Genomic DNA, 72,089 nt, shown 5'->3' on the forward strand with positions numbered 1-72,089 from the left:
TCTGTGTAGTCCACAAGGTGGCTTACCAGGAAGATTCTAGCCTATGTCCATCCTGGGTTGGAGCTTCATCGCGTGCGTCTGGCCGGGTGAGCGGGGCATGGCGTCTCTGCTCCAGAGAGCAGAGCTGTCAAGTCTGAGCTCACTTCCTCTTCCTCCCAGCATTCTGTTCTGTTTACTCCACCCACCTATTTTCTAACCAATGAGGCCAAGCAGTTTCTTTATTACTTAACCAATGACCTTCCTCCATCAAACAGGCACAGCTGATGACAGGAAAGTACTGATTGTCTTAAGATAGTGCTGAGTAATAACAATTAAATGAAAGAAAGCTGAATCAAAACTAAAAGATAATGTAATAAATTAATATTTCTTAGGTACAAACTGTTCAAATAAGCCTTGGATAAAACACAAGACACTCTTTGTATGATACATGGCATCACTACTGTATCCATGCTTTTGGATTTTAATGTGAGTATGTAGTTGATACCAAGAAACAACAAATATATAACAAAATCATGGAATTGATGTTTACAACATCCAGTACAACACAACTAAGAAATCCCTCTTAAAACTAGTCATGCTCCAGCTTAATCTAGAGTGTCCTTTATACAGGGGGTTTCTCATTTGTTGTTCTCACTACAGATTTGTATACATAAAAGATAAACATTAACATTTTAGCATTCAAATCTCTAACAGTCCTCTTTAACATACTACTTGTCTTTGTGGTATTTCAGAGGCAGCCATCCCTCAGCCAAATTCTACTTTGTGTGACTTACTAATTATTGGCCAATCCTTTTTATCACCAATTTTACTCTTCTGTGTTGCAATTTAGTAGTGTAATACACAGCACATGAGATGCCATTTACAACTCCCACAAATTACCTCCAAATGGACCTTACACCTAAATGTCAAATGCTAAGTGCAGAACTTCTAGAAGATACTTGAAACTAGGCCTCTCTGAGTTTGGCAACCTGCCTTGGCTTTGGGAGGTTTCTCTAAGGCCCTCATGTATATAGCAATAACAGCTGTGTCTCTAATCTCGGGAATATGCTTGAGAGAGCTGGTAAAGATGGGGCCAGGGCCTTTGGACAATGGTTTTTCAGATCCTCAGAACCAATAACTTTTCATGGAAGGGTGAAAACTGGTTATCAGTCCCAACACCACTGTGGACTTTGTTTATAATGTTCTTGAGTTACCCAATGTTCCTCTTGTGCAACATTGTCTGATTATCCTCTTTCTGAATTTGTATACTTCCATTTAAAACCGAACCCATTGTTTTACATTAGCAAGACATTGATGTTAAATTTGGCACAAATCTCCAGTCAATCTGGGATATGTCTGTCTTTAGATTAACCCACCTGTTCTGTCACTCAGACCTCACTATCCAATCAGAGCCTCCAGCAGACCCACCAGTCAAATGGGAGGGTTCTTTCTGAAGTCAGGCTTCTGGTTTAGCTCTTCCAGAAGGAAAAAAATCACAGTCTCTCTCATGCACTGCACCTTAGACTCCCTTGTGGGAAGAGAGCGTGTCAGCTCGGCAGCTGCACCATGGAGAGTGAGTGGTTGTTCTCCACAGATGGGAGGAGGGGTGGGCCAAGGTGAGTGAGGGGCCAATGTCCCCATGTGCGGAGGAGTGGCCGGCCTTGGTATGTGAGGGGCCGTTCTCGCTGCTGGTGTGGTGGGACCTCCCCTGGCTGGGTGGGAGTCAGTGGACAGACACAGAGTTTAGTTTGTTTCTGCCTCATCCTAAGTAGTTCTAAGTGATCTCTGCTGGCAGCCTCTGAATAACTTCACTGTCTGGGCTGTGTCTGCACAGAGTAGAGCATAGGGAGCCTCAAGTGGTGGTGCCTGTAGTGCTTATATTGTCGCATGTGGAGAGATACCACCAGATTTGCCAAACTTGGAGACTGGTCTCTCCAGTATCTTCAGAAGTTCTGCACTTTTAACATTTAGGTTTAGAATCCATCTGTAGTTAATTTTATGGAGCTTGTAAATGGTTTCTCCTGTGTAGAGTATTACTCCACTGCTAAACTGTGATGTAGAAAAGTATAATTGATAATAGGATTAATGGTATAAGGATTTACCAGTTCTTAGGAGACATTAAGTCACACAAGGTAGAATTTAAGTAAGGGAGGACCACAAAAACCTCAAAGATAAGTAGTATGCTAACCATGCCTGTTAGAGATTAGTATGATGAGATGCAAATGTTTATTCACCAGTGTAGATTGCTGCGTGGAGCCGCACCTAATGGTGCTGGCTTCTGCCCTCCGCGATCCCAAAAGCGAGTGCTCTCTATGATAATCAACTCCTATTATTGGATAAGGCCTGACTCATCCTATTGTCATGCAATGATTGTCAGCTGCTTGCATGTGCATGGACTTATGGGCAGTGCCCACCTGGCAATCCAGGGTTGGTGGCCCATGCCTTTTTCATGGCTGGGAGAGGTTTGCCTGGGGAGAGAGGGAGATATCTTCAATTGTCAAAAGGTCCTGAATAAACTGCTTGCAGGAAGAGCTCTGGTGTTGCATCTTCCTTGCTGTTCGAGGTGGGCGTGACAAATGGTGGCCCCTATGGGGAACCTCCAAACCTCTCTCCATGGAGCTCAGAACTTGCTGCAGTCAGGGGGTGCACCGGTAAGTCCTCAGGTAAGGCTGGGGATCCGCGACAAAAGCGGGTTTTCCGCTCTCGCCAGTAAGAAGGGAGAGCAGGGTAGTGAGAGCTGCGACTAAAGCGGGCGGGTCATGTCTGCATTCGTTTACGCTGCTACATTTCAACCCAGCCGCCTGCCCCTATTACTACAGGGTCAAAGTGAGAGCTGCGACTAAAGCGGACGGGTCAAAGTGAGAGCTGCGACTGAAGCACACGGGTGAAAATGGGAGCTGCGACTAAAGCGCACGGGTGAAAATGGGAGCTGCGACTAAAGCGCACGGGTCAAAGTGAAACTAAAAGAAAGAATAGGATTTTAGAATGGGCACTTCAACATCACATAAGATGCTGGATAGGGGTTTATCAATCTTGTTGATTTTTCTCCAAGAACCAGCTTTTTGTTTCAATGATTCTTTGGATTGTTTTCTGTGTTTCTATTTTGTTGATTATTTCCAGTCTTCTACTCCTCGTAGGTGAGTCTGCTTCTTTTTTCTATAGCTTTCAGGTGGGCTGTTAAGTCTCCAATGTGTGCTTTCTCCATTTTCTTTAAGTGGGTACTTAGTGCTATGAACTTTCCTCTTAGTACTGCTTTCAGTTTCCCATAGGTTTGAGTATGTTGAGTCTTTATTTACATTGAATTCAAGAAAGACTTTAATTTCTTTCTTTATTTCTTCCTTGATCCAGGTGTGATTCAGTATTTGACTGTCCAGTTTCTATGAGTTGTAGGTTTTCTGGGGATAGCACTGTTTTTGAATTGCAACTTTAATCCATGGTGATCTGATAAGACACAGATGGTTACTAATATTTTTTGTAACTGTGGAAGTTTCCTTTGTTACCGACTATGTGGTCAATTTTCCACATATTCTTTCCTGTTTGGGTGGAATGTTCTATAAATGTCTGTTAAGTCCATTTGATTCATTACCTCCATTAATTCTCTTATTTCTCTGTTAGGTTTCTGTCTGGTTTACCTGTCCATTGGTGAGAGAGGAGAGTTGAAGTCTCCTACTATTATTGAGTGTGGTTTAATGACTGCCTTGAGTTCTAGTAATGTTTCTTTTACATAATTGGGTGCTTTTTTATTAGGGGCATAGATATTCAGGATTGAGATTTCATCCTGATGAATTGTTTCTGTTATGAATATAAAATGTTCCTCCCCATCTCTTCTGATTGATTTGAGTTTGAAGTCAACTTTGTTAGAAATTAGTATGGCCACACCTGCTTGTTTCTTAGGTCCATTTGCTTGATAAACCTTTTTCCAACTGTTTACTCTGAGTAGATGTCTATCTTCATGGTTGAGGTGTGTTTCTTGTGAACAGCAGAATTTTGGATCCTGTTTTTGTATCCAATCTCTTACCCTGTGCCTTTTTATAGGTGAGTTGAGTCCATTGATATTAAGTGATATTAATGACCAGTGGTTGTTAACTTCAGTCATTTTTTTTTTGGTAGTAGAATTTGTGTGTTTCGCTTCTTCATGTTGTGCTGGTGAAGGATCATTAGATGTTTGAGTTACTGTGGGCATTGTTGGACTCCTTGGTTTGTGATTTTCCTTCTATTACTTTCTGTAAGGCTGGATTTATGGCTATGTATTATTTAAATTTTTTTTTATCCTGAAAAATTTTGTTTTCTCCATTTATAGTGAATGAAAGCTTGGCTGGATATAGTAGTCTGGGCTTGCATCCATGGTCTCTCAGTTTCTGCAGTACATCTATCCAAGACCTTCTGGCTTTCAGGGTTTCCATAGAGAAGTCAGGTGTAAGTCTGATAGGTTTACCTTTATAAGTTACTTGAACTTTTTCCTTTGCAGCTCTTAATATTCTTTCTTTATTCTACATGTTATTAGACCATCAAGTGTTTTATACAGCCAAAGAATCACAACTTCACTGAGTTATACAATTGCAGCATAAACCAAAGCAACATGCCTTAAAATAGTATTTCTCAATACATATTACAACCAGGTTATAGGGTGTTGGGGGTTGAACTCAGGGCTTTGTGTAGAGTAAGTAAGCACTTATCAACTAAGCTACAACCCCAGCTAGAAAAAAATTTAAAGGAAGCCGGGCGGTGGTGGCACATGCCTTTAATCCCAGCACTAGGGAAGCAGAGGCAGGCGGATCTCTGTGAGTTCGAGACCAGCCTGGTCTACAAGAGCTAGTTCCAGGACAGGCTCCAAAACCACAGAGAAACCCTGTCTCGAAAAAAACCAAAAAAAATTTTTTTAAAGGAATAAAACTGGGGATAAAAATAGCTTTGAGTATGCTGGTTAGGATTAAAACCAAACTAAGATAGGAAAAACATATTCACAACTGACTGATAACATTTGTTTGTGATTTAATATGAATTTCAAGAGTGTGTTGGTCTCAATGGAAATATCTCCCATAGGCTAAGGCATGTGAATACTTGGTCTGCAGTTGTTGGCGCCGGGAGGGTTTACGAGATATGGTTTTGCTGGAGGAATGTTATAAGCCACACATTGGGGTGACACCTGTCATGTTTCAGCCTTGACAATGTTCACACATTCCAGGGTAGGGGCATGAGGACTAAAACTATTAAGCAAAAGGAACAGAGATATGAGAGAAATAAGAGACAGAGACACAGAATAGCACTGGGAGGGAAATTCAGTGAATATTAAATCTTCCACATTTATTTTCCACATGCTTATTATATACTCCACTCCAAAAGGGGAGAGGGAGGCAAGAGACTTCATTAACATGATATAAGGAATAGACCAGGTATCCTGCAGGCAGCCACTCCCTGTAACCTCCTGTCAAACCCCCACCCCCTTAAGGAACAGGAATAGATTTGAATTCTCCAACCTTTGGTGAAGGTGGAGCAGGCCCACCTTTGTATTCAAACTACTAATTAACCACACCCTAGGTCAGGACCTCTTATTTGGAGCCATACCTGTTGTCAACACCTTTGAGAGAACAAGAATAAGCTCAAACCCTATGACTCAAGGTGGAACTGGACTCACCTTTCTGGACCCTGGCAGAGGAAGTAAGTTTCTGGAGTGGGTCCTTGAAAGCTTTGCCACTTCCAGTTCACTTTCTGTTTCCAGATTGCAGTTGAAGAGGAAAGTTCTCTGCGTCCTTCTGCCACCATGCCTGCTGCCTGTTGCTTCTGCCTTGCCATTATGAACCCTAACCCTCTGGAACTGGAAGCCAAAATAAGCTTTTGTATGAATTGCTTTGGTCATTTTATCACAGGGAGAGACTAATTAACTAACTAACTAATACAAAGGGCTTTTTTTTTTTTTTTTACTTAGTCATTTGTTCTGGATAAAACCATGCTTAAAAACAAATCACCAGCAACCTTTTCAATAATTCCTTCTTCCAGATGCCAAAATGTACTTTTATTTCATATTAGACATAGACGAATTTCTCCCTTCCTCCCTTTTCTCCTGCCCGACTCTGTCCTTCCTTCCTATCTGTGGTACTGGGAACTAAACCCAAAGCCTGTCTATGCTAGGTTAGGCTTCTACCTTGAGCTACATCTTTAGCTCCCTCCCAACTTTATGGATCATATATTTTAAAATCTTGATATTTTGGGTCACAGACTGAGAGATCTGTTTGTCAAGTGGTTTTATTCTACTAACAAAACCAAAGTTGGGGTATGTATCAGGCTTTTTCTTTTTTGGGCCACTAACCAGCTCCTGAATCATGACATAGAGGCTTCTTATTAGTTCTGAATGCTTGGCCTAGCTTAAGTTCATTTCTGACTAGTTCTGTTAACTTAATTAATCTGTTTCTCTTTATCTTTTGCCTCAGGGCCATTTACTTTTCCTTCCTTCTGTATATCTTACTTTCACTGCTTCCCACATCTGACTGGCTGGTACCTGCCTGACTGCTGGCCCTGGGTACCTCCCTCATTCTCCCCCTTCTTCTTGTTCCTCTTGTTCTCTCTCTCCCCTTTCTACCCCCACCTAGATTCTTCCTTCTATTCATTCTCTCTGGATGCCAGTCCCACCTCTCCTTTCTCTGACTAGCTGTAGGCCAGTTATTAGACCAATCAGGTGACTCAGACAGGCAAGGTGAAACAAATGAGACACATATTTATGTAGTTAAATACACTTCCTTACATCATTAAGTAAACGCAGCACAAACAAATGTAGCACACCTTTATATAGTTAAAGTAATATTCCACAGCATAAACAAATATTACATACCTTTACATAGTTAAAATAATATTTTACAACATGTAAAGTTTGTGCTTCAGGGATTCTGTGAACATACTAGAAAAATAGAAGTGGTATCTAATGTTATCTACCTATTCAAGCAATAGTCTAATGTCAAAGAAACTGCTTGGATTAATTATAAAATAAAGTGGTTGTATATAGAAATATATCAAGGCTTTTTTCTGTGTGCTTTACTGTATCATTCTAGGTTATTTTAAGAATTTCTCACTGGGCTAGAGAGCTGGCTCACCAGTTAAGGGCACTTGTTATTGCAGAAGACCTGGGTTTGATTCTTGGTGTTTACATGGTAGTTCACAACCATCTTTTACTCAGTTGTAGAGATTCAGCATTCAGTACTCACTAAGTTGCTCTCTTGGTATTATCCCATGTCTCTGTGTTTCTTTCATATCTCTGTTCCTTCTACCTCTGGGAAATATGAGTCTCTAGAAACAAAAGTGAGTACCATAGCACTTTTCCATGGACTTGCACTTTTGGCATTATTAACCACAGTTTTGGAAAATAACATCTTTATTTATGTAACTATATATGTTGAGTGCTGTAAAGATTGAGTATGGAAGGATAGCAAGTTCTCCTTGAGGAAGCAACAAACGAGAAAATTGCTTCTCCTCACTCTGTTCCAATCTGGATATTTGCTATGGGGCAGGGACAGGAAAGTCTTCCTGAACTCTGTATGTCATTTCCCATTAACATTTAATGGAAAACACTTGGATTTATGATCATTAAAAGTTATGAAATTAAAAACTGTGCTTTGTTTCAAAAACTCAAGTCTACGGTTTCCAGGCCCTTCCACTAAGAAACAGTTACTTCATCACTTTTACTTCTTTCTGGGAGAAGTGCTTGGCACACAGTGAACAGAAATGAAAACATGAGATAGCAGATCTCCAAAATGCTTGCAGCCTAAAAGGTCTGTAGGCATCTTTTATGTAATAAGTAATGGAATAGCTGGAAAACTGCCTTTCAAAGTGTAAGCTTGAGGCCAAAAAAGTAAAGACATGACAAGGCCTTTGAGAAATAGAGTAACATGAGATGAAATTGGGAAATGTCAAGGCAAGGTTGTTGGTTTTTTTTTTTAATATAAAGCCACTTAGTGGAGTATTTAATGAAGTTTTATTTAAACAGATTATACCACTTGAACATTTGCATTAATCTTTCCTGGGCAATGTGGCCTTGAGGAGAATAAGAATGAGTAGGGTGCCAAAGACTGTTCTAAATTACATTGCTAGCCTGGGTGGCCCAAAAAAGAAGTGTGGAGAACAAATGATAGTTCTTTGCTTTGTGCCAAGATATTTCTACAAGTTTCTAGAAAATTCTTGTTGCAGATTGTCAGTGAAATTTTTGCACTCACTAGATAGTCTGTGATTATAAATTACATACTAAGAACAAAAAGGAGTCATATCTAATGTGAGAGAGGGAATATTTTGAGATTTAATTTCTTGAAGTGCCTGTAACTGAGAAATGGAAATGTATTTGAAATATTTCCCTCAATTTTTTATTCAAGTAAATGCTAGACTAAAGGTAGTTACAAAGCAGGATAGAGAAAATTCACAACCAAGAGAGAGATAAGGTCAACTTGCCAGCTTTCAGAAAGTGACCTAATTGCCAGACTGTCTATAGCAGGTGAACAATTAGCACATCAGACTGTGTTTCTGAGAAGGAGAAAATCCCAACAAGGGAAATCCTAGTTTTAAACATCTTACTGTAGAAATTCTACAATTTTGTGAAAGAGGAAAATCTGTTATGGTTCAATAAATTTTAAGTCATAAAGCAATCCAGATTAATTAGTCGTTGCCTCTTTTAAAGCCTACCTGCTCCCAATTTGTTTGCATCAGAACTGGAATGCAGGAACATAGTGGGCAGCTAGGACTACTGAGAACTCAAGAACAATGGCAATGGGTTTTTGATCCTACTGCATGTACTGGCTTTGTGGGAGCCTAGGCAGTTTAGATGCTCACCTTACTAGACCTGGTTGGAGGTGGGTGGTCCTTGGACTCCCTACAGGGCAGGGAACCCTGACTGCTCTTCGGGTTGATGAGGGAGGGTGACTTGATTGGGGGAGGGGGAGGGAAATAGGAGGTGGTGGCGGGGAGGAGGCAGAAATCTTTAATAAATAAATAAATAAAATTTAAAAAAAAAGATTTTACATTTATTTACTGCACTGTATGCCATGGCATGCATGCAGAGGGCAGAGGATAATTTGCAGGAATATATGCTTCCCTTCCACCATTTGGGTTCTGGCCATCGTACCTAGGCCATCAGACTTGGCAGCAAGTACCCTTACCTACTGAGTCATCTTGGATGCCCATGGAACAATTTTTCCCTCTACCTCCATGAGCTCTCAAGTTGTGGCCAGCGAGGTCTTGATCTGTATCATATTCATTAAATCTCTTATGAAAAGTGATTTGCTTCGATGGTATTGAAATTTGTGTTCCCACCCATTCCTGTTTCACATGGTTCCAGGACTCCAGCTCTTTTGACATCCTACCTTAAAGGACAGTTTCCCCATCACCACTGAAGAGCCAGGTGCTGAATCATTAATTTCCTGTCAGATTTGGGCCAAATGTCTTTGAGCTTCAATGTCAAAGTGAAATAACTAAATACGCTTTTATTGTGAACCACACACCGCTAAGGAAAAGATTTCTGCATGGTAGATGTTTGTCAGTCCATTTCTATGAGTTCAGATTGAACACTTGTAGAAGAGCCCAGGGGTTCTATTCTCTGCATGAACATCCCCAATGGTGGGACTGATTAATGCCTGTCAAATGGCAAGCTTTCAATAAATAGTTGATTAAATCGACCTTCCCCAAACCAATAACTTCTAGTCATTTATTCATTCAAAGTTACTGGAACTAGCGCGTTAGCAAATCTTCATAGCAATTGTGAAGGATTTTCCTCCCAAAGGATCTCTAAATAAAACAGTGCATGGGTCGTTTATAAAAAAATAAACATCACGTCTAAACCTAGTGATATGTTTTTGTATTTCTGCCCTAGGTTGGCCTCGGTTCCCCCTGGAGAGGCGGGTTAAGGATGTGCTTGCTGCCCTTGAGTCTCCTTCCTTTGTAGTTTTTTGGCTAGCCTGGTTACGCTAGCCACACACCCCCCCCCAGCTGCTGAGCACGCGTCCACGCCCGGGAGCACGCAGCTCCCGCTGCCTGGAGGGCGGGGGCCCCCATGAAAGGTCCAGCCGCTCCTCAAGCCGCGCCGCCCTCTTCCTCACCACCTCCCTCTCCTTGCGGTTTGTGGTATCCCAAGAGTGGTAGAAGGTGTCCTCCCGGATCCAGGCTCTGCCAGGCGGCCGCGAGCTCGAATGCCCGCAAGCGTGCGCCCGTGGGAGGAGGCTGCGCTCTTCCCTCAGGGGCCCAGCGCTGCGTGAGGATCCCCGGTCAGCCTGGCCGCTCACTGGCCATGGACAGGTCCTGGCAGCGGGCGAGGTGGCGACGGGAACCCGGGACCCCAGGCCGCGCGACACAGCCCCGAGGCGCCTCGCCCACGCTCGCGCTCCATCCCATCCCCTCCACTTCCTCCATTTAGCGCTCCGGATAGCGAGTGCTGGCTGGACGCGAACCAGGGAAAGCCTTGGGCCTTTCAACTTAGTGGTTTCTGGCCCGCTGCCCGCGCGCTATTTGTGAGGCGTGGCCCGGCGAAGGAGGCACATAGGGGGCGTGGGGCTCCCCAGCTGGTGGCGGTGACAGAGAGGGTGAGCGGGACAATGAGCTGGGCATCTACGAGCTGCCACCTCTTTTAGCTGGCTGAGCGGGCCCACCTGCAAGCACGGCCCGCGTGCTTGGGCCAGGTGTCCCAATGCTTTAAGGCCAAAGCGCCCAGATCATGGCGCACTGCGGCTGGGGCTGTGGGGACGTTCCTTCATTAATTTATTTATTTGTGGAGAGCTTTCTCTGAGCAACCGCGATGGCCAGCACCAGGAGCATTGAGCTGGAGCATTTTGAAGAACAGGACAAAAGGCCGCTGCCAGGGTTGCGGAGAGGGGCTCCCAGCTCCTCAGAGGGCAGCAGCATCTCTGGCCCCAAGGGCAATGGGCTCATCCCCCAGCCTGGATCACAGTGCACACTGCAACTTCTACCGCACACGGACTTTGCAGGCCTTAAGCTTTGAGAAGAAGGCCAAGAAGGCACGCTTCTACTGGAATGGGGACTGCTACTTCAATGGCCTGGTCTTTGCCATCTGCAATGATAGCTTCAGTTTCTTTGATTCGCTTCTCACAGAGCTGACCCTGTGACAATGTGAACCTGCCTCAGGGCGTCCGCACAATCTACACCGTAGACTGCAGTCGGAAGGTCACCAGCTTGGATGAGCTGCTGGAAGGTAGGAGGGGTGGGCAAGGCTTGGCAGGTGCAGGCAATGCTTGGAAGGTGCAGTGACTGTGGGCTGGGTACTTCCCCACCTAGAGCAGGGCAGGTGCTTTCTAGGCAGCCAGGGGTATTAGAGCTACTCTGTAGTTTGTGTTGGGCCCGGGTGCACACATTCTCTGTCCTTCTCAAGAGATTTGCCTTTTTTTTTTGAAGAAAATTCTAATGAGTAGAGACAAATACAGACAATGGTACCTTTAAAATTAGCCAACTTATTTTTGCTGGAAGGGCAAGCTGTTTGAAAGCATAGTCCTCCAGTGAGGCGCGGGGTCACCCTTGGTGGAGCTCAGCGCAGCACCTGTACCATCCCCCTGTTTGGGATCCCACTGTACCTTCTGTGCATGCCTGTGGTTCTGACTTGCTCCAGGTTGGCTTTTCTGATTTCACTTATGGCAAAAATCACTCGAAATCAAGAGGGGCGATCCAGCATAGCAGGTATCAATCCTGGCTTCATCGTGGACCATACTGGACACTTTGAAAAGTATAGGTGACTGGCCCCACCCACCCCTTAGATATTATGATGTGGCATGGTTTGGGTGTGACTTGAGCGCTTAAAGTTTTGAAAGTTCCTCAGATGATTTCAGTGTGTAGACAAAATGGAAAAGTAACTGTGCTTAAAGAATTTTCCACATTTGGTCGACAGCAGGGTGAATCAAGATGAATCTCACCTGCCTTCTCCCTGAAGAGGATAACTAGGGTCAAGGGAAGCGACAGCAGAGGCCTATTAGAAATTAGTAGTCCTGGCACAACAACTACGCATCACTCAGAAGGACCACTTAGTAATATGTTGGGTCATTCTTGAGTTTCTGCAATATTTATTAGTTTTTGGGAAGGGATGGGTGGTTGGTAGTTATGAACCTGATTTTTAGTTCTAAACAGCACCCAGAAAGACCAGATACATCCCCTAGTGTGTATGGACTGAATGTATACATGTAGCTACTTCTCAGACATCTTTCGTAATGGAAATAGGGCATTCCATGTAGCCATAGCAATAAGAGGGAGGAAACTGATCTCTGAACTAGGTGGTTTTCTTATTTCAGCATAAACTTATATTCTAAAGTCATTTTCTCCATGTCACAGTTGATGAAACCTAAGCAGCATGCATGCCAGGGTTACTGATTTCTAACAGGCCTTAGTTGATGCTTTCTCTTTTACCATTCACCTCCAAAGGAAATAAGGTAGCTATTCTGAGGAGTCCTCAAAGTGCCTGAGTTTCTCCATTACTTTTAGCAAATGGTACCCTTGCTCTGTCTACAGGACAACATAATTAAAATTGTTTTCTATATAATTTAGCAGTAGAAGGGACTACCTCACACTTTGTCTTAGAAGTGAGATTTGGTTTTAAAGACTAAAAGAAGAGAGTAAGAAACCTGTAGGTGTGCCAGTAAAATGAAGAAAACATCGTTGAGAGGACCACATTACTTTGTAGAGACAAGGTCTCACTACGTAGCTTTGGCTGTCTTGGTACTCACTATGTAAACCAGGCTGGTCTTGAACTCACAGAGATCCACCTGTCTCCAGTTTTCTGAAAACTGATCCTGATAATTTTTGTCTGATCCCCATGTCAGAGCACCAGCACAGTGCTCTGTTGTGCAAGCACGTGTCATTCACTGGTCCTCAGGTGATGTACCCACTCCACCTCCAGATGGTTAATAATGCTAGGGTCCTTCTCTGAAGTTATTTTGACAAGGTATTGTTAAGTTAAATTAAACTGCTTCAAAGGAGAGATAAGAGCATTTTCTGGGTTAATATAAAGACACATGCTATACATCTAGTCCTCGGAGATGGGTGGCCTTCTGAGTCACTTCTAGTCCAAATAGGTGGTTGGGAAATTTCCTTGAAGTCTTTCACTTGCTGATATTTGGAGAATGGTAGTTTGGGCAAACACTGACTACACATACAGTCCAAACAATCATACCACATTGTAAATAATGGTACAACAAATGGTTTCTGTGTCTTTGCTGACTTGGTTCAAGAGTTTTTGTAATATAAAATGACTGTAATAGAAAATTCAACTTTTTTGGTTACAGTAGAAATCTGTCTAATAGTGTCTTTCTCTATTAATTTCTTAGTTGAACAGGGTGACATATGCCTGTGATCCCAGAGCTCTGGAGGTACAGGCTGCTGGAGGATCATCAAAAATTTAAGGCTAGCTGATCTAAATAGTTAAGTTCCCAGCTGCCAGGAATATATAGAACTTGTCTTTAACATTGAGCCTTCTCACCACCCCCTTTTTAAAAAGAATGTTTGTTATGCAATGTGGGGAGCAGAATTTGGACCCCCAGAACCTACATAAATGCTGGTGGATATGGAGGCTTGCCTGTAATTTTAGCTTTGTGAGACAGAGTCAGGGATCCCCATAGCAGCTGACTACTGAGACTAGCTGTATCAGTAAGCTCTGGGGTTAATGGAGAGACATCCCTACCTTACTTAAGGTGAAAGAGTGATTGAGGACAAGTCCCAGCATCAACCCCAGCCTACCACATGCATGCACACAGTCATGTACATGCATATTCCCATGTGTGCCTGCACATATGCAAACATGCAAAGACACATATGAAGTTTCAGGTTTCAATTAAAATCATGTGCTCAAATGTTCAGATTTATCCCACTGAACCAGGGTGCTTTCTGATGTAACTTACCTCAGTGAGTACAGTGTTGGCCATGCTGTCAAACCACTCTACTTCATGGGAGTCAGCTGTTAAACAATGTTTCATTTTCTTTGCCTCTTCCATGCTAGCAAACATACTTTAGGAGGTGATTAAAATAAAACTAAAATTGTCTTCAATTAAGACTAGAGAACTGGGGCTGGAGAGATGGCTCAGAGGTTAAGAGCACTGCCTGCTCTTCCAAAGGTCCTGAGTTCAATTCCCAGCAACCACATGGTGGCTCACAACCATCTGTAATGAGATCTGGTGCCCTCTTCTGGCCTGCAGGCACACACACTGACAGAATATTGTATCCATAATAAATAAATAAATAAATATTTTAAAAAAAAGACTAGAGAACTTGATTCAAGATTACAAGGCTCCTTCCTAGCCACTGTCCCCTTGAGCTTATATGACAAAAGAAATTTGCATGGCCCAGTTTTTTTCTCCTATCCTTGACCTTGAAAGTCTCTGGAGACTCCAGCTGGTCTGGTGTAGGACAGTTTTCCTTCAGCATGGTTCCTAAACCAGCTAACTGGTTTATTCAGCTTTCTGGATTAGTATTGCCAAGTGGGCTGTGTGGCTTCCTGTAAATCTGTTTATTCTTAGAGACTCTTGTAGGACTCCATCTCCCAACAGTAAGTGTGGGGAAATCGGGTTGAGTCCGCTGAGCTTGGAGTATCTCTGAAGGTCCATTTGGAATGTCCAGATGAGGGCTTTTAGCACTTTTTCCCACTTGTCATCCCCTTTTGCCTAACATAAATTATATCACCTGGTTATAGGTATATAAAATGACATAGCATTTACTGAAAGTAAATCATGAAGAAATTTATTTTTTGTTTAAAATTTGTTTTATTACATTTGTTTCTATGTATGTCTGTAAATGTGCATACCATTTTGAAAGAAGAAATGGGAAGATACTGGTTTGTTAAGATCAATTTACGTGCTTTTGCTTACAGGGTAACACTTATTAACATTTTAAGCAAACACACTAAGGAACCTGGAGTCAAAAGCCGATGCAGAGGCCATGAAGGGTGCTGCTTAATAGCTTGCTCATCATGGCTTGCTCAGTCTGCTTTCTTATAGAACCCAGGACCAGCAGCTCAGGGATGGCACCACTCACAATGGACTGGATCCTCCCCCATCAACAGTTAGTTGAGAAAATAACCTACAGCTGAATATTGTGGAGGTTCCATCTTTCCGGGTAACTCTAGTTTGTGTGTCAACTTTGATGTAAGACCAGCCAGCACATCCTAATGCTTGTGCTGTAGCCACTTGACTGACGGAGCTGTCTCCATGGTCTGCTATTGGAATATGCATATCAGAATATACATTTAGAGCAATTTAGTTCATTGAGCTCTTCCTTAGACTATCTTTTACAAATTTAAGATTAATTTTGAAATAATGATAAAATTGTTTCTCAGTCATCAAGAGTCTCCTCCCCCATTTCCTTGCTCATCATCTTCATCTCTTAACAGTATTTTGCCTCACCTGAAGAAAGTCTTAAAAATGTATTGCTGGCTCTATGCATGTTCATTAAGCCCGTGTGAGTGAAAGAACCTGAAAAGTGGCTCAGTGGATATGTGTCTCCTTAGTTTAGTGATCAAAGTCAGTAGCTGGGAAGTTACACATGAATCTTATAGTGCATTTAAATACTTAGTAGTCTGGCTCCTAGAGATACTTGTGTCGTGGTCTTCAGAATCTTCCAGCAAAATTATGCCTGACACCCACTGCCACCTCCAAGTGCTGCGATTAAAGGCATACACCACCATGCCTTGCCTACTTTATTTTTTTTTTACTCTGAATAGACCATGTGGAGATTCATAAGGCTATGTCTCCCTCCTCCTCCTCCTCTTTCCCCTTCTTCCCCTTTTCCTCCTCTTCCTTCCCCCAGCCCCTAACTTCCTTCTCCTCTTCCAGGTGCCCAGGCACTTTGACATCAGAGTTACATCTCAGGCCTGCCCTGCTTATTGTTTATCTGTCCTTCAGATATGACCCATTTCCCTCAAGTCTTCTCATTCTTGGAAGGCCTGTCTGTCTGTCTTTCATTTTTGGATGAACACTTGTTTTCTGAACTTTTGTTACTTGTGTGAGTGCTGAATCTAAGTCACAGTCGGTATTGCTTGCCTAAACTTAGGGCTAAACTGTGCGGTTAGATCCATGGAAGATTAAGGATGCAGGAGAGGAGAATTGAAGGACCCCAGAGGCTGGGGAACCACTGCTTGAATGAGCCTGTTAGTGGGATGCTACACTCATTGTGCCCCAGTTTGTTTGCAGATGTCAACCGTCTTTCAGTTTGAAACCCTTCCACTAGCCTTATAGTTGCAGTTTATTTATTTGGACAAAAGTCTCATTGTTGTAGTTCTGGCTGACCTGGAACTAAGATACTTACCACCAGGCTGCAGCGAGCCCTCTTAGCCATCTCTCCAGCTCCAGACCCTTCTTTACTAAGGCATATCCTCTATAAAATAAAACACCATACCCTTGGAGCTGACCCAGGCTAGGCACTCTATCAGGGAAGACATACAAACTTACGTGATAAGAGTCTTCAGTTTGATAGGGATGAAAGTTAAGGAATGTAGAACACACTAGTACAAATGCCACATGTGGGCCTCACTGTAGCTCTAACTAGCTGAGAGCTCGCTGTTTAGACGAGTGGTCTCAAGCTCACAGCTGTCCTCTTGCCTCGCCTCTCAAAGGCTAAACAACAGGTGAGCCACCACACCTGGCTTCAGTGTGGACCTTTCAGTGTATGTAAAGCTCTGGGTTCAACTCCTAGTGAACATGCACATGCAAAAACACTAGGATGTTAAGAGTGTGTGTGTGTGTGTGTGTGTGTGTGTGTGTGTGTATGCAGGGGTACTTAAAAATCTGAGGAGCTGACAAAATGGCTGGGTAGGTGAAGGCATTTACTCCCAGACCTTAGAACTTGAGTTTGATTCCCCAGAACCCACAAAACAGAAGAGAATCAATTCTTATAGTTTGTCCACTGACCCCCTACACTAATGTTGTGGCACACAAGTGTGTGTGAACACACACACAAATAAAGAAAATAAATGTAGCCGGGCGATGGTGGCGCACGCCTTTAATCCCAGCACTGGGAGGCAGAAGCAGCCGGATTTCTGTTAGTTTGAGGCCAGTCTGGTCTACAAGAGCTAGTTGCCGGACGGGCTCCAAAGCTACAGAGAAACCCTGTCTCGAAAAACCATAAACAAACAAATAAATAAAGGCTTGCTACTTTTCTAGAAGACTTGTTTGGGTACAGCTTTCATGTCACAACTACCTGTAACTCCAGTTCCAAATCCTTTTGTTTTGTTTTGTTTTGTTTTTCAAGCCAGGGTTTCTCTGTGTAGCTGATTGTCCTGGAATTCACTTTCTCCAGACTGACCAATAACTCAAAGATCCATCTGCCTCTGCCTCCCAAGTGCTGGGATTAAATATGTGTACCACTACGGCCAGGCTTCAGCTCCAGGAGATCCAGCACCTCCTTCTGACCTTTGAGAAACCATCACACAAGTAGCATATGCACACAGATACAAAATAAAAGTAATTCTTAGGGCTGGAGAGATGACTCAGCAGATAAGAGCACTGGCTGCTCTTCCAGAGGACCTGAGTTCAATTCCTAGCAACCACATGGTGGCTCACAACCATCTATAAGAGGATCTGATGCCCTCTTCTGACCTGCAGGGATATATACATGCAGAGCACACATACCTAAAATATAAATACATTTTTAGAAACTTATTTATTTATTATGTAGATAATATTCTGTCTGTGTATATGCCTGCAGACCAGAAGAGGGCACCAGACCCCATCACAAATGGTTGTGAGCCTCCATGTGGTTGTTGGGAATTGAACTCAGGACCTTTGGAAGAGCAGGCAATGCTCTTAACCTCTGAGCCATCTCTCCAGCCCCCACTTTTAGAAACTTGTAAAACATTATAAAAATAATCTTAAAGCAGGGGCTATATCAATTTGTTCCTGTTTTTGAAATAATGATTTTCAGTTGAGGATCTGGTGGGCTCAGTGCTGGATTTTTTGGTGTAAACAAATGAAGATGCATCCTCCAAGCTTGGCTGACTGGAGGGCACCCTGCAGGTCTTGGATGCCAGAAAGTCAGAATTCTACACTTGTCAGATGGAGGGCCAGCCCTGAACTGAAGGAAGTTCACCAAGATATGCAGTCACAGGGTCACCTGCCTGGGAGCCTGCTGACTGGCCTTAAGTCAGAACGTCCATGTTATCCTTTTCCTTCCAACTGCACCAGAATTGACCAAGTGTTTACAGAGGAGATGTTCAGACACACAGGAAAAGAACAGTGATGGTTGGGATGTGACTGTGACCATGCTTTTTATGGCTTAGAAATAACTGAGGTTACTAAGCACGTTTGTTTGCACATGAGACCTGCCCCAGAAAAAAACAACACCTGGGTGTGGTGTCTCACAACTGGGAGGCAGAGGCAGAGGCAGGAGGATCTCTGTAAGTTTGAGTCCAGCCTGGTCTACATAGTGAGTTCCAGGACAGCCAGGGCTATATAATGAGACCCTGTAACAAACAAATAAACAAACAAACATCCCCAAACAAATCAAAGGACTCTTTACTCTCACATTTTAGCTGAGGAGGCAGATTTTTAATTTTTTAATTATTATTTCTTTTAAATTATGTGTGTATGTGTATAGGGGTGTGTGTGTATGTGTTTGTGTGTAGGTGTGTGTGTGTGTTTGTGTGTATGCTATGTACAGCTACAACACAGATGTAAAGATCAGAGGACATTTCACCAGAGTCATTTCTTACCTTCTACCATGGATTCCAGGGATCAAAGCCAGCCTTGGGCTTTTCAGGCAAGCAATTTTAACTGCTGAGCCATCTCACTGGCCTACAGGGACATTTATTTTCCTTGATCCACAAACTCCCTTTGAAGAGAATTCCCATCTCTAGACAAACAGGTAATGTACCTGGTGAACAGGTGAACACACAATTGTCAGGCCTCCCATTCTGTGGCAGGTTTGGGGATGCTGAGGGGACCTAGAATATGTGTGTGGTGTCTTGAAACAGAGTCTGACTGGTCAGCCCTCATTGACCTGGAACATGCTCTGTAGACCAGGCTAGCCTCAAACTTGAAGACTTGACTTTTGCTATTCCTAGTTAGAATGTGTAACCCCTAGTAGAGGAATGTTGAAAATTGCGTAAGATAATGAATGACTTGTAAATCATAAAAGGGTTTTGGGGCTAGGGGTGGGGGCTCATGCCTGTATTCTGGAGGTTCAAGTAGGATTGTTGAGAAGTGGAGACCAAGGGTTCACTGTCTTTTTTTTTTTTCTGAGGAAGGGGCTTCTCAGTAGCTATGGAGCCAGTCAGTCCTGGAACTCTCTCTGTAGTCCAGGCTGGCCTCAAACTCTCAGAGATCTGCCTGCACAAGACTCTGTCTTCAAAAAAATGGATGGTGTCACCCATTTTTAATTCCAGCACTCAGGAATAGAGGCAAGAAGATCTCTGTGAGTTTGAGGCCAGCCTGGTCTATCAACAAGTTCTAGGCTAGGCAGGGTTATATAGCGAGACTCTGTTTAAAAACAAACAATGCACCTACAAATATGTAGGGGACAAAATGCATGATTCAGCGTCACTGCTTGTCTTGCATTATGTGACCTATAATGGCTGTTCCGTTGCTGTCAAAACATCCATGTAAAGACCCAATCTCATGTAGTTCAGGTTGGCTTTGGAGTCTCTGCCTCTGAGGATGACCCTGGACTTCTGAATGAATCCACCCATACCATCCTAGACCACAACATTGCTAGTACAGCCACCTCTGATGCTTCAGAGACTGACCATGACTTGTGTTGGGAAGGAGAGCAGTCAGCACTTCACCTCAACAGCCAGCAGAGGCTAGCCTTCAACTTCTGATTCTCCTGCCTTCACCTCCTAAGCACCTCCACAGCTAATGCAGTGTTGGGGCCCAAAGCCCCAGCCTCATGCATACCAAACCAGCATTCTACCAACTAAGCCCTGGGTTTCACATATTTTTTTTTGAAATAATTTTTTAAAAATTTTATGTGGATCAGTATTTTGCCTGTATGTATGCCTGTGTGAGGGTGTTGGATCATCTGGAACTGGAGTAAAAGTTGTGAGCTGCCATGTGGGTGCTGGGAATTGAACCTAGGTCCTCTGGAAGAGCAGTTAGTTCTCTTAACTGCTGAGCCATCTCTCTAGCCCCTGGGTTTCACATCTTAACTGAGTGCAGGACTTGTTTTGTTCCACTGACCCTCTGGGTATCTGTAGATACCTGTGTATTTGCCTCTTCTCTGACAGGAAGAGTTTCTGGAGGCCAAGCATTTGTGGCTGCTGATATCACACAGTACCTCCCAGACAGCAGGCATCCCTTTAATAGTGACAGTGTGAACTAGTGTAGACAGAGGTTTTTGTTCTGCCTGGTCCTGCGGCCATTCAGTCCCAAAGAAACATACAGAGGCTTATATTAATTATAAACTGTTTGGCCTGTTAGCTCAGGCTTATTATTAACTAGCTCTTATAACTTAAATTAACCCATAATTCTTATCTATGTTTAGCCATGTGGAAGTACCTTTTCCTAGTGAGGCACTCTCATCTTGCTTCCTCTGTATCGGGATGGCTACTGTGTCTGCCTCTGCCTTTCCTCTTCCAGAATTCTCCTAGTCTGGTTGCCACATCTATACTTCCTGCCTGGCTACTGGCCAATCAGTATTTTATTAAACCAATATGAGTGACAAATCCTTACGTGTATAAGAGCATTATCCCACAGCAATGGGATGTGATATAAGCTAGTGGGTGGTGTGCCTTAACCCACTTCTGGCTTTTTCCACCCGCAGCTGTGCAAGTCTGACTCACTGTGGGAGCAGATAGTTCAATCGGCCTGTGACACCATCACTTCTGACATGAGGGCCCTGGCGATGGATGTGGGCTGGAGACAGATGTTCTTCACCAACAAGATCCAGCTGCAGAGGCAGATCCGCAAGAAGAAGCAGAGACAAGGAAAGCACAAGGAGAAGCATATTTAGGGGCCACGGTGCTTCTCTTCAGGCCAAGATCTTGTCCTAATGACAGCCATTGCTGATTCCAGGAATCACCTGAAAATCCCACTTTGAACACACATACAAATCCACCCAGTGCCTTGCTTGAGCAAACCACCCCTGTCCTGCTCAGGCCAACCCATGGCCCACATACCTCAGGCTACAAGACAGGAAGCCTCTCAGGCCACCACCTTCCCCACCCCCTGCTGCTCCTGAGGGAAAAGGCGCTTGTTGTGTATGAACTAACAATAAAGAGTTACTACCAGGCTTGCGTTTTTGTATATCAGACAGGGATCCCAAGCCGGACCTTTAGGATGAATAGCTTTGAACTTCTAACCCTCTTGCTTCCCTCTCTCCGCTGCTGGGATTATAGGCTTTCATCACCATGCCCAGTTCATAAGGTGCTGATCTGTGTGCCGGGTAAACCTCTTCACCATCTCCCCTTCTCCCCTCTGCTCACACAACACAGTGCTGGGGTTTTGTTAAAGGGAGGATTTCTCTGTGTAGCCCTGGCTGTCCTGGAACTTGCTCTGTAGAAGAGGCTGGCCTTGAACCCAGAAATCCACCCACCTCTGCCTCCTGAGTGCTGGGATTAAAGGTGTGTGCCACCACAGCTCAGCTGTTAAAATATCCATTCTATCTAGGCTTTCAAAACAGCAGCTCAGCTTTTGATTTTTTCCCCTTGGTGTTGTATTATGTGCTGTATTATCTGTGGGTGGCTGGGTGTACATGGAGGTGCAGGTGCCTTGGAGGCACCCCAGGAGAGTACAGCTGTTCTCTCAGTTCATCCAACAGAGTCTGTATTCAGTCACTGTCCTTGTGGGCCCAAGGTGTCATCCACCACACAAACAGTCCTGATCTGGCGCTGGAGGGTAGCTGAGAGAGCCCAGACACTCTGCAGGCAGCCCTTACTCAGAGGATGTTACCACTCTTTAACAAACCAATCAGTTCTTAAGGGAGGACCACTGCTTTCTGAAGGGAATGTAGCCAGCAGGGATTTTTGTTTGTTTGGGTACAGGGTTTCTCTGTGTAACAGCTCTGGCTCTCTGGGAACTCACTCCATAGACCAGGCTGGCCTCAAACTCACAGAGATCTGCTTGCCCCTGACAGGCTACAAAGCTATAGAGAAACCCTGTCTCGAAAAAAACAAACCAAACAAAAAACAAAAACAAAAAACAAAACAAAACAACAACAACAAACCCCAACCAACCAAATAAACAAAAAACAAAACTCACCAGCCACCTTTAAAGAGGACAACATTTATTTAGTTACAGGTAAACAAACACCACTTGGGTATGCAAAGGGTAAACGAGAAAGCATACGATACGACAACACAGTTAATCAGTAGAGTATCTTCAGAACACTGCAGGTGAGAACAGAGATAGGAGCCGGGGTTTTGTTGTTGTTTTAGCAAGCAGGTCTTGCTTCAGTTTTGCAGGGACCTCTGATTCAGTAGAAGCCACTGCACCCTCAAGTACAAGTAAATCCACAAATAGGACCGTGAGCAATCTACCTGGATGCAGTTCTAGCTGGGTCAATGGGCAGAAAGTTCGTATCTATGATGCACAGCGAGCAATACAAGGATCCTCGATCATGGACCATAGCACCATTCAGCACACTGATCAGCCAGATCACTGCCTCCCGTTAACTGATGAGAGCAGTGAAGTAGTGTAGTTTCAAAATTCATAACATGTTTAACCATTCCTAATTGTATGGTAAATACCTATACACACGTGCATGTGTGTGCTTGTATGTATTTAACATGAAAATATCACTGTTTCAGTTTTAAAGATTGTTATTTATTTATTTTTGAGACAGAGTCTCACTCTGTACTCAGGCTGTCCTGGAATTCACTCTGTAGACCAGGCTAGCCTTGAACTCTTCCTGCCTCTGCCTCCCAAGGGCTGGGATTAAAAGTATGCACCACCATGCCTGGCTAATATTACCTTTATTAAAACATCAAGTTGTGCTATAGGTATGATGTTAACAAACAGGTCTTTGGCCAGGGATGGAGGTAGAGACAGAGGGGCAGAGGAAGGCAAGTCTTAAAGATTTCAAGGCCAGCCTGGTCTACATAGTAAAATCCTGTCTCACACAAAACAACACACAAACCTGCCTTTGAGTTAAGCCAAATGGAACACGGCATCTAAATTATCCTCAATCTAACTTCCAGGCAATGCTCACATTGGGAAGTTAGATTGATGATAATCTAACTTCCAGGCAATGCTCACATTGGGAAGTTAGATTGATGATAAGTTAGATTGATGGGAATAGCAAGGGTGTGTATTAGCAAGGCCTTTTGGGCACCTTTCTATGGGCCAGTCTGCTCACGACTGGTGTTATCTGGGTGGGTTTCACAGCACAACCCTTTCCACTAGTTCTTAGGACAGGAGGCCGTGGAGATGAGGCATGAGGAAACTGTTCATTTAATTACTTGTTAACGCCTGGGAAGCTCCCCTTGCATTCTGACTGAAAGTTAGACCTTGGGAGCATTCTGCAACTCCAGTTCCTAGCATTCCTGTCTTTAATTACCAAAGATAACCGAGACTGGGGTGCATTCATTTTAGGTAAATTTGACCCAAGACACTGGCAGTTTTGTTTGATGAGCAAATTGTGAGTCCAAGTTTCTTGCTTTATGGTGTGAAGATGAATCCTAGGGAGGGTCTAGAACATGTTAGGCAAATGCTCTTTATCACCTAGCTACACACCCCCCAAACCAGCCAGCACACATTTAAGTCATTAATTAAAGGTATGTATAAATAAGTAAGGCAGTCAGAAATTTCAAAATGATCCTGGGAGGAACATTCTGTAGTCTGAAAACGTTTTAGCTTTAGAAAAATAGAGATCTCAGCTAAGGAAGAGTATTTGATTTTATGATGTCTCAGATTAGACATCTTCATGTATGAAACCTACAAAGAGAACTATCTTTAAAATTGTGCCAAGTTCAGACAAGTGGATAATAATAACATGGCAAGAGGCACCAGAGCTGGGCTGGTTGGCACCACTGCCCCAATGTCAGGTACATGGAAAGCTACAAGGCAAGCCAAAAATAATCCTCACAGCTTGATTCTTCTTTGTTTTTGTCCCCTCACAACCAAAACAGGGTTTCATCATGTAGCCATGGTTGTCCTGGAACTCTCTCTATAGACCAGGCTGGCCTCAAACTCACAGAGATCTGCCTGCCTCTGACTCCTGAGTGCTGCAATTAAAGGAGTGTGCCACCACTGCCCAGCTCTAAAAAAAAAAAAAGGTGTTCACTCTAAGACAATAATAGTATAAATCAGAGAGTCTGAATTGTAGCCCTTGATGCAATAGCATGTGCACTAAGAAACACACATACCACTAAGGACATTATTCATAGACCACTTGGGAAGTATTTGTGTTGAGTTCATAAACTGAACTCATCTTCTATGACATGAGAAACTGAGTTAGAAGGATGGCCAATTTCATTTCCTAAATGAAGAGTTAGAAACTGCACTTCTTAGCTTCAGAATTCTTTCATAAAAATATAAACTGTGTTTTTTTAACTGTACTAAATTGTCTTACTTTTTTAATAAAAGATTTGTTTTTGTATTTTATGTGTATGGGTGTTTTGTCTGAGTCCATGTATGTGTGCAACATGTGTGCAGTGACCACAGAGGCCAGAAGAGGGCACCTGAGACTCTGGGACTGGAGCTACAGCTGGTTGTGAGCCAACATGTGGGTGCTCATAGCTGGTCCTATCCAAGAGCAGCAAGTGCTCTTAACCTCCTAGTTACCTTTCCAGCCCATTAATTATGTTACTTTTGAAATGACAGCCTGCCTTTGTATGATATTAGCAGACCAATAACTCCTTGTAAGAAAGAATTAATTCATGATACTCAGTCATGGTCTCATGCTCAAAGCCCATTTATCTGAACCCTTTGGGGGAAATCTAGACTCTTGGGTTTTCCCTTACAAAGAAGTGGTTGAGTTGCAAAGCTTTTATTTCCAGTCTTTGTATGTAAAACCCTAGTCCCAGTAGAGTGAGAGGAGAGGAAGAAAGGAAGGAAGGGAGGCTTAGAGGGAGGGAGGAAGAAAATGAGGTGGGGACTTTCTTCTTCATTCCTTCCTTCCTTTCTTTTCTTTTTTCTATTTTTTTCCAGACAGGTTTTCATGTAGCCCAGGCTGGCCTGGAACTCACTAGGTAGCAGAGAGGCTAACCTTGAACCTCCAATCCTCCTGCCTCCACCGAGAGCTGGGATTACAGGCATTTACCACCATGCTTGGCTTGAAAGATTTCATCAGGGCATCTGTATCAACTATTGAATAAGCTCTAAGCAACATCATCTCTAAATCATACGCAGTTCTAATCACTTCTACCACCTCAGGAGAGGCCATGCTGCTTACAGATGAAACAATGACAGGGGCATTTACAAAAGGACATGGCCGGCCACCACACAGAGCATTCCTCTAGCAACCAAGTGAGGTAGGCATGAGGAGAGGACCCACACGAACTGTTACAAGACACTAAACGTGTGCACCGTCTGTGTACTTTCTTCTGGATTGTTCTATCATCTGAACACAGGGTTGAATGAGCAAAAAGAGTATTCCTACCATGTAAAGCAGGCCACATATATAAAAGGAAAAATCGTATTTTTGTGTGATGTCGAAGATCCACCCTACAAAGAAATACAGATATATTCAGTATAACACAATTTAAGACAAAGTTCAAAAATATAAACCAGGCATTTATTGCTACTTCAATTTTTTTGCTTGTTTTTGTTTTTTGAGACAGAGTTTTTTTTGCATAATCCTGGCTATCCTGGAACTCCATCTGTAGATCAGGTTGGCTCAATTTTTTTTTTTAAATGAGCTTGGGTTGGGGATGTAGCTCAGTGGTAGAGCACCTGCCTAGCATGTATTAAAGTCAAAGTTCAGTCCCCAACACTCCCTCTCTAATTTATTAACTTTTCTTTGTGATGCTGAGGGTGGAGCACAGAACACTGCCCATATGGCCGCCGCCAGCCACAGTCAGGCCTCACTCAGAACTTTTTTTTCCATACAAGATCTCATCTATTATACTGAAGGCTGGTCTCAAATTCACTATGGATTGTTTTTTTAAAACATTTTTTTTATGATGTATACAATGTTCTATCTGCATGTATACCTGCCCACCAGAAGAGGACATCAGATCTCATTACAGATGGTTGTGAGCCACCATGTGCTTGCTGGGAATTGAACTCAGGACCTCTAGAGCCTGTGCTCTTAACCTCTGAGCCATCTTTCCAGCCCCCTGTATTGTTTTTTTTTTAATCTTTAATTTTTTTTTTGTTTGCTTGTTCTTGAGACAGGGTCTTACTATGTAGTTTTGGAACTCACTACATAAACCAGGCTGGCCTAGAACTCAAAGAAACCCGCCTGCCTCTGCCTCTCAAGTGCTGGAATTAAAGGCGTGCGCCACCATGCCTGGCTGTTATCCTTCGTTTTTATTTTATTTATTTTGTGTAAGTGTATGAACTTTTTGTATGGCACTCATGTACTATGTAGAGGTCACAGAACAACTCTTTGGGGTTGGTTCTCTCTGGTCACCTCTGTGGTGTCCCAGGGATCTAGCTCAGGTCATTCAGCTCTTCACCCACTAAGCCAGCTCGTCATCTCTATTAAATGTGTTATTTGACTTAAAAATCAGAGTCAGCAGGTGTGGCAGAAGCAGGCGATCTCTGTGAGTTTGAGGCTAGCTTAGTCATAGCAAGTTCCAGGCCAGCCAGAGCTGCCCAAAGAGAGCCTGTTTCAAAAACAAAACAAAACAAAAACCAATAGACAAAAAACAAAAGAACAAAACATAAACAAGAACAAAAAAGGGGCTTAAAAATAAAGGTCATATTCTTTAGATGTGGCTTAGTAAACTGCTCCATCCTTTCTCCATCCGCAATCTAAAGCACAGAAATCCAAAAATGATGAGTCTGAAAGCTAACACAGATGTCTCAACAAACCCCCACCAACATCTGTCACACCTGCTCCCGATGGGACACCTGGGAGCAATGACCACCTGAGTAAGCGAAGCTGTGGCTGTGGAGGGGTCTGTCTGTATCTATCTAGAAACAGAGTGGGTGAGGGAACCGACTGTAATCTGAAAGTTAGACGACCAGGGCAGGATCTGGGGCACAACAGATCTGCCATACCAGCTCCTGGAAGACTGTAAATTCAAGGTCCATCTGGGCTACAGAGTGAAAATTAGCCAAGCTCACCCCATACCTCTAATCCAGCACTTGGAAGGCAGAAGCGAGGCAGATCTCTGCGGGTGAGACCAGGCTGGTCTGCATAATACATTACTGGCAAGCTATAGCCAGACACACAGTGAGACCCGGTCCCCAAGAGGGAAAAATGAAAAGCAATTGGTGATGTAGCCCAATGGCGATCATTTACTTGCTTAGGATATGAGGAGGCTTTGGGTTCAATACCATGGAGGCCAGAAGAGGTCGCGGGTTCTCTGGAGCTGGAGCAGCAAGTGCTCTTAATCACCGAGCCATCTCTTTAGCCTCCCCCTCCCATCCTGGAGACTGGATGCGAGGGTCTCAGGCTTGCCAGAGATGTGCTCTGCCACTGTGCCACATCTTCAGCCGTGTGAATCCCCTATAGCTGGGGATGGGCGAGATTTCCTCACCCGCCACACATCATTGCACCTGCTTGTGACCTCTGTTCTTTGATTTGGAACATGGGACCTTTGCAATCCTTTCATCCATTAACTCAAAGCCACAGCTGTGAAGTGAAACCTGGTTCCCTACTCAACTGCCTTCCCTTTTCATTTGAGTGTGCCCAGTGAGAAGCATAGGCATCTTTCTCATCAGTTAAATTGCTCCCAGCTTTTGGCCAATATCGAAAATGCTTGTTAAGGGGCTAGATTTTATTCAAATGAAGGTGAGTCATGTAGATTACTCAGACAAATCTGAAGGGCTAGATTTTGTTAGAAAGTATCCTGGAAACATGTAGAAAACTCACCTACTACCATGGCATCTTATAAAAAGAAGTGAACACCCAGCAATGTTATAACATACATTAGACTGAAGTTGGTGTTGTTCAGTGCCCCAGTTGAAATGTCTGTGTAATGTTTTGAATTGCATGCTTTCCCTAAACGGAAACACTCGAGTGTCTAATGTGGCACTAAATTGTACCAGGTTTGTAAGTGGGAGTAGAAATCTCTCTGAAAAATGGGAAACATGTTTGTTTCTGAAACCATTTACAAAAAAAAAAAAAGGTAATTGGAGAAGTAATTTTCTCTGCTGCACATTAAGTAGCATTTAAACCCATTGGGATGTCTAGCAAGAACTGAATGTGGTTATTTAGTTGATCCTATTGCCAGGCACCCTGAGCCCATAATGCATGAATGTTGGTCCTGCATCACATTATGACTTTAGTTTCTTGGCCTGGAGAGTCAATTAAACATTATGCAGGCAACCAATGAACGTCCTTCACCATTAGTGTATGAATCTGTGGGAGGAGAGGAAGCAAGAATACAAAGAGAAAGGACACTTCAGACGTGAGGGACACCAGCCTAGAGTCCCCACAGCAGTAAGGGTAGGCGCCCACAGAAACTCTTTCTTGCTGGGCAGTAGTGGGTGCACACCTTTAATCCCACTACTCGGGAGGAAGAGGGAGGCAGATCTCTGTGAGTTCAAGGCCAGCCTGGTCTACAGAGCAAGTTCTAGGACAGCCAGGACAGAGAAACAGAGAAACCCTGTATCAAATAATAATAATGATGATAATAATAATAACAATAAATTAAAAAGTAAAAAAGAAAAGAAAAACTTTCTAGTTTTTGTTGTGGTAGTGATCTTTTTTTCTTTTTGGTTTTTCAAGACACGGTTTCTCTGTAGCTTTGGAGCCTATCCTAAAACTAGCTCTTGTAGACCAGACTGGCCTCAAACTCAGAGATTCACTTGCCTCTGCCTCCCGAGTTCTGGGATTTAAAGGCATGCACCACCACTGCCCAGTTGTGGTAGTGATTTTTGTTTGTTTTGTTTTGAGATGGGGTCATACGTAGCCCAGGCTAACCTTAGACTCCTGATACTCCTGCCTCCACCTCCCAAGTGCCATGATTACAGGCTTACATGCCTGGCTTTAAAGTTCTCTCATAACTATATATTTATATAAATACATGTGGAGAATATATTCAGTGCTTTCGTGTAAGCATATGCACATGTGAATGTGAGCATGTGTGTGTGGTTTAAGAACTTGAAGGTCGAAAGATGGTGCTGGGTGTGCACATCCCACTTGCACTTCCATCTCTCTCCATCTGTTCCTCTGAGTCAGGGTTTCTCCCTGAACTTGAGGCCCTCCCTCACTCCCCCCCTCTCTCCTTCCCTCCCTCCCTTCCTTTCTTCCTTGACAGGGTTTCTCTATGTAGCCCTGGCAGTACTGGAACTCAGAGATCCGCCTGCCTCTGCCTCCCATGTGCTGGCATTAAAGGTGTGTACCACCATGGTGGCCAGCCAGAGGCACATGTTTTCTTGGCTAGACCTTTGGCTGCCAGAACAGTAAAATAATGTTTATGGAAGCTTATTTGAGCAGTGACAGGCAACAAACAGGAGTCTAGACCCAAGAGCATGGATGCCTTTTGGTAGTTTTTTGAGATAGAGTCTGAGGTGGCCAAGAATCACCCTGGACTCTGGATCTTCGCCTCTGCCTTTCAAGTGCTGGGACTACAAGCATGGGCCACGACAGCAAGGGTATGATGTGCTGGGTGCAGAACTCAAGGCCTCCTGCATGCTAGGCAGACAGTCTACCACCTATGACAACCTTTAGCCTTGGTTTTGGTTTCTTCTCTTTTAAAAGTTTTATTTACTTAATGTGTGTGTATGTGTATGGGTCTGCATCATGGTATAAACATGGAGGTCAGAGAAAAATCCGTAAGATTCTATACTTTCCTTCTACCATGTGGGTTCTGGGGATTGGACCCAGCTTATCAGGCTTGGTGGCTGAGTCATGGGCCCCTGACACTGATTTCTGGAGATGGGGTCTTATCGTGCAGCTAAATTGACCTGGAATTTGTAACAATCCTCCTGCCTCAATCCCCTTATTACTGGGATTACAGGTATAATCCCACATCTGGCCTTTTTGTTTACTTTTTATTTTTTGAGACAACTTAGGCTGACCTCTAACTACTAGTGCTCTTTCTGCCTGAATTTCCCAAGAGCTGAGACAAGTATATGCCACCACACCCAGCTCTGATGTTGGACTTTGTAAGGGGTGGGGACACATCCTGCCCTCCTGCATGAGCTCTAAACTCTGGGTACCTTGGGGCACTCACCTGCAAATGGTGGTCCCAGTAAAGCCGAGATGCCGTTGGCACAGATGATGATGCCATAGACATTGGCCAAGTGCTCAGTGCCAACCAGGTCCTCCATCACCACAGGCATGAGGGAGAAATACCCACTGGAAAACCCAATCAGGGCACAAATGACAGCCAGGCTTGCATAGGTATGCATCAATGGCAGAAGGAAGATGCTGAAGACAAGGGTGAAATTAGCGATGAGGAAGACGTTCCAGACGCTGATGCAGGGGAGGTCAGCCACCGCCCCCAGGATCACCTTCCCGAAGATGTGAACTATTGCTATAATTGAGGTCAGAGGGAACACGTCATTTTGTTCTGACAGGTTATACAAGCTGACGATTTCTGGCAGGTGGATGAAGGGGATGACGAAGCTGCTGTATGCAAACAGAGCCCAGAACACAAAGGCTACAAACATGCGATTGGTGAAGAGTGACGCTGTTCCAAAATAGCCTGAGTACCAGTCCCCAAAGCCCTTCTGGACTCGCACAGTGAGCTGGCTCACTGTCTTCAGAACCCGGAAAGCACACACGTTCTTCCTGGGCCGGGTTTGACCTTGACATTCCTGTGCTTGAAGGTCACAGACATTTTCCTCGTTCTCAGGCTGTCTGTCCTGTTCTTCAGTGACACCCAGTGGTCCTGATTTCACAGATTCAGCGGAGTAAGCTGGAACAGCAGAGGGCTCCTCCCCTCTCGGGCAGTTTTCTACCTTCCCAGGAGAGAGGGGCCTCATGAGCGCTCCACAAACACAGAGGTTCAAGGACACGGCTCCTTGGATGAACATGGCGTTCCTCCAGCCATACTCTGCACACAGGTATTTCAGCAAAACAGTCATCAAGAATGTCCCAAATCCTGTCCCTGTGGTACTGAGGCCCTGGGCCAGGGCTCGCCTCTTCTGAAAGTACCTTCCCACCATAACCACTGCAGGCAGGTAGGCCATCCCGCTGCCGAGGCCTGCAGGTGAGATGGAAAAAAATCAGGAGGCACAGTCAGAATCCATAGACCAGCTGCTGTGTCAGGCAGCTGTCCAGACTGTAGCAAAAACACTCGAGGCAATCAACTTAAAAAGAAGGAAGGTTTATTTTGGCTAGTGATTTTAGAGATCTTAATTCCTGATGCTTTGGGGGCACGTCAGGGCAGAGAGACGTGGCAGAGCAAAGCTCATGGTTGCTGGGAAGACAAGGAAAAGAGGAAGCAAGGACTAGGGATCTAGCTGTTGCTGGAGTGCTTGCCCTAGCAGGCATTAATTTCCACCCAGCACCACATAAAACTAGTCACTGACACTGTAATCCTAACACTTAGCAAGCGGAGGTAGGAGAACCAGAACTTCAAGGCCAGTCTCAGCTACACAGTGAGTTTGAGGCCATTATGGGATGCACAAGACCCTGTTTAAGCTGGAAGCAGGGGGGGGTGCGGAGCATATTCTCAATTACCTATTCCTTCTACTAGGCCCCATTCCCTAAATTTCCTACCACCTCTCAATAGCCCATCTTTACTACTTACTACACAACCTTCAGAGACATTTAAGGTCTAAACTGTTACACCTCTGTCTCCCTACACCATTGATCTTTTCCATTCTAATGAAGGAATAATAATTATATAAAGAGGAGGGGAGCTGGGAGGAGCCGCCAATTTTCCTTTAGGGCTTTGCAGTAGTTTCTGCCAATAATATCTGAGAAGATCCCTCCTGTAAGATCAGAAGATTAAAAACACAGAGAGCTCCAGGCCAGCCTCACCTATGGAGCGAGGCCCTGACTCAGGCAGAATCAAACAGAAGAAGAAAGTGACAACTCCGTCGTCCTCTGGACCACTGTTCATGAATAAAACTGTGGGAGGATTTCTGAGAACTTGTGAGTAAACACGACAAGAGCCCTGTTCTTCCGTAAAGTGGGTTGTTCTTGGAATATGCTTTGGTGCCCCTCCCAGGTGTACTAACAGGGACAAGTTTATTTTAGGTCACTCATCGTTCTATCCATTGTTATTCAGAACAAAGTTTCCAAGCACAGGTTGCCCTTGTGACTGTATATAGTGACTCTAGTGAACATTGCTCACATGACATTCCTAACCCTCAAAATACTCTCAGAATATAAACTGTCTGAGACCCTGAATAATGATGGCCATTCCATGAAACTTCAGTCTATTTTAGTCTCCCACTCTCCCAGGTTCATGCCTCCAGCTAGAGCAGTAACTGTCTCTGAGCCTCCTACTAATGTCAGTGATGGGAAGACACAGTCCTCAACTTTGGGCCTAACTCTGGACAGTCTTTATAAAGATTATGATCACAAAGATATAAATCTACAATTTCTTAGAATGTAAAATAGACAAAGAAAAAACAGCCCAGAGGTTAGCAAGACAGGAAGGAGGGGCTTGACAACCAGGATGTACATGGTGGAAGAGAGAACTGAATCCTTCAAGTTGTCTTCTGACTTTCCCACACAAGAACTGTGTTACACACACACACACACACACACACACACACACACACACACACAGACACAGACACACACAGACACAGACACACACAGACACACAGACACACACACAAACACACACACAGACACACACACACAGACACACACACAGACACACACACAGACACACGCAGACACACACACAGACACACACACACACACACACACAGACACACACACAGACTGCTGTGGATAATGTGTTTGTACTCTGTAGGGATTTGTCACTCGTATTGGTTTAATAAAATGCTGATTGGCCAGTAGCCAAGTAGGAAGTATAGGCAGGGCAACCAGAGTAGAAAAATCTGGGAAGAGGAAAATCAGAGAGTCAGTCACCAGCTAGATGTGGAGGAAGCAAGATGAGATTGCCTTACTGAAAGGTACCAAGCCATGTGGCTAAACATAGACAAAAATTATGGGTGAATTTAAATCATAAGAGCTAGTTAGTAATAAGCCTGAGCTAATAGGCCAAACAGTTTATAATCACCATAAGCCTCTATGTGTTTATTTGGGACCAAATGGCTGCGGGACCGGGTAGGACAGTAACTTCTGTCTACAACACACACATACACACACACACACACACACACACACACACACGGAAAGGGGCTGGAGAGACGGCTCAGTGGTTAGGAGTATTTGTTCCTATTGCAGAGGATGTGGGTTAATTCCTGAAACCCACATGGCAGCTGTAACTATTTCTAGTGGGTCTGACCATCTCCTCTTCTGAACTCTGCAGTCACCACATACTCATGTGATTCATATACACACATGCAGGCAAAACATTCATATACATAAAATAAAACTTAAAAAATCTGGAGATATGACTCAGTGGTTAAGAGCACTTGCTGCTCTTGTGGAGGACCCAGATTTGCTTCTCAGCATCCACATGATGTCTCACAATCACCTGCAATTCTAGTTCTGGAGACCTTGCCCCTTCAGAAGCTGGCTACAAAATGTCACCATCAGACAGACTCTGCACTCATGTCCTCAGCTCCCAGGTCATCTGACATCAGCAATACTACCTGGATCACACTGCTGTGAAAGGAAGCGCCCTGGTGTGGGAGGTCCTTCTGTCTATGTGTTGCTTTTATTGGTTAATGAATAAAGAAACTGTCTTGGCCTGCTAAGGTAAAACAAAGCTAAGTGGGGGTGGGCTGGGGGGAACTAAAGTGAATGCTGGGAGAAAGGAGGTGGAAGCAGAGAGAAGCCATGTAGCCCCACCAGAACCAGATGGAACTTTAGCTGGTAAGCCACAGTCACGTGGTGATATACAGATTAATAAAACTGGGTTAAATTAATATATAAGAGTTAGCCAATAAGAAGCTAGAGCTAATGGACCATGCAGTGATTTAATTAACACAGTTTTCTGTGTGATTATTTCAGGATTAAGCAGCCGGGAACCAACAAGTGGTCTCCTCCTACATGCCCCTTCTCCTACCCTATTACTCCTTCCCTCACCTGGTCTCAGGTAGTTGGTTAGTTCTCTCCTTCTATCACGTGGGTACCAGGGATGTAACTTGGTCATCAGGCTTGGTGGCACCTCTGCCTGCTAAGTCATCTCACTTGCCCAAGACAAATCTTTTAAAGATGAGATTAACTTTGCACTTCTATGCTAAAGATAAAGCATATTTTAAAAAAAATAAAGGAGCCTCTTTAGCGGGTGTGTCAATGGCTATTCTAAAAAGAGCCCAGAATGGATGAACCACAGGGGATGTGACTGAGAAACACACAATGAGGATGTTCTGTTGTCTGGACATCATACATCATACTTACAAAAAGTGATTGTCCAGCGTGCACAAGACCTTGGATTTGGTCCCAGCACCACATAAATCAGATTTGGTGACACACACCACAATACCCAAGCTGAGAGGAAAGGCAGAAGTATTAAGGTCATCCTTGGCTAGATACCAAATTTAAGGCTAGCCTGGGCTACGTGAGATGCTGTCTCAAAAATCAAAACTCAAAATCTAGGGTGACTGCATCAATAGGGAGTATAATCTTAAGATTCTTTGTTGTTGTTGTTGTTTTGGTTTGTTTTTCAAGACAGGGTTTCTCTGTGTAGCTTTGGTGCCTGTCCTGAAACTAGTTCTTGTAGACCAGGCTGGTCTTTAGCTCCCGAGTGCTGGAATTAAAGGCATGTGCCACCACTGCCCTGCAAGATTCATTTCTTGGGTGGGGGGTGTCTATGTGTGTGTGTGTGTGTCCGTGTGCAGGTGCTCTTGGAGGCCAGAAGAGGGCACTGGGTCCCCAGAGCAGGTGCCATAGCTGGTTGGGAGCTGCCCAGTGTGGGTGGTGGGAACTGAACTCCAGTCCTCTGCAAGAGCAGCAAGCATTCTCAACTGCTGAGCTATCTCTCCAGCTCTAATGGGACAGTTTAAATCAAACTCTGGGAAGCTTTGAAAAACAGGATGATTTAATGACCTTTCGTGCCATCACTTAGCTTCAACAAATCTCAACTCGCAGCCAACTTGGTAAATACCACAAATTATTTTGAAGCAAATCAAGAATACATTATCTCATGTGTGCATATTTTAGTATATAAATCTCCAAATGTAGGAATCATTTAAGTGGCATACTTCTCATATCATTATCTCATTGGAAAAAAGAAATTTTTGATACCACTAAATATCCAGAAGGCTCTCAAACTTCCAAATGTTTCATAAATGGCTATTCTTTTTAAAAAACAAAACCACCCCCCCAACTTGTATTTTTAAACCATGATCCAAAAGGGTTTTACACATTGCTGTTTGTTGGTGCCTATTTTAAGTCTTTTACAGCCCCACACCAAGACCTCTTGCAATTTATTTTATTGAATTTAAGACAAAGACCCTAGGTGATTTGTTCTGTGACACTGTCATGCTTTGGATTTTGATGATGACACAAAATAAGTCTACTTATTTTAGACAGGTTCTCTTATAGCCCAGACTGACCTGGAATTTGTAGTTCAGGATAGCCTTGAAATTCTGATCCTAGCTAAGTGGTGGTGGTGCATGCCTTTAATCCTAGCACTTGTGAGGCACAGGAAGGCAGATCTCTGTGAGTTTGAGGGCAGCCTGATCTACAGGGTAAGTTCCAGGATAGACAGGCCTGTTACACAGAGAAACTCTGTCTCAAAAAACAAAACCAAACAAAAAAGTTTCTAATATCGTTTAAACATTATTATTATTACCATTGCTATTTTATGTATATGACATGTGTGTGACTGCAGACACACACATACAAACAATATGCATGTGGAGGTAAAAGGATAATGTTTAGGACAGTGTTTCTCAACATGTGGGTCGTAATTCTCTTGAGGTCCTAAACACCCTTTTACATAGAGGTGGCATATCAGACTCAATTCATAACAGTAGAAAAATTACCAAATTTGTACAAAAATTACAAAGCACCAAAACCAATTTTATGGTTTGGGAGTCACCCTACCATGAGGAACTGTATTAAAGGGTCACAGAATTAGGAATGCTGAGAACCTTTGCTCTAGGAGTTGACTCTTTCCTTCCACCTAGGGATCCAAGAGCCATTCAGGCTGTCCAGCTCGTACCTGTCATAGGCAAGTACCTTCACCTGTGTGCCATCTTGTCAGCACATTGGCATCAGGTCTTAGTGTCTCATTCCTCTTGTCTTAAGGGATATACTTGAATTTATGTCATATTTATGCTACACATATGCTACCAAGTTTATATGTCAGCTAACATTTACCAAGCACTTTAGTACCTACCATCATGCTAAGCATTTTCTGTGAATTACTTCCATCATTTCAACAGGATACTGTGATTGGTACTCCAGATATGGCAGTATGTAGCTATCATTTTAGCCCTAAGTAGGTGGTGACAGGAAGACCCCTGATTTACATGTAAGGAAACAGGCACAAGGAGCTTCCGTGATGAGTCTAGTGTGCCCAATGTCACATGAATACTAAGTGGTTACAAAAGGAGCACACAGATGGGTGACACTCAGTATAAACACTTAAACCAGGCCTGACGGCTCATTGCTGCAATCCCAACACCCAAGAGGTGGAGGCAGGAGGGATCAAAAGTTCAAGGTCCTTCTCTGCTACATAGTAAATTCAAGGTCAGACTGGGAATGCGAAAGGGCCCATCTCCTAACAGAAATAAATAAACATAAGTCTTTATTAACCTTTTGTTTTTACATTGATTGCTTTCTGAAGTAAGGTCTTAAGACAGAGTCCTGACTAAGTTTAACCTTTCTATTGCCTTGCCTGAAGCTCCCAAGTATTAGGAGTCCAGATGTGCTATTTACCACCATATCCCATCCAAAATAATTTTTTGTTGCTTTGTTTTTTGACCTTTGTTTGCACAGGGACTTGTCTAGCCCAGGCTGGTCTGGGACTCACTATGTATGTCGCTGAGGCTGGTTTTGCCTTCTGGGTCTTCCTCTCTCCACCTCCCCAGGGCTAGAATTATAGCTATGTACTACCACATTTGGATCTTTTCTTTTGCTTGTGATTTTGTTTTTGAATTTTGGGACAGCGTCTCAATGTCTGTGGACCAGGGCTTTGAACTAATAGAGATCCTTCTTCAGTCTGTCTCCTGAACACTGAGATTTCCTTCCTTCCTTCCTTCCTTCCTTCCTTCCTTCCTTCCTTCCTTCCTTCTTTCCTTTTTCTGAGAAAGAGTCTCACTATATAGCCTGAATGACCTAAAATTCTCTATGTAGACCAAACTGACCTTGAACTTTTGGTAATGCCCCTGCCTCTGACTCTCAAATGCCATGAATGTATGTGTCACTACATCTGCTGTCTTAATCAAAATGTCTTTCAACTCTGATTCAATAATTCATTTTTTTTTTTTGGAGACAGATCAGAGCTTTGTTCCCACAGAGTCAGGTGGGAACGCAGGGTTCGAGGAAATAGCTACTCACTGTGTGAACCCCACAAACCGTGGGTAAAGGAAATTATGGCTAGGAATACATTTTGCAGAATGCAGATTACTCTGCGTGGTGTTTGGTTTTAATCCATCCCCTGCCTGTGTGCTAGATTGGCTTCCGAGAATCTCTGTCTGCCAGGAACTTGTGCTAATTCATTCATCTGAACGGAGCTGAACGATAATGACTATTCCATCAGTCACATTTAGTCCTGTGGTTAGTAATGAGAGTTACTAATGAATGTCACCCATTTCCCTAGCATCTTGGTTTACTCACTTTAGTTTGTGCCATTGTCCCCCCTTTCCCATTCTTCGAAGGAGAAACCCTAGCACATAGGAGTCTGGATTTTGTTCTATTTGGGGGAAGTCAAATACAGTTGCTAGTGAGTGTCCCACATGTAAGGGACACTTAGCATCTATTAAAGTGTTTCTTGGGTCGATGGATAAGACGGTTTGCTATGCAAACACAAGGATCTGAGTTCAAACCTACAACATCTAAGTAAAAAGCTGGGTGTGGCTTTGCATACCTGTAACACTAGTAGTGGTTGGGGTGTCACGAGATGGAGGCTCTCTGGGGGTTGTTGACTGACAGCCTAGCCCCAGATACAGTGAGAGACCCTGTGTCCAACAATAAGGCAAAGGATGACAGAAGGGCGCGCGCGCACACACACACACACACACACAAACACACACACACACTTCCAAGACGATACAGAATGCTTTAAAAGTTTTTTCTAGATTTGTTTATTTTATTTGTGCGAGTGTTTTGCATGAATGCAAAACTGTATGTAAACTGGTGTGTGTGTGTGCTATCCATAGCGATCAGAAGAGGATATCAGATCCTCTCAAAAAGAGTTACAGATAGCTGTGAGCTGCCATGTGGATGCTGGAAATGGAACCTGGGTTCTCTGCAAGAACAAGTGCTCTTTACTGCTGAGTCATCTCTCTAGACCATCAACAGAATGTCTCAATGAGCTTCTTTGCTCCACAGTTAAATTCATCCTCTGAATGCACAGAACACTGAAACCAAACATGTTAAACCGTGCTTACCAGCTGCCACTCCAAAGGTAACAAAGAGAGTTTGCACATTGGCTGCGTAGGCACTCAACACCCAGCCGAGGGAGTTCACCAGCCCTCCAATGATCGCTGTCTGGCGGCACCCACAGGTGTTAATGAACAAGCCGATGAAAGGTCCTGCCACAGAGCAGTGGAAAAGGCACTGACTAGAGGTTCCTTGTCTTAGTGCCCCCCACAAAAAGTTAAAGAGTTAAACATCACCAGGGCTGTTGAAAGAAAACCAAACCAGGACTAGCGAGATGGCTCAGTGGGAAAGGGGCTTGTGGCCAAAGCTGGCAACTTGAGTCTGAGCCCTCGAACCTGCTTGGTAGAAACAGACCAGACTCCCACAGGTTGTTGACCTCCACACAAGCACCCTCAATAAGCAAATAAGTATAAATTTTAACAACATAGGCAAAACCAAAATATCTTATGATGGGGGTCTGAAAAGAGGCAAGAATGAAAAGCTCATTCAGATTGACTTGGTCAACCTGGATCAAACTTTGGGAAGTCTGATGCCAGCCGGTTTTTTATTGTAATTTAAACACAATAGAGTCTGGAAAATGGTTTTCCAGGCTACAGTCATTCTGATTCCAGGTGCACAATAAAGCTTAAGGTGTGACTACATAGACATTCCTTTACAAAGAACATGTGACCATGAAGGTGGGTTCTACAGCTAAAAGGCCTGGGATCTGGTGCAGTCTCTGATGAAGACAGCACAGAGGTCAGCAGGCTAAGGATGGGCTCTGTTGACTGAAAGCTAAAGATAAAAGTCTGGGGTGAGAGTTTGGGGTGATCAATCTGGGGGTCTGGATGAGGTCTACCTCTACAGGTAGCAAAAAGGTCATCAGGTCATTAACAACATCCATTCTATCTTTAGAATATATATTCTAAAGAATACAGGGTTTTGTTGTATTGAATGGCATTGGTGTGAGGATGTCAGATCCTCTGAAACTGGACTTACACTCAGTTGTAAGCTGCTGGGAATTGAACCCCGGTCCTCTGGAAGAGCAGCCAGTGCTTTTAACCACTGAGCCATGTCTTCAGTCCAGAATGCAGGCATTTTATTGAGGAGAGGTAATACAGTACTTATTATCCATTGAGGAGACATCCCTGAGTGATTAATATTCTGGCTTCCCTGTCAAACTGTGGACACAAGGACCATTGTGCCCAACAATATAAAAACTTTGCAGATGTGCACAATCTCATCAAAGAACATACGGCTCTAGAGTGGACACAGCGGTCAGCCTCATTCTGCCCACAACGGAAGCCCTCAGCTGATGTTCTAACAAGATCCTGCCTAGCATGCATTTTCTGGACCTTACACAGAGTTTGAAAATGTGTGGAATAAGCAAACACTTGAAAATAAGAGAAACCACACACACACACACACACACACACACACACACACACACACACACACAAATCCAGTAGCAAGGCTGACTATTTCCTACCTCTCCTCAGATGACTAGGTGTCATGTGATGGCTGACCCTCTGGCTTAGTCACACCTTCTCAGGCTGGTCGCAGTTTCTACCCTTGCCTCTTGAGGTTAAATTCCACCTATGACATGTTGATGTTGGTGAATGTGCCATGGTGCTGGAGTGGAGGTCGGAGGACAACTTACGGGAGTTAATTCTCTCCTTCTACCATATGGGTTTATGAATGGAACTCAGGTTGTTAGGCTTGGTACCAAGGGTCCACTGAACCGACTCACTGACCCACACCAGAGGTCTTTACTCCAGTTCACTTTTGTTTTTTTGAGACAGGGTTTTTCTGTGTAGCTCTGGCTGCCCTGAAACTCGCTCTGTAGACCAGACTGGCCTCGAACTCACAGAGGTCTGCCTGTCTCTGCCTCCCAAGTGCTGGGATTAAAGGCCCAGCGTGACTTCAGTTCTAAAGGAAACATCAGAAACAATTCCCATGAAGATGATCTACAGCCAATCACAGAGCACCCAATGAAAACAGAATTTAAAAGGACTTGCTGTCTGTTTTCAACTCACTTAGGCCCTGCTTTCTCTTCCAGTTCTCTGAGATCACGGGGCTGCAATGTTTTGGTTTCATGCAGCCCAAACTGACCTCGAATTGCCTACACAACCAAGGATAACCTTGAACTTCTGATCCCCCTACCTCCACCTCCCAAATGCTGGGACAACAAGCATCTGCCACCATGCTTGGTTTATTAGGTGCTGGGGGATGGACCCCAGGGCTCTCCATGCATGCTAGGTAAGGCACACTACCGCTGAACTGCACCCCCTGACCCCAGCATGTGCATTTTTGACACTTTGTGACCTGAGTTCATTTCCTAGAACTCAGAGTGGAAGGGAGAGGGCCGCTTTCCGGAAGTTGCCCTCTGACCCTTATCCATAGGCTGGGGCACACTTGTGCCCACACTCATACAATGATAAATAAAGCAATCGAGCTCTTAAGAGTTTCCCTGCTTAGCCCAAACTAAAACAAGATTTCCCTGTGAGGTCGCTTCTGTGCGGGAGAAGGAACTGGTGTCTCCCACGGGCAGGGCTGTATTTGTTACTTTCGCCAGACCAGTCCTGATAAAAACAACTTAAGGGAAGGTTTGTTTGGGCCAGGGTTAAAGGGGCTCCTTTATCAAGGACACCACAGAGCCTGGCCACATTGTGTCTGTCATCAGGAAGCAGAGGAAGTCTGATCCTGGCGCTCCATCAGCTTCCTCCAGACCCACATTTAGGGTGGGTCTTACCTTTCCAGTCAAATCAACTCAGAAACTCTACAGAAGTTTCTTTCCTGTGACTCCAATTCTGCCAAGTTGATAATGAAGAGAGCATTGTACTGGGCAAGTGTCCTACCATTCAGCCACAACCTAGCCTCGTCTGCCTTGTGTGTATGTGTTCAAAGATTTTTTTAAAAATTTTTGAGTATTTATTTATTCAGTATGTAGTTCCAGCTGGCCTAGAGTTTGCTATGTAGACCAGGTTGGCTTGGAAGTCACAGAGATCTACCTGCCTCTGCCTCTCAAGTGCTAGGCTTAAAGGGGTGTACTACGACACCTAGCAAGATTTATTTTAAAAGCGTATTTATTTACTTTATGTGTATGTGTGTTTTGCTTGCATGTTTGTATGTACACCGTGGGCATGCCTGTTGCCTTTAGAGTCCGGCAGATGGTGTCAGATCCCCTGGAACTAGAATTTTAGATTATGAGGTACTCGTGGGTGCTGGGAATTGAACTAGGTCCTCTGCAAGAGCAGCAATGCTCTTAACCACTGACATCACTGCAGCTTCATTATTTTGTTTTTAATTATGTGTATGTCTGTGCATTATGGGTCTGTGCACATGAGTGCAGTCCCTGGGCAGGCCAGATATGTCAGCTATTCCTGGAGCTGGAGCTACCGACAGTTGTGAGCCACCTTAGATGGGTTCTGGGGACTGAACCCAGATCCTCTACAAGAGCAGCAAATGTGCTAACCCATCAGCCATCTCTTCAGCTCCTTGTCTGGTGTCTTTGAAAAGTGTAAATGTAAAGACTTATTTAATAAATTCTGACATTAAAGGCAACAATTAACTCATTATAATAGACTTATTGCATACTAAATATATTTATATATCTTATAATTATACATATTGTATAGCAATGATATATATATATCGAATATGTATATTATATAAATAACATAAAATCAGCCTATTGTTATGAGCATCTGGATGACTTCTTGTGAGTAACTGAAATTAACTGAAATTGAGATAGCATAAGTTTGAAGATATTTCTTTATATACATTGAAAACCAAATTAAATTACAGGTCCTATGGAAGAGGAGCCAGTGCTCTTAACCACTGAGCCACCTCGCCAACCCCACATTTTAATTGTTATACATTCATACTCACTCGGCCATGCCATAGTCGGATGACCAAGTGACCCCAAATGGAACACATGTGACTCCTAGTTGTGCCGCTGACAGCCCTTTAATACATGAAAGACTGGAAGGCCGCAGTAGTATGTTTATTTCCATAACAGAAAGGATTCAGAGGCAAGCTTTTCTGATATGCTTGCTTATGAAATATCCTAAGACATTTGAGAAAAATAAAAAGAAAGGAAAGCCATGTATATTATTTGTATGTTGATCAATAAATCTTGCTTGAGGAAGAGAGTCAAAGCTAACGTCACTAGAGGTCAGGCAATGATGACACACACTTTTAATCCCAGGATTCTGGAGACAGAATCAGATGGATCTCGGTGAGATCAAGGCCCCTCTAGGCTCCACAAGACCAACGCAGAAACAAATACAGGTGGAGGTGCCTCACACCTTTAATCCCAGCACTAGCGGGAATATAAAATGGGAGGAGAGAGAGGCTCAATTTACTTAGTTGGTTTAGTTTATGGTCCTCCAACCTTGGTAGAGTAAGACTTCTCTATTGGCTTGGCTGCCTTGCTTTTCTGGTTTTTGCGTTGAACCCAATTTCTGTCTCTGGGTTTTTATTATGCGTGCTACAAGTCAGTGTGACTGTTACTAGCTGAAAAATTTTATAAACCAGATGGATGGCATTAGTTGCTGTCCTGACAAGAGCGCTAAGTGAACAACAGCTGATGGCCTTAAGTGGCTAACTGTCTGGCTTCCAAGTTAAGTGGCGGCTGCTCGCACAGGAGTCCCTCAGCCAGTTATGGTTTGTAAATGAGCAAAGTCAGATGGGAGGTGCTGTAAACCCTCTTCAGTTAGGAAATACAAGCACTAAAGGTCTGGGGAGGGAACTCCACTCTAAACTTTCTGGCTTAATTTTGTTTCTTAAGCATTGTTTGTGAATGGCCGGTAGGCGTTACTAAGAGCTAATTTCCATTCCAGCAAAATGAAAAGAACTGACTCCATAAGTCAGTCAGTCTCTCTCTCTCTCTCTCTCTCTCTCTCTCTCTCTCTCTCTCTCTCTCTCTCTCTCATGCACACACACAATAATAAAGAACACTTGCTCCACACTCTTGGGACAAAAGGAACAATAAAACCCAGACCCAGTGATTTCATTATGACTGCACTTGGGAGCAGATGGTTGTGAGCCACCACACAGGTGCTGGGAGCTGAACCTTGGCCCTCTGGAAGAGCCAGTGTTCGTAACCACTGAGCCATCTCTCAGCCCTGTCCTAGTTGTAAGATCAAGATGAACTGAAGAAGACAATAAAGTCATAAATATTTGTCAATATTTTTGGTTTGTTTTTGTTTTTCGAGACAGGGTTTCTCTGTGTGACAGTCCTGCCTATCCTGGAACTTGCTTTCAGACCAGGCTGGCCTTGAACATCTGCCTGCCTCTGCTTCCCTGGTGCTGGGATTAAAAGCAAGTTCCACCACCGCCTGGCTACCAACAATCTTTTCACATGCATATGTGTGCACTTGGGTCTCCTGAATGGCAGGCCATTCTGGAACTTGCTATGCATCTGAGGCTGGGTTTGAACTCCTAATTCTCCTCTGTGGTGGTCTGAACAGGATATCTCCCCCTTAGGCGTGTCACCCCTGGTTCATGGTGCTACTTGGGAGGTTATGGAACCTTTAGGAGGTGGAACCTTGCTGGAGGATGTACGTCACGGGGGGGATGTATGCCTTTGGGGGTCTATAGCCTCACCCCACTTCCAGTTTGCTTTCCTTGCTTCTGGCCGGCACACAGAGACGTGATCTCAACTTCCTGTTCCCTGCCCTCATACCCACTGTGTCCTGCCCACCTCTCCCCGCCATAATGGACTCTTATCCCTCTGGAACAGTAAGCTAAGATAAACACTTTCTTCCATGAGTTTCATTACAACAACAGAAAACTGGACAGGCCTGGTTAATCTTCTGTCTTTTAAAACTATTCATCATCAATGGGTAGCACATGCGGTGCAGTGATAGAAGACTGCTTGCTTAGTGTGTGTGAGGCCCCAGACCTGATGCCCACCAGTGCCCCCAGGACACTCATGGATGCTAACTAAACTGGGTGAGGTGGCCCGTGCCTGTCTGTGATCCCAGCATCTGGAAAGTGAACAAGGGAATCCGAAGTTCAGGTCATCCTTGGCTAGATACTTAACTTTAAGCCTGGGCTACATAAAACCCTGCCTCAAAACAACAGAAATGTTGCACACTCAGGAACCACTGAGCTAAGGTCAGTTCCAGTGAAAGTGTTAACCAAGCAGAAATGATGGAGATGAATCATCAGCCACAGAATCAGTGCTGAGGCCAGTGAGAGGGCTCAGCAGGTGGTGGTACTGGCAACCTGAGCTTCACCCCCAGGACTGAGGTGGTGGAAGGAGAGAATCAACTTCTTCAAGTGGTCCTCTGATCTACGCAAGTGCCATGGGACAAGTACACACACACACACACACACACACACACACACACACACACAGCTAAATGGTCAATTTTGTGTTCTGAATATTTCACTTCGATTTTAAAAGTGAGTGATGATAATAATCTGACCTCTCCCACTGTTTCAGGAATGTGATGAATGACTCTCAACAGGGACTTGTCATTTTATAGCAACCTCAACAGGTGGCAGCGAACGTACCCACGATCAAGGTGATGCCCATGCTCAGGGAGCTGACCCAGGCAGTCAGGCCGCGGCTCTGGTGGAACTCTTCAAGCCATTCCACGTTGAGGACTCCCAAGGCCATCTGTGAGCCCATGATGAGAATGTGCACAAAGAAGGAAGAAAGGATCATCATCCAGGCCCACCCGCCATCGATGTCTGGGTGGGGCTTCAGCATCTTCTTAGCCTTGGGATCATCTTCAAGGTCATACCCGATATCCTCATGGCTTGCATACATTTTCTAGGATTTCTGAAACACACAATAAGAAAGTTCAGCACACACCGAAACAGAAAAACACCTTCCTCGGCTTTGGACAGCTCTGCCTCCCACTGACATCAAAGTGGCTTCAGGGTCAAATGATCCCCAGATTTGTCTTTGTCACTGCAGGTCTAGGGACATACTTTACTTCTTCACAGATCACCTTAAAATCTGTCTTTAGCCTGTTGTGGTGACACACGCCAGTGGGATTTGCTGAAGGAGGTGGAGGCAGGAGGATCATGGGTTTGAGGCTAACCTGGGCTAAAATTTGTCTTTATAATCACCTCACAATATTATAAAGTTAAGGAAGAGAGAAGTGAGGGTAGGGAGAGAGATGGACGAAAGAAGAGAGAGAGAGAGAGAGAGAGAGAGAGAGAGAGAGAGAGAGAGAGAGAGAGAGAAAGAGAGAGAGAGAGAGAGCCCCCTGGATGTGATGGGTAAGACAGATCAGTCTTGATAACATCTGTTCTCTGAGTAAATAGTAAGGATGGCAAGTCAAGCCCTGTAGATAGTTTGCTTGTTTGTTTTTTTGAGGCAGTGTTTCCCTGTAGCTTTGGAGCCTGTCCTGGAACTAGCTCTTGTAGACCAGGCTGGCCTTGAACTCACAGAGATCCACCTGCCTCTGCCTTCCGAGTGCTGGGATTAAATAGGCACTGCCCGGCTGAGCTCTATAGTTTAATGTCTTTGGTGAACTAGGGAGTTAGCTCATCATCTGAGAATGGTGAGTGTGGAGATTGTAAAGGGTCCTAATGTTTAGGATAACAGAAGCAACCGTTGCCTGCAAGTGGAAATGACTGTTGGGAGGTTAAAGTCAAGAGGTGCATGCACCACTGCAGGCTTGGAGCCGGGGAGCATCCGGGAGCCGGCAGGATGCCTGCTACCCCAGCGCCTGTACAGGTGGAGCATGGTATATAGCATGGTATATAGACTGAATATGGACACGGAGAACCTAAAATAACATCAAATGAATATCGTGCTCGGGAGACAGAGGCAAACAGCTACACAGAGAAACCCTGTCTTTAAAAACAAAACAAGAAGTAGTGAAAAGAGCAAAGCTGTGTGGTGAAAGGCTCATCTGGAGAGTGGCATTTTCAGTTGGTACATACGAAAACGTTTCGCTCTCTTTGACTATTTCCTTTGAAATTGAAATCAACTTTGATTTATGCTAGAACAGAAGGGATGTGGCTTAGCGGTAGTGCACTGACTCAGCATGAGTGAAACCCTGGGTTTGCCCTCCAGTACGAGGGAAACCAGGGGCTGGACAGATGTCAGTGGTTAGGAGGACTGGCTGCTCTTCCAGAGACCCTCCTTTGAGTCAGCAGGACCCACATCATGAAGCTTACAACTGCCTGTAACCCCAGTTCCAGGGCATCCAGTGCCACCTTCTGGCCTCTGCAGGTACTGCAGACACAGTACACAGACATTCAGACCCACATGCGTACATACACAATGAATTTCTTTTAAATAAAAGCATCTAAAAACATAACAAGTACGCAAAAAGGTGGAGATCAATCAAGACACTTGACATTGATTTTTTTTTTCGAGACAGGGTTTTTCTGTGTAGCTCTGGATGCCCTGGAACTCACTCTGTAGACCAGGGGCTGGTCTCCAACACATGGAGATCTGCCTGCCTCTGCCTCCCTAGTGCTGGGATTAAGGGTATGTGCCACCACCACCCAGTGACATTGATATTTGATCTCCATGACAAAATGCGCACACACCTACACACACATGCACATAAACACCGCCATGTACATACACAAAATAAAATGATAGTTTTCCAATCCACAGAAAAGTACCTGAAATATTAAGTATTTTTCTGTGGCAGTGTTAAGAACCGTATATTCTTACTGAATTATTTATTTTATGGGTTAACAATGTGACTGCCATGGAATTGCTCTGGGCATTTCCAGTTTCTTTGATCATACATGAATGTTGGTGAGTAGCATGTAACGGACAGTTTTATGCAAGAGGCCCAAGTGTGAAGACAGAAGATGGCATTGTATGCAGACAACTCTGGTTGAACGGAGGTGGAGTAAATAGCTTACTGAGACCTCAGGGGCCCCGCCTGATCTTCCTGAAAGAACGCATGAAGAGGTATGGTGGAACGTGCCTGCAATTACAGAAAACGGTAGGCTGAGACAGGCCGATCGCTGGGAATTTGAGACCAGCCTCGGGTACACAGTATTTGTCTTAAAAAAAAAAAGCCTGGGGAACAGAACAATATTATGGTGCATGCCTGCAACCCTAGCATGTGGGCGGTAGCAACAGAAGGATCGGGAGTTCAAGGCCAGTCTCACTATAAGCAAGTTTGAGGACAACCTAGGTCTCAAGAGATCCCCCTTTCAAGAAAAACAAACACAGAAACAACAACAAAATCCGAACCAAGCAAATAGTAAACCAAGTATTTGCATTTTGAACTTATACCTTTCAAAGAGCGATCATTCCTTGGCTTCACAGTGCCTTATCCGACTATGTCACTAAATTGGAAGTCTACAGGAAAACAAGTGTTTACTCTGGTGCGATTTGACTATTTTCTCCCAAGCTCATGTTGAAACCTAACCGTTACTGCAACCATAGTAACAGGTGGGTCCTTTAATAGGTATATGCCACAGGGCCCCAAATTCAGGAATGGATTAAGGCCACTGTCCTTGGAGTGGGTTAGCTGTCTTGGGAATGGGTTCCTGATACAAAGGGGATGGTTGTGTCTTGATATTTAGCTTAATGCCCTTTTCTAGTCTGTACCCCAACCCAGTACTGCATGCACACAGTACACACATACGTATGGACAAAATAATCACACACATAAAATACATTTTTTAAGGGAAGCTGGAGAGATGGCTCAGCAGTTACAAGCACTTGTTTCTTTGGCAGAGGGTTTACTTCCCAACATCCACATAGTGTGACTCATAACTGACTGGAGTTCCCTGGGACTCGATGACATCATCTGGCCTCAGAGGAACATGGCGCATACACAGACAAGCAGGCACATACAACACACATTTAAAAAACGCGAAAGGTCTTTAAAAAAATTAAGAGTAAATAAATAAAAGTCATAAATGAGGATGGAGTGACATTGAAGTGACAAATATAGGCTACACAATGGAGTAATGGGGAAAGTGAGAATGTCAGCTTTTTTTTCTGGAGCGTACCATATATTAAAATATGGTTAACTTTTTACAGTTCCGTCATGGGAGGAATTTTTACAAGCAGGTTGTTCATTTTTTTAATTGTTCATAGTTTAATTTAAACTATGTCTAGTTCGATGAACTAATTATAATGATAAGCAAAAGGGGGTGCGTGACAAGTGAAAACTAAAATTGCAATCTCTTCCCAAAGGGGTAGGCTGAATTCTTCAACCCTAGTCTAAAACAGTTTAACACTGGGCATTTCAGGCCAGTAGAGGGCGCGCTAGAGACCAAGAGGCCCCTGAGCTGAAAAGGAGGCAGCTCAGCTGGCTTCATATTGGGTTGTAAAGGGTGCCTGCGTGCGTGCGTGCGTGCGTGCGTGCGTGCGTGCGTGTGTGTGTGTGTGTGTGTGTGTGTGTGTGTAAGAAAATGGGCCAGGGCTGTGCTCTGTGGTTTTTGCCACGATGGTCTTGGCTGGTTGGTATCGAGGTCCCAAATGACCCCATTTTACAGATTAAGACAACTGAAACGTCTGTGTGTTTGACCGGATCTCAGGTAGCCCAGGCTGGCCTCAGGTTGAAGGATGACCTTGAACTTCTCACCCCCCTGCCAGATGAGTGTTGTATTACAGTGCTGGGTTTAGGAAGTGCTGGGGGAATTGAACCCAGGGGCCTTATGCATGCTAGGCAGACACCCTATCAACAGAACTACATCCCCAGTCCTGAAAGTGAGACAGTTGTTTAATGGGTGCCCTGTGAAGTTCAAATATGAACAGACCTATAATCAGTCTCAACCTCTTCTCCAACCCCCTCCCCTTTCTCCCTTCTCTTCTTCCCCTTTTTCCTTTGACCAGGAGAAGAAGAATCTTTCTGATTGCTAATAAGCACCTCCAGGTATCCTTGCTAATGAGCCTGAACCAACTTTTCCGCAGGAAGAAAGGGCTTAATTGGTAAGCAGAGATGAGCTCAAAAAACCCTGTCAGGCTGTGGAAGCCTCTGCCCTTTAATGGCTGTGCTGGATCTTCACTATCCCCTTTCCTCTCTGAAGATGCCGGATCCGAGCAGCTCCCGGGGGCTCAGCATCCGCCGCCCAGGTCCACCGGCGCGAGATGCTACACCCTCTGAGCCTCCATCTCCACTAGGGGACCCAGACACAGAGACACCCGCACTCTCGGAGGTCGATAGCTGTAGCCCCATCACCGTCTACTTCAAGTAGTAAACTAGGGCCTCGAGAGCCCCTGAGCGCGAGGCCGGGCGCGGAGGTGACACGAGCTCTGGTGCCCGGGTGGCGCGCGACGCCCTGGACGGTGCGCGTCCCCGCCTGCAGTTTGGAGGACGAGGGAGTACCACCGCCCTGCCCAAGTCCCTCTCTTCCCCCACCCTTTCCCTGGCTCTCGCCCCGTTGAGGGTCCCTGGAGGAGCCGCGGACACCAACCAGTATCGACCGGTATCTGCCAGTATATGCCAGTTCGGAGATGCTCCAACCCTGCGGCAATCTCTGGCCTCAGCACAGCCCTAGGGTACTCACCGCACGCAGCCTGCAGGGCTACCGTCTCACTCGGCTCCTGGTCCCCACCCGTGAACTTGCAGCACTGTTCCGAGAACCCGGGGCCGCTGGGCGTGGGGATTGGTGGCAATATCGACCAGCATCCTGCAGATGCGGCGCCTGGGGCTCGGCTCTCCGCCCGGCTCCGTGCGCTCGGTGCAGGGCTCCGGGACTCGCCCTCTGCTCTGCTGTCTGGCCAGGTGAACCTCTGGAGCCTAAGGCTCGATGCTTCCGTCCCGTAGCCTTTAAAAAGGGTGCATTTGAAAGGGTCCGAGCCTACCCTGAGCTTTCTTCCAATCCGTGCAATTTCAGAGCTCCACGCTGGTTCATTCCTATACCGGCTAATTCTGGTTTGGCAGGAAAAAAAAAAAATCCGCGGGCTCCTCACAGGCACACTCTTGTGGCCGCTTGAAGTTTATCGCCTTGACTAAGATTTGTCAATGCTGTGCACATTTACAACCTTAGGAAATGGCCAGAAATCTCAGGGGTGTGGAGGACATCAGAAGTATCTTTCTCCCCCTACCCCCTGACTAGGAGGGAAGTGATGGACCAGACCTTCATATGATTCGCGGCCAAAAAAGAGACATTTTAGAGCGAAGAGAAATCTCAATATTCAAGACCACAGTGGACTGAAAATCCCACATCTTTGTCCCAGCTTGGGTACCTCCTCTTTCCATCTTTCTGAAGTACCTATTATCTTCACTCATAGATGGGCAATGTAATGCTTTGTTCTCGGAGAGTTTTTAGTATTTTGTTAAATAAACGAAGCAAGCGTTCTTTGACCCAACCTGACCTGTTCCGTACTTTCCTACTATAAACGATCACAAACATAGTGGCTGAAAGCAACACAAATTCATCATTTTACGTTTCTGGCAGTCAGAACCTGAAGTGAGCTTTACCGGGCTAAAATTCAGCACGTTGGCACTCTGCAGGCCTGTGTTCTTCCTGGCAGCTCTAGCTGAGTCTCCAGCTTCTGCAGGCTGCCCACATGCCTTGGCTGGCAGCCACTTTCTCATCTTCAGAACCATCTACATTACATCATTCTGTCTGTCTTGGGTACTAGGTCACCCTCTCTCTATTGTTTGCCCCGCTCTCTTCCTTTTTCATTTACATTCTTTCAAACGTGTAAAATTTATTTATTGTGTGTGTATGTGCATGCAAGGCACAGTAGTGTGTGGAGGCCAAAATGCAGCCTCTGGGAGGCAGTTTTCCTTCCACTCTGTGGGTTCTGGGGATTAGAGGGTATGGTGCAAAGCCCCTTTCCTGCAGAATATTCTCTCCAGTCTCTTGTCTTCCACTTAGGGTTATCTTGATTCTGCCTGGATAATTCACACATCTATTTTAATACCAGCTGACTAGCAATGTACTTCCATCTGCTACCTTGATTTTCCTTCTGCCATTTAAGGTCACATAGTCACAGGTTCCTGGGATCCAGATATAGATTTCCTTAGGGGAACCAACTATACTGTCCAGCATGGATTTCCTTTCCCCCCTCCTTCTTTTCCAGAAGACATTCGTGTGTATTTATAGACTTGTTGACTTTATTTTTATATTTTTAATTTTCAAGAGACAGCGGTTCACGTGCCCCAGGCCGGCCTGGAAGTAGCTATGTGGCTGAGGATGGCTTTGAACTTCAGATCTTCCTGCCTCCACTCCCCAGGTCCTGGGATTATAGGCATATACCACCACAGCCACTTTCCGCAGTGCTAGAGATGAAACCCCGGACTTGGTGACTGCTAGCAAGCGCACTTAGGGTTGAGCTCCGTTCCCAATCTTCTTGTGCTCATCCTAAGCACTGAGATGATCGCGAGGAATGGCTAAATGAGGACATTTGCAGGAACACTTCTCTGATGATGACAGCGGAGAAATGGATGGTGAGTACTCTCTCGGGCTGATCTTCTCAGATGTCATGCACTCTGAACGGGCTTCTGACAGCAAGTCAAGAGCGGGAAGACAGGTGTAGTGGCTCATACTTTCACTCCCAGCACTTGGGTGGTTGGGAAGTTCAAGGTTAGTCTGGGCTACAAAAGAGTGTTTTTTTTTTCCCCTTAAGGTGGAGAGTTCCAAGCAAGTATCTTAATACAGATGGATCCATCTGTTTTTAAAAAAGAGCTGTTATGGATTGAATTAAGAGTGAGACATCCCCCATAGGCTCATGGTTCTGAGCACTTGGTCCTCAGCCATCAGTGTTGGTTAGGGAGGTTATGAAAGCTTGGGACACGTGGTGTGCTTAGCAGGAGTGAGTGGCTGTGGGAAGACTTTGAAGATTCTAACCGCTTCTGATGCTGGCCTGACTTCTTTACTTTCTGATCCACAAGAAGTAGAGAGATACTGACACATGCTCCTGTTGCCATAGATGGAGCCTCTCCATGGTCATGCCCTCTTTGCCACTGAAGACGTAAGCTGTGAACCCTTGAACCAAAGTACCCACCTTCCCTTAAATAGTTTCTGCCAGCATTTTGTCATAGTAAAAAGGAAACTAATACTAGAGGTCCTGTAAGATCAAGATCCCCTCTTGACCTCTTGGGCCTGGAATCTTGTATTTATAGGAGTGTAATTTATTGTAAATCTGGGGGAACCATCACCTCCGTCAAATAACTCCCAAACCCTACCTGTGTCTCAATTTCTCAGATGTCCCCAGGCAGCCTCTTACCCACCCAATAAATCTATTTTTAATGTAAAAAATTGCAATGCAAGTCTGGCACGTTGTCCCACCCCTATAATCGTAGCACTCAGGAGGCAGAGGCAAGCAGATCTTTATGAGTTGGAGGCTGCCCTTACATACATAGTGAGTCCCGGGATAACAAGAACTGCACAGTGAAATCCTGTCTGAAAGAAAGAAAAAAATTATAAAATGCAATAAAAGGCACCCAGATTGGGAAGGGAAATGTAAAATTATCTTTAATTTTGGATGATATGATTAGATATAGAAAATAATGGAAGTGTACGGAAACATTAGGACTAGTCAACAGGCTCAATGAGGTCCAGTGCAGTTTCATTGGTAAAAGCTTCAAAAAAAACTTTCAAGGCTGGGAACCAAGTTCAGTGAAGTACTGTACTCTGAAAAGTTACAGGAGGTTACTGGAAGAAACAGAAGAAAAACTGAATGAATGCAGGGCTGGAAAGATGGCTGCTCTCCTAGAGGACCTGGGTTCAATTCCTAGAACCTCTATGGCAGCTCACAACTGTCTATAATTCCAGTTTCTATGGCACCCCCGCATACAAGTAGGCAAAACACCAAATCCACATAAAACTAAATACATCTTTAAAAAATTGAATGAATGCATACATCTCTCTGGGTACCAGCGACCTCCAGTCCCAGGATTTTTCTGTAAGTCTGACTTGTCTGGTTGGGTCCACTGCAAGAGAAGGTCACATATATATTTTGCAGGATGAGTGTCAGTATTAGGAAACTCTTAACACTGCATGATTGGCCATGATGTAACCAAGGCACTGTCCTGTCCCTGTAGAGGCAGTTGAGCATGCACGGCAAAAACTGGGAGTGCATGGGGCTTAGGTATCTAAGTCAACTGGACCTGAGCAGAAAATAAACCCTTCCATTGTACATCTATGTAACTTGGCCATCAGCCCTAAAGTGAAGTAGCCGCAGTACTTACATCATAGAGTTATTGCAAAGGTTAAATGATACTGTGTGTCAAGCACCCTGCCCCCATATTGTTAAGAAACGTGTTTCTGTTTCTTTAATTTTTTTTTATACTGGGCAGTGGTGGCATGTGCCTTTAATCCCAGCACTCAAGAAACAGAGGCAGGTGGATCTCTGAGTTCGAAGCCAGCCTGATCTACAGAGTGAGTTTCAGGACGGCCAGAGCTGTTACACCGAGAAACCCTTATTTTAAGGGTGTGTGTGTGTGTGTGTGTGTGCATGTGCACTTGTGGGTGCGGGTGCCCACAGAGGAGAGAGGTGCCAGATACCCTGGAGCTGGAGGTACAAGCAATTATAAGCTGCTCATTGTGGATATGAGGAACCCAACTCGGGTTCTCTGTGGTAGGTGCTCTTAACCACTGGACAATCTCTCCAGTCTCCAGGTCGATTTCTTTCCCTCCTAAAGTAAAAATGGCCTGCAAACTTTGTGGATGAATTTGTCCAACACTGGTGCCTTTTCCCTTTTGAATCAGGGTCTGGTTATATAGTGCAAGCTAGCCAGAAACTCACAATCATCCTGCATCAGCCTTCTAAGTCCTAGAATTCCAGGCACTCACCACCATGCTCCATCACATTCCATTGGTATCACAGTCCCTTTGAGAGGCAGCAGAAATCACCAGGGTGGTCATAAAACGTGGAGACTCAGCTGGCACATCCTTTAAATCCCAGCACTTTGAGGCAGAGGCCAGGTAAATCTCTGTGAGTTCAAGGCCAGTCTGGTCTGAATAGCAAGTTCCAGGACAGCTGGGGATACACAGCAAAAAGCAAAAAGCAAAAAACCCAACCAACCAAAAATCCCTGGAGACTCTTTGGACTCAGTGAAATTTCAGTTCTCATCATTTATTTCACATTTTTTCTTTGGGCAGGGCGTGGGCGTGTTTAATGTGACCTTAGTGATGAGCAATCGTAGAAGCCACTGAGATGGCTTTGTAGGAAGTGAAGCAAGACGCTCACCAAGGCCAACAGGTGATGTTGCTAACTAGGATTTACACACCAGTGGGAAGTTGACAAACCAATTTAAAGACTATTGGCAACTGCTGACGCCTTAGGCAAGCAGAACGGGTGAGAAGCCATCAATAAATGCCTAAATCACCACAATGTACAGGTTTACAAAAACTAGCTTAAAAACAAGACTCTTGGGCCCTGCTGAAACTTGGCTCTTGGGAGAAAGAAGATTTTATGTTTAATCTCTCTTCCTCCTACTGCAGTTTCATGTGAGGGAAAAGTAATTATTTCTTCCTCGTATTAGTTTTCAATGTTGATTTGTCAGACTTCACTTCTGACAAGTCTGGGCTATCACTCATCGTGATGAAAGGAAATGCTGCAGGCCAGAGGGCTTAAGCGAGGCTGTGTTGACTGACACTGTGCACACCTTTTAATGATTCCTTTTAGTCAAGATGTAGTGGCGCACACCTTTAATCCCAGCACTTGGGAGTCAGAGGCAGGAGGATCTCTATAAGTTCGAGGCCATCTTTTTCTATACATAGTGATTCCAAAACAGCCAGGGCTACATAGACAGATCCTGTCTCAAAAAACCCAACATCTATGTGTCTTTTGTTTGTTTTTATGAAACAGAGTTTATCTGTGTGGCCCAGGCTGTCCTGGAACTCACTCTGTAGACCAGGCTGGCCTTGAACTCACAGATAGCTGCCTGTCTCTGCCTCCTGAGTGCTGGGATTAAAGACATGTGCCACCACTACCTGGCCTCTGTCTTTTTAAATTTTAGGTTTATTTATGTTTATGTGTAGGCATGTGTTGTCTGTATGTAGTATGTGTGTGTGCCATGTGTACACATGCTGGACCTCCTGAGCTCAGAAGGAGTTGGATCCACTGGAACTGGAACTGCACTTGCAGGTGGTTGGTAGCCATCATGTAGGTCCTGGGAATCAAACCTGGGTCCTCTGCAAGAGCAGTCAGTGCTCTTAACCACTGAGCCAATTCTCCAGTGCCGTCTGTAGGATCGTTAGCAAAGATTATATGAGATTTACTTATTTTATGTATATGGGTGTTTGCCTTCATGTATGTCCATGTACTATGCTCTCAAAGCTAATTTGAGGCCAGCCCCAGCTACTGAGCAAACCCCAGCTGATAAAAGGAAAGAAAAACAGAGGCCATCAAATGTCCTCCTATAAACCTAAAAGATTTAGCAGTAATTTCTTTTAACAGTTTAGGTGGGGTTTCCCTTTAAAACTTAGAATGCAGTTCCAAATGGGGGGAGCAAGGAGAAGCAGAGAAGTGAAGGGAGCTAAAAGTACACACTGGGGACAAAGTCCCAAGGGAGCTGCCCCACTGAATTGCTGAGCTTGTCTCCTGTTTTCTACTCTGGGAACCAGATTTTTCCCAATTGCCAGTGGCAAACAGCTGCTCGGGCAAACATCTTTTCAGACGCTAGAGCCTCTGTGCCCTGTTTCTTGAGAGACCCCATCCTGGGACTAGAAAGGCATGTGTTTTTCGTTAAGTTCACCTCGGACTGTTTAAAACACCATCACAGATGTTGTGAGTGACTAAGTCAGAAACAGATGAACAGCTTGAGTCTTTCCAAAACGCCAGAACTTATTGAGTAACAATAAATTCATAAGATATGTTGGTTTTGTCGGAAACAGTTTGCCAGTGATTTCCCTGATAGCCAGTCAAGGCAAACATGGGTTCTTTTGTTCCAACCTTAGCTACTAAGATTGTCTCGGTTCACATGTCACATTGTAAATTTATCTGCCCATATGTGTGAAAGTTGTGGAAGTCATATTAGAGTTCAAGGAGTTTTAGAAGGGGCTGGACACAGGTGGAAGCTGGAAACGAATGGATTTGCAAACAGAGCCTGGGGCAGGACGCGGTCTAGAAAGCCTGGGGAGCTCTTCTAGACGTGCTGCTGTGGACTCATGCCGTGGGGTCAGAGCTGTTCTGAGCTTCACGATCAAGTTGGGTTACAGAAGTGAGGTGAGCAGCTGCGGGAGCCACCGAGGTAAAGTCCAGGTGGGCTGATAGGCCGATGGGCAGGCAGCAGTTTAATAGACCCTCTCAGTCGTGGGAGCAGCTGAGCTGAACGGAGACCCTTGGGACAGTTGAGAGTTCTTTATCTGTCGGTCCTTTGACCCTGGGGTCAGAGACAGGCTGGTGGGGCCCCCTACCATTGCAGTGTGAAGTGTCCTCCTCTTTATGGGGTCTAGGTGAGGGAGTCACACCCTTTCTTTAGTCTAGTGTACTTGGTAAGCTTAGCCGTGGTTTGCCTGATATGCTTTTACTATGCCCATGTGTTCTTATAAACTCAATTTACTTTGATAAATTTATAAAGTTGCAACCTTTCAACTTAGAAATAGGTTCTTTTTTTCCTCCTTTTTTTTTTTTTTTTTTTTTGGTTTTTCAAGACAGGGTTTCTTTGAGAAATAGGTTCTCCATCTTTCTGGGTCTGCTGGGAGGTAACAGACAAATGATGCCACTCATGTGTCCACCAAGGTCAGAGTCAACCTATCTCTTTATTTATACTCAAAATGGAGTCAATGCGTGTAAAATGGAGCCACTCAGGGCAAGGCACAGCCTAGAAAGCCATTGTTTTATACATTATGGAGTGTCTGAGGACAGTGCTCTGGCTAGTTTGTTTGTTTGTTTGTTTGTTTATTTACCTTTTATCAGCTTGACACAAGCTAGAGCCATCTGGGAAGACAGAACCTTAATTGAGAAAATACCTCCATCAGACTGTCTGTGCCACTAAATGTGGGAGAGTTAGTGAGACATTTTCTTCATTAATGATTGACGCAGGAGGACTCAGTCCAGTGTGGATGTCAAGGACATTCTGACCGCAGTCAGCCTCTGGGGGGGGGGGGGGGGAGAATTCTCATTGTGCCCTGAACTGACCTGTCCCTTTGTTCCTTCTCGTGCATCCAACCCTGAATAGCTTGTGGTCCAGCTGTTCTTCCTCAAGGATACCTCTGTAAGGGGCCAGGGTTTATCCATCACTGTAGAACAGTGTCATAGCATGTGGCTATGACCCTGGTCTCCAGCTTGCCTGTTCTCTCAAAGTGGCTCTGCCATTCATCAGATGGGTGATCTTAGGCTTTTTACCTAATTTACATTTCTGGCTTCAGTTTTTATTTTTCTTTTTTTGAGTAAATTAGAATGAAAATAACATTTGTCTCATTGCATTGTTGAGAGGAGTAAGTGAAACATACAAAGAGAGTGGACAGTGCCTGACTTAGAGTAGCTACACAGAGCATCAGCTCTCAGTATCTTCACTGGCTTTCTCATCAGCATCAACAGCATCGTCATCACCATCCTTTACTCTTGTTCATTCATCAACACTCTCACAATGTGACTGTGAACCAGCACTGCTCTAAATGCTGGGATTACAGCAACGACACAGGTCAGGCCCCTGTCCTTGTGATGTCCATGCTGAGGGAGAAGGAAACAGAGAAGCTAGCAAACAGAGAAGACAGAGTGACAGACAGATCTTGTGATAGAAAGGGAACTCAGAGATCTCAGAGGTATCTTTAAGTTCTTCTTCTTCTTCTTCTTCTTCTTCTTCTTCTTCTTCTTCTTCTTCTTCTTCTCCTCCTCCTCCTCCTCCTCCTCCTCCTCCTCCTCCTCCTCCCCCTCCTCTCCCTCCTCCTTCTCCTCCTCCTTCTCCTTATTCTTCTGTGTGTATATGGTGGGATTGAAGGAGCTTGACACAATTGTCCAGCAATATGCAGCCCAAACTCAGGATCCTCTTGCCTCCATCTCCTTCAGCAAATCCTACCAGTGTATGTCACCTCAACCATCTGGTTTTTGTTTTTAAAAACATTTATTTATTTATTTATTTATTTTGAGATAGGGTTTCTCTGTGGAGCCCTGGCTGTCCTGGAACTCTCTCTGTAGACCAGGCTGGCTTTTTTTTTAAATAGAAGGTTTTAAGTAATTTGTTGTATTTGTATTGAAAATGTTACAAATGCTGATGCACTAGCTACTACTTTTCTTTTTTTTATTATTTTTTGTTTATTTTTTTTAGTTGTTGAAAAAAAATTTCTGCCTCCTCCCCGTATTCCATTTCCCTTCCCCTCCTCCCATCAATCACCCCTCCCCCCACTCCCCTCTCACCCCTCCCCCCTACTCCATTCCCCCTCCCTCTCCAGAATGAAGAGCAGTCCAGATTCCCTGCCCTGCGGGAAGTCCAAGGTCCTCGCACTTCTATCCAGGTCCAGGAAGGTGAGCATCCAAACAGGCTAGGCTCCCACAAAGCCAGTTCATGTATTAGGATCGAAACCTAGTGCCATTGTCCTTGGCTTCTCATCAGCCCTCATTGTCCACCATGTTCAGAATGTCCAGTTTCATCCCATGCTTATTCAGTCCCAGTACCGCTGGCCTTGGTGAGCTCCCAATAGAACAGTTCCACTGTCACAGTGGGTGGGTGCACCCCTCGTGATCCTGACTTCCTTATTCATGTTCTCCCTCCTTCTGCTCCTCATTTGGATCTTAAGAGCTCAGTCCAGTACTCCAATTTGGGTCTCTGTCTCTATCTCAATACATCACCAGATGAAGGTTCTAAGGTGATATGCAAGATATTCATCAGTATGGCTATAGGATAGGGTCATTTCAGGTTCCCTCTCCTCAGTTGCCCAAGGTACTAGCTGGGGACATCTCCCTGGACACCTGCTAGCCCCTCTAGAGTCAAATCTCGTGCCAACCCTAAGATGGCTCCCTTAATTAGGATATATACTTCCCTACTCCCATATCCACCCTTCCTTTATTCCAACCATCCCATTCCCCCAAGCTTCCCCCATCCTTCCCTTCTCACGTTTCTCACCCCATTTCCCCTTAGCCCCATGCCACTTAACCCCCAAGTTCCCAGTTTTTGCACGGCAGTCTTGTCTACCTCCCATGTCCAGGCGGATGACTATATGATTTTCTTTGGGTTCACCTTCTTATTTAGCTTCTCTAGGATCACAAATTATATGCTCTATGTCCTTTATTTATGGCTAGAGACCAGTTATGAGTGAGTACATCCCATGTTCATCTTTTTGGGTCTGGGATACCTCACTCAGGATAGTGTTTTCTATTTCCATCCATTTGCATGCAAAATTCACGAAGTCATTGTTTTTTACCGCTGAGTAGTACTCTAATATGTATATATTCCACACTTTCTTCTTCCATTCTTCCATTGAAGGGCATCAAGGTTGTTTCCAGTTCTGGCTATTACAAATAATGCTGCAGTGAATATAGTTGAACAAATGCTTTTGTCATATGATATGAATTTTGGTATATTCCCAAGAGTGGTATTACTGGATCTTGGGGTAGGCTGATCCCAAATTTCCTGAGAAATCACCACACTGATTTCCAAAGTGGTTGCACAAGTTTGCATTCCCACCAGCAATAAATGAGTGTGCCCCTTACTCCACAACCTCTCCAGCAAAGGCTATCATTGGTGTTTCTGATTTTAGCCATTCTGACAGGTGTAAGATGGTATCTCAAAGTAGTTTTCATTTGCATTTCCCTGATCACCAAGGAGGTTGAGCATGACCTTAAGTGTCTTTTGGCCATTTGAACTTCTTCTGTTGAGAATTCTCTGTTCAGTTCAGTGCCCCATTTTATAATTGGGTTAATTAGCATTTTATGGTCTAGTTTCTTGAGTTCTTTATATATTTTGGAGATCAGACCTTTGTCTGTTGCGGGGTTGGTGAAGATCTTCTCCTAGTCAGTAGGTTGCCTTTTTGTCTTAGTGACAGTGTCCTTTGCTTTACAGAAGCTTCTCAGTTTCAGGAGGTCCCATTTATTCAATGCTGTCCTTAATGTCTGTGCTGCTGGGGACATACCTAGGAAGTGATCTTCTGTGCCCATATGTTGTAGAGTACTTCCCACTTTCTCTTCTATCAGGTTCAGTGTGTTTAGCCTGATATTGAGGTCTTTAATCCATTTGGACTTGAGTTTTGTGCATGGCGATAGATATGGATCTATTTTCATTCTTCTACAGGCTGACAATCAGTTCTGCCAGCACCATTTGTTGAAGATGCTTTCTTTCTCCCATTGAATACTTTTACCTCCTTTATCAAAAATCAGGTGTTCATAGGTTTGTGGGTTAAAATCCGGGTCTTCTACTCCATTCCATTGGTCGACTTCTCTGTTTTTATGCCAATACCAAGCTGTTTTCAATACTGAAGCTCTGTAATAGAGTTTGAAGTCAAGGATGGTAATGCCTCCAGAAGTTCCTTTATTGTATAAGATTGTTTTGGCTATCCTGGGATTTTTGTTTTTCCATATAAAGTGGATGAATGTCCTCTCAAGATCTGTGAAGAATTCTGATTGGATTTTAATAGGGATTGCATTGAATCTATAAATTGCCCTTGCTAGAATTGCCATTTTTACTATGTTGATCCTCCCAATCCAAGAGCAAGGGAGATCCTTCCATTTTCTGGTATCCTCCTCAATTTCTTTCTTCAAAGACTTAAACTTCTTGTCAAATAGATCCTTCACTTCCTTGGTTAGAGTTACCCCAAGATATTTTATGCTATTTGTGGCTATCGTGAAAGGTGATGCTTCTCTGATTTCCCTCTCTGCTTCCTTATCCTTTGTGTATAGGACGGCAACTGATTTTTTGGAGTTGATCTTGTATCCTGCCACACTACTAAAGGTGTTTATCAGCTGTAGGAGTTCTTTGCTGGATTTTTTGGGGTCACTTATGTACACTATCATATCATCAGCAAATAATGAAAGTTTAACTTCTTCTTTTCCAATTCGAATCCCTTTGATCCACTTATGTTGTCTTATTGCTATTGCTAGAACTTCAAGCACTGTATTGAAGAGGTATGGAGAGAGTGGGCAGCCATGTCATGTTCCTGATTTTAGTGGGATGGCTTTGAGTTTCTCTTCATTTAATTTGATGTTAGCTGGCAGCTTGCTATAAATAGCTTTTATTATAGTTAGGTATGACCCTTGTATCCCTAATCTCTCTAAGACCTTTATCTTAAAGGGATGTTGAATTTTGTCAGATGCTTTTTCAGCATCTAATGAAATGATCATATGTTTTTTTTTCTTTCAGTTTATTTATATGATGGATTACTATCTAGTGGTACTGCAAAATGTCTCCTTACACAAGAGGCATTCATTGCTGCTCCACAAGTAAATGTGGATTGTGCATCTGTGTCAGTATATCTTGTTGCTGTAACTATAATTGTTTGATACTTATTATTGACTCTAACAACGAATGCATCTGGCTGTATTTCTCACCAGTGCACCGCATAATGTGGCATTGTGTCTGTTTTATTAACCCAGATTTCAATCCAATGGCATTTGTGTGGATTCATTTCCGTATCCAATCGGAAGCATTTTTTGTCCGTGTCCTTCGTGTAGGCTAGTGTGTGTGCATTTGATCCTACCACCTTTCTATGTTGTTCAGAGCCCGGTTGCCATGCATATTGTACACAGTATGCATATTTTTGCCAAAAGCTCTGACCCAATCTCTAAAGGATGTCCAATATTCTGGAAATGTTGCGTATTCATTATATCTTGGCCTATTTGCTATCCTTCTTACTTCTTGTAATCTTGTTTTGGTTATAGTGTTGGTGCTGGCTATAATTATTTGCCAACAAAATGCCACCAACAAAAGGTAATGTTTACAATTGAATCTTTTGCATGGTACTGTCTTGCTCCCTTTATTTCTATTGAATGACTGTATATATTCAAACATAATGTTCCCTTTAGAGTTACATAGATTATTGGCATCACCAGGTATATGCTGATTAAGCACAGTGCCAGGCACATGTAAAGTGTCCTGCCCTGTGTTTGCCACGAGGGCCATTTGCATCCCATTCCTCATGCAAGATTTTCTCACCTTACCAATTTTAGGTCACCTTTACCTTGTGAGATCCACGCGTTATTTGTGTGCCCTTCTGTTGTTATTTCTGCAGGTTTTTCGGGTTCCTGTAAATGGCATGATGAGGTCTCTTAACATGTCACACCCTAAACATATGTATTAACACATCTATGCTCTTCTCTTAACCTCTAATACACACATGAAATAGCATCATACGACCTGATATTCCCTGGCTTAAAAAGGGCTTTTTGAATTTCTTCAGGCTGGGCTCTTGTCCGCACTGGGGGCTGGGTAGCGAAGATCGACTCTTGACCCCTAGTCTGTGCTCGGGAGATAAGGTCCTGATGGGCCTTGGACTCGGCTTTCGGGTGACCGAGTCTCGGGAGACAAGGCTTTTAGTTCTCTACTCTCGAAGACGAGGCTTTGCTCTCAGGATGGCAAAGCATTCTGAAAGGCAGAGTATCTAGTCTGTTCTCGGGAGACAGACCTTCAATGTCCACTCTCAGGGAATGAGGATTTGCATTCGGGATGCAAGGAGTTAAATGTCTGTTTTCGGGAGACAAAGCTCTGTGCTCGGGAGACAGAGCATTAAATGTTTAGGCAAGGAATTCAATATTGCTGCTTTTTGGGAGGCAGGCTAGGAGGATCTCTCTTTCCATGGAGGCCTGGTGCCAGAGCCATTGTGAGAAGTGAGATAACCGTCCTGCTTCAGCCACCTCTTTTAAGTCAGTTCAAAATTGCGGGGAAGGCAGGGGACCGGGGATCATGGGAAACCGAGTTCCCTGTGCATTAGGCCCATTCACGGACTACAGGCAAAATGGCGGCCGCAGGGACTCATGGGAGACGTAGTCCAGAACCAGGAACCGGCTCCAGGAGCCCCGGGGAGGCCCGGAGAGTGGCGTGGCCGCTCCACCCCCCCCCCCTCGCGACCTGATTTTTACTTAAAGAACTTCAACTTTTAGCCTGCCCATATTTTTAACACACTGTAAATCATTTTAAAATTTTTCTTGGTGCTGGAGAGATGGCTCAGAGGTTAAGAGCACGGCCTGCTCTCCCCGAGGTCTGGGGTTCAGGTCCCGGCCACCCCATGGTGGCTCACAACCATCTGTGATGGGGTCTGGTGCCCTCTGCTGGCTGAGGGCATACACACAGACAGAATATTGTATATATAATAAATAAATATCAAATTAGAATATTGCATACATAATAAATAAATGTAAAAATTAGAGTATTGTATACATAACAAACAAATAAATATAAAAATTAGAATATTGTGTGCATAATAAATATAAAATTAGAATATTGTATACATAATAGATAAATATAAAAATTAGAATATTGTATGCATATTAAATAAATATAAAAATTAGAATATTGTATACATAATAAATATAAAATTAGAAAATTGTGTGCATTATAAATATAAAAATTAGAATATTGTATACTTAATAAATAAATATAAAAATTAGGGACGCTTAACGATTTCCAAAAAAATTCATTTAAACAAAAATTTAAATAGCGAGAAAGATTTGCAGAGTCTCAGAGAGTTAAGAGCAGAAGCAGAAAAGAAAATGACGATGGTTTAGGAAAAAATTACAGGAAAAACATGTAAATAGGGTGGACCCAAATCTTTGTGGTCTTCTATTCGTATTGCTTTCCTGAATTTCTCCTACAGGAATTTTAATTTTAATAATTTTAATTTTTAAATTTAAATTTAATTTAATCCAGAGGGAAGATGCTATTTTAGAATGAATCTTCCTAACACACAAACCAAGTAAAAAAAAACTGGATCAGACCAGATCCAACTGGATCAAACCGGATCAAACCAGTGTAGACAGGTTCAAAACCTGATTCAAAAGGGATCAGACTGGATCAACCTGGATCAAACCAGTGTGGACAGGTTCAAAACCGGATCATACTGGTTTGAACTGGATCAAAGAAATGAAAACTCATGGAGAAAAGATCTCTGGATTAATTATGAAAGGTAAACGGAGACTTCGTCAACGAGCAGGTAGAGACCCAGCAGGGATTATTATATTTATATTTCAATATCGATGAAATAAATGACTGCTAGGAGTGGGCGGGGCTAGGGTTGGGGGTGGGGCCAGGGGTTGGCGGTGCTAGGAGTGTGCTTGACTAGGGTTTGTGGGCGGGGCCAGGGGTGGGCGGGACCACAATAGGGCGTGGTTGAGTTAGGGCGGGACCATGGTGGGCGGTGCTAGAAGTGGGCGTGACTAGGGTTTGGGTCGGGGCCAGGGGTGCAGCATCGCTATGGGGTGGGCGGTGCTAGAAGTGGGGCGAGGCTAGGGTTGAAGCGGGGCCAGGGGTGCGGCATTGCTAGGGGTGGGCGGTGCTAGGAGTGGGCATGGCTAGGGTTAGGGGCGGAGCCAGGGGTGCCGCATGGCTATGGGGTGCTATGATTGGGGCATGGCTAGGGTTTGGGTTAGGCCTAGGCTTAGGGCGTGGCTAGGGGTGGGGCGGCGTGTGGGGAACAACTCCACTGCTCCACGGGAATACATCTCCCATGAGTCCCTGGGGTTGCAGGACTACATTTCCCATGAATCCCCGTGACGACCATTTTGCCTGTAGTCAGCGATGGACTCGGTCTAGCAGGATGTCCCTGGCCTCAAAGGCCGGGCTCCTTCCGTCCTGCCTGCCTGCTGCTCCATGGGACTACATCTCCCATGATTCCCCGTGGCGACCATTTTGACTGTAGTCAGGGATGGATTCGGTCTAGCTGTATATCCCTGGCTCCTGCCTGCCTGCCTGCTGCTCCGCGGGACTACATCTCCCATGATTCCCCGTGTCGGCCATTTTGCCTGTAGTCAGGGATGGACTAGGCATAGCAGGATATCCCTGGCCTCAAAGGCCGGGCTCCTTCCTTCCTGCCTGCCCGCTGCTCTGCGGGACTATGTCTCCCATGATTCCCCGTGGCGGCCAATCCTCCCACCCCCCCCTCCCCGCATCCACCTCCATGGCTTGTGGAACCACCTGCAGGGTTTGGATAACATTTAATTAAACATCGCTCTTTATCGTAAACTGCTTCCCTATTCAATCATCCGCCTATTTCATCGATGTTAATTAGATTCATATTTAATACTAGTTAATATGGACTATTAATTATGTTGAATAATAAATATATCGTTTCTATTCAATCAGGGCAGGGGGTAGGGGGCGGAGCTCTGGGTCCCGCGGCACCGCAACTGCTACCCGACAGGAAAATTAGAATATTGTACACACAATAAATGAATAAATATAAAAATTAGAATAATGTACACATAAAAAATAAACATAAAAATTAGAATATTGCATAAATAATAAATAAGTATAAAATTAGAATATTGCATACATAATAAATATATAAAATTAGAATATTGCATACATAATAAATATATAAAATTAGAATATTGCATACATGATAAGTAAATATGAAAATAAATATATAAATGTATAAATATACAAATGTATAAATGTATAAGTATATTATAAGTATAAATAATTCCTGTTCTTTTTCAGTGGGAGTGGTTGTGTGTTTCCCTTCCTTGGGTTTTGCTGATCTGAGGTTATATGTTACAAAATTTTATTTTGTGGGTGAAGTTAGCGTCCTTGGGTTGTTGTTTGCTTCTAGTAGTTTCTGTAAGGCTGGGTTTGAGGATATATATTGTGTAAATCTGGTTTTGTCATGCACTATCTTGTTTCCTCCATCAATGGTGATTGATAGGTTTGCTGGGTATAGATACCTGTGCTTGCATCTGTGGTCTCTTAGCACATCTGACCAGGACCTTCTGGCATTCTTAGTTTCCATTGAGAGGTCAGGTGTAATTCTGATAGATCTACCTTTATATGGTACTTTACCTTTTCCCTTTGCGGCTCACAATATTTTGCCTTTAGTCTATATGTTTTGTGCTATTGGGTACTTAACTTTGATCCAGTTTACCTTGTGTTCTTTAAGCTTCTTCTATCTCTGTAGGAATATCCTTCCTTAAGTTTTTATGATTTTGGTGAATGTGTTTTCTGTGTCTTTGAGCTGGAGTTCTTCTCCTTCTATCCCTATCGTTCTTAGGTTTTGTCTTTTGATGTTTTCCCAGATTTCCTGGATATTTTGTGTTAAGAGTTTGTTAGATTTAATGTTTTCTTTGGCTCATGAATTTATTTCATATAGCTATTTTCAACCCCTGAGATTCTCTCTTCCATCTTTTCTATTCTGCTCATCTACTTCTTACAGTGGCTGTCTGAGTATTTGGGAACTCTTCTTGGTCTGCTCTGTGTCTCAGGCAGCCACTGAGGTCTCCTTTAGCATCCTCTCACTCTGTTCTCCAGGGTTGCTCTCACAGCTTGTGTTTTATAGTTCCCCTCTTGGTCCTCTCAGCAGGAACCTCTTCTGCTGGCTGTCTAGATAACTGGGGTCAGGTTGGTCATGCCCCCGGCTGGGTTGCTGTTCACTCACCTCTTGGTCCTTTCAGTATTGTATTTCAGAGTACCACTGAGGTTGCAGGATAGATGAATTTGGGTACAGGATGGTGTTTGTTGCTTGTGGGGGTCCAGTGGATTGGAGTGGGTATTGATCCAGCCTACCTGCAGGAATCTCTCCTTTTGACTGGCTAGAGAAACTGAGGCAGTCAGGTTAGAGGTCCAGGTTTTTGCCTCACTATGAAAGGCCTCAAAAGTGTGGTTTCATACCTGGTGGCTGGTCACTCACCTCTTGGTTCTCTCTGTATGACAGCAAGCTACTTTTGGAGGTTATGGTTAGGGGCACAAAAACTCCATAAAATGGGGGTAAAGTACAAAAATAATCAGGATGGAAACTGACAATAAATTACTTTAAAAGATGGCTGACCATTTAACCAAAGTCAAAATAATGAGTTTGTCTCCAATATGGTTAACAGACATCTATTGGAACCCATAGGCTCACATGTCAGATGGACCACAGGTTGAGGTTTTACTTCCTCTGAAGGAGAGAAAAGGAACTTGCAGGCATGTAGTCTGACTTTATCTGAATGGAATCATATTGTGTTTCCCTGATGACTACAAAATCTCTAGTTAGGAGTTTTGAATGATGGTGACCAGATGACATCCAGGTTGTGTGGAGATCCTGAGACTTGAACTGAAGTAAGTGTAAGGCTAAGTTAATCAGATACTTACATGGAGCTGTGGTTGAAAGAATTGTTTGCAAAGCCCTAGGATCAAATGCCAAAGAGCAGTGCATAGGGTGCATTTCAGTGGGTTGGCACCATCTGTGCCCTGAACTACTATGGTGGTTCAGCCTCCTCCAGGTCTTCCATTATTTACTTTCTTGGCTCCTCCTGTAACTGTCAGTGACAGTATCTTACAGCCCCCATTTTGCAGTCTCCACAGGAATGTAAAGCTCTTTAGTCTCCATCCCATCAATCCCCAGTACTTGTCTGCCTGGCAAGAATAAGGATGTTCTAGGATACATTTAAATTTCTCCCTTTGGCTAACAACTACTGAACTAATAGACACTATGTAATTTGAGTTTCCCTGGGAATTTCACTGTGGAAAAAGACTGAATCCTTCAGGTGAGACCATGTTTACTTAAACATTTACTCCTTATCTGACCACCTTACAGGAGAGACAGGAGGGTTTCAGACATCGAAATGCTTTCATTATATGACTTAGTTATATTAACTTAGTTTTGTATATCCCTTGTCATCTATCTAAACTTGTTAGGACCCCAAGGATAAATTAATCACCTTATATTTTCATCACCGTTCCAAATTAGTGTCACCAAAAAATATCATGTTTATTACTTTTCCTAATAATTTGTTCTTTTTTCTTTTCTATTTTTTTATCTTAAGTAATAGCCTAATTATGAATCTCTGGCTGTCTTGCAACTCAGTGTATAGAGTAGGATATTGTAGAAAATCAGAGTTATGGGGCTGAAGAAATGGCTCTGCGGTTAAGAGCATTGCCTGCTCTTCCAAAGGTCTTGATTTCAATTTTCAGCAACCACATGGTGGCTCACAGCCATCTGTAATGTGGTCTGGTGCCCTCTTCTGGCATGTAGGCACACACACAGACAGAATATTGTATACATAATAAATAAATAAATAAATAAAGAAAGAAAGAAAGAAAATCAGAGTTATTTGGCCACCTTATCTCCAGAGGGACTCATGTAAGAATTGTGTTCCCTTACAAACTAAATCATGTATAGTCCCAGCACAGAGAGGTCTTGGCAAGAAGGAGCATGAAAGCTTTCCCTCTTAGACCATAGCTCACATAAGAAATAGGTAGTGAGTCAATCATTTTTAGATGATTCCTAAATGTTCTAACTGACCCTTTCTTGCATCCAAAGATTAAGGAATCAAGAATCAGAATAAAGAACCAAATTTATGAAACCAAATTTCAGTACTTGCACTATTCTTATTACAAAAATAGAACTGGATGAAATGTTCCCCTGCCTAAAATAACTGTTATTTTACATATTTAAGATGCACAGCCAGAGATAAAATGTGTTACTAATCCTTGATATCCTCTAATATAAATCACTATACTTTGAAGCACATGACCATAAACCTGTTTCACCTATTTAGATTAATTTTTGTGGATTTTAATTACATCATTTATGTCACCACTTTCTTGCCTCTAAGCTTTCCAGAAATTAGAAAAATCATGAATTTTGCTTTATCAAGGGTTGCTGTTTGCATGTGACCTAGGTTTGGCTTCAGAATATCTGAGCTATAAGGGAAAGGGTTTATTACTCTGGTCAGTGACTCTGTAATGGAACACATACAAGTAACACCATATTTTGGAAAAGAACAGGAAGTGCTCTCAGAGACTGGAAGAGTTTCTACTAAAATGCCAATATTCCAGACTAGAACCCTGTGTTCCCCTAGGGTGGAAAGGCAGAGCTGGGAAGGGCTGTGCTGGCTTAGTCATTTGATTTCTGCTCATCTAGTTGGGGAACTGCTTGAGGCTCAGCTGGGCAATTCTAGCTATTGAGGGATTCTGGGCAAGCCTAACAATCAAGAACACCAGTGGGTAGTAGATTGTGAGCAAATAGGGAGCCAATAAAGAGCCATGAGAGTTGTTTTTCTTCTTCCCTAAATTGTATAGTTGATTTCTACCTCCAGTTCTTATCCCACCTTCCTCTGAAGAGGTAACACTAACTACCATTATGGAATTGTGGTAACTGCTATTGTCTTGAATCCCAGCTAGGTGGTCCTAGCTATTGATGGACTCTGGGTGGCAATAATGAGCCCCAGTAGTAGGAAGTTTACGGTTCTTTCAGTGTGGGCCCATATTTCAATATGGCACAAAAGCCATTAGCCCGGTTGGAGCTGATCACGCAGCTCTGCAGACAAGCTGTCTCTGCACTTAACAAAAGCCAGGATGCCTGCTTCTAGCTTCTTTTGTTAAAATGTGGATTGCCTGAGAAGAAATGTTTGACTGAAGCTGATGACTTAAGAGTTCAGATGTTTGGTGCTTCCTTTCTTTTGTAATTTGGAAGGTGTCTTATAGAGATGCTTATTCAGGGCCTACCTGACTGACGTGACTTGACCCCAGGCACCTGGTTGCCTAGGTGATGGCATAATGTGTTTTCCCCCCTCCCCCGCTCAATTTGGTGTGGGTATATAAAACGTTTGGACAATAAACAGGGGCTATCTGGCCTTTTCCATGATGACGGTGTAAGCTGTGTCGGTTCTTTTCCCTCGACTCCGTTCCGGCCGGGTTAGGGAATCAGAGAATTTATGTTGGATCCTCACGGGCCCCGACATAATTGGCTAATCCGGCGCTCCCCAAAAAGCAAGGAAGACGTGACCAGACGTGAGAAACCCACGAGAGAAGCAATCGGTGGATGTGTGAGTAGTGAGCGCTCCGAACTAGAGATGTAAAATAGAGAAAGCGGGACAAAATTTAAATCGGGAGTAAAAATTTGTAAATAAGTTAGATGTGGGATAAGGAAAAATTATTCAGTTACATATTTTGGTAACTAAGTTAAAGTGGAGCAGAACAATGGCAGAGTTATTGAGAATCTGCAAGCATGATGGGTAGAAAAGGTGAAGGAAAAATGACTTTTGGCCTAAGAATCACCAAGTTGCTGCAGAGATTGAGGTGCCACGTGCTTAGTGTAGCCAGTTAATCTAACCCACCTGTAAGTAAAAGGCAAGGAGAAGCAAAAGTAAGTTTAGAGAGCAAATTTAACCTCACACAGTCTATAGAACAGAGGAGAGGATTCAGAAATTCTCCTAATTTTATGATTTACAAGTTAAAATAAAAAAAATAGTTAAAAATCTGTCCGCCAGAGCTCAGGAAGGCAGTCTTAACAGACAGAGAGCCCGTGTTCTACCCCCTGCTGTGCAGCGCAGCTTCAACTGAAAGAAAAAAGCCAGATTTAAATTAAAGTAGCCTCTGAGGTAAGCAGGTTAAAATGCTTTTTCATGTCACAATTTTGCCTTTTTGTAAAAAGTCTGCTGTTTGTAGGCAAGTGAATTCGTATCCAAGGTGGATTGATTTCAGTACTGTGTCTCTAGTAAAGTTTAAAGTCAGAGATTGTGATGCATTCAGAAGTTCCTTGATTGTACAGGATTTTAAGATTTTTCAGGCTAGCCTGAGTTTTTGTCTTTTCTCACAAGGTTAAGGATTGTTTTTTCAAAGTCTGTGAAGAATTGTTACAAGTTTAATGGGCATTTGCATTAGATCTGTAGATTGCTTTCAAATGGTTTGTTGCCTAATTTTCTGAGAATTCAACAGCAGTGGAGGAGTTTCCTTTAAACATAAGTTGTGAGTTTTTGATCTTGGTCCTGTTACAGACATAAGATGTAGTCTCAGAGTTGTTTTGATTTGCATTTCTCCAATGGTTAAGCATATTATATTTGAGCAATTTTTGAATGTTTCCAGTCACTTTAAGTTCATATAAAGTTATGGTAAAGAAAATTATGAAATTATGAATAATTGGAGAGCTGGTACTGACCGGCTAAACATGCAATTACGAATAATTCGGAGAGCTGGTATTTACCGGCTAATTATGAAATTATCAATAATTGGGAAAGCTGGTTTTGACCTGCCAAACATGAAATTATGAAAATTGGGAGAGCTGGTTTTGGCCAGCTAAACATGAAGTTATGGTATTAGAAATCTAAAGATCGGTATTGACTGATGATGTGAAAAAATCATGATTGTGAGTTGCAGCGATTGAGATTTGGCTGAAAGAGATTGACTGAATGTTGAGTTGATATGCATGCTGAGAAAGTAAACTCTGAATGATGTTCTGTACCAGCGGAGGAAACATTTTCAACTCAGGTGATTCTACTCTCCTTTAAGATAGGAGAGTATAGTCTTTGGGAGCATAATTATACATAAAGCATTGTGATGCATCCTAACAAGATATGGCTGATACACAGGGCCTGGAAAGTATATGTCTCTCCACTAATCTCTTTACAGAGGTCGGCAGTCAATGACGGGTTTGAGGCTTCTCTCCAGATGCCTAAGACAGGGCTTGCATAAAAGATGCCTGTTTTAATGACGGGAAAATTTGGGTAAATGAGGACTTTGCCAAAGTCAGGCGCGACATATCTGTCTTGTTGCCGAAGCACAGGGTTTATTAAAATTAATAAGAGAGAGTGGATTGTGGGCCCATATTTCGATATGGCACAAAAG

The 72,089-nt window shown here is 43.9% G+C and overlaps 1 protein-coding gene across 4 annotated transcripts; it reads right to left on the bottom strand.

The window, feature by feature from the left end:
- Nucleotides 1–22,128: 22,128 nt before the first annotated feature.
- LOC142842161 (monocarboxylate transporter 14-like) lies at nucleotides 22,129–50,388 on the bottom strand. 4 transcript variants are annotated; one of them, XR_012909186.1, is made up of 6 exons: nucleotides 50,014–50,388; nucleotides 45,079–45,349; nucleotides 38,583–38,726; nucleotides 30,158–31,132; nucleotides 24,048–25,529; nucleotides 22,131–22,761 (listed from the first exon to the last, which is right to left on the bottom strand). XR_012909186.1 is itself a non-coding variant. In XM_075959064.1 (5 exons), the coding sequence occupies exons 2-5, from the start codon at nucleotides 45,335–45,337 to the stop codon at nucleotides 25,378–25,380; spliced, it is 1,530 nt and encodes a 509-aa protein (XP_075815179.1). In that variant the 5' UTR covers nucleotides 45,338–45,349; nucleotides 50,014–50,388; the 3' UTR covers nucleotides 22,129–25,377. The 4 variants fall into 4 exon arrangements, 2 of the variants coding, with proteins under 2 accessions (XP_075815179.1, XP_075815180.1); XR_012909187.1 differs by lacking the exon at nucleotides 38,583–38,726 and having other exon boundaries at nucleotides 22,129–22,761; XM_075959064.1 differs by having other exon boundaries at nucleotides 22,129–25,529.
- Nucleotides 50,389–72,089: the final 21,701 nt, after the last annotated feature.

Source organism: Microtus pennsylvanicus, unplaced genomic scaffold (genome assembly GCF_037038515.1).
Source record: "Microtus pennsylvanicus isolate mMicPen1 unplaced genomic scaffold, mMicPen1.hap1 Scaffold_148, whole genome shotgun sequence".
Lineage (NCBI taxonomy): Eukaryota > Metazoa > Chordata > Mammalia > Rodentia > Cricetidae > Microtus > Microtus pennsylvanicus.

Coding starts and splice junctions, on each gene's coding strand:
- LOC142842161 (XM_075959064.1), bottom strand. CDS start 45,337: ATGTATGCAAGCCATGAGGATATCGGGTATGACCTTGAAGATGATCCC. Junction 38,727..45,078: donor GGGCATCACCTTGATCGTGG/GTACGTTCGCTG, acceptor GCTCTGTGGCAG/GACCTTTCATCGGCTTGTTC. Junction 25,530..30,157: donor ACTGGGACCACCATTTGCAG/GTGAGTGCCCCA, acceptor ATTTCTTTGTAG/GGTGGATCTTCGACATCACA.